The 72,089-nt window shown below is 34.3% G+C and overlaps 3 protein-coding genes across 4 annotated transcripts; all 3 read left to right on the forward strand.

The window, feature by feature from the left end:
* Nucleotides 1-6,342: 6,342 nt before the first annotated feature.
* On the forward strand, nt 6,343-19,097 carry LOC123670285 (cytochrome P450 CYP12A2-like). Of its 2 annotated transcripts, XM_045603790.1 has the most exons (10): nt 6,343-6,590; nt 8,681-8,796; nt 13,788-13,918; nt 15,744-15,862; nt 16,435-16,551; nt 16,979-17,257; nt 17,357-17,513; nt 17,879-18,091; nt 18,281-18,452; nt 18,876-19,097. In XM_045603790.1, the coding sequence occupies exons 1-10, from the start codon at nt 6,532-6,534 to the stop codon at nt 19,025-19,027; spliced, it is 1,515 nt and encodes a 504-aa protein (XP_045459746.1). In that variant the 5' UTR covers nt 6,343-6,531; the 3' UTR covers nt 19,028-19,097. The 2 variants fall into 2 exon arrangements, with proteins under 2 accessions (XP_045459746.1, XP_045459747.1); XM_045603791.1 differs by lacking the exon at nt 13,788-13,918 and having other exon boundaries at nt 6,501-6,590.
* Nucleotides 19,098-24,909: 5,812 nt separating this feature from the next.
* Nucleotides 24,910-29,912, forward strand: LOC123670422 (cytochrome P450 CYP12A2-like). Its single transcript, XM_045603918.1, has 10 exons — nt 24,910-24,962; nt 25,094-25,221; nt 26,336-26,469; nt 27,071-27,186; nt 27,267-27,383; nt 27,730-28,008; nt 28,098-28,254; nt 28,481-28,693; nt 28,780-28,951; nt 29,501-29,912. Exons 1-10 carry the CDS (start codon nt 24,910-24,912, stop codon nt 29,659-29,661), a joined length of 1,530 nt encoding a protein of 509 aa, XP_045459874.1. The 3' UTR covers nt 29,662-29,912.
* A 3,847-nt stretch (nt 29,913-33,759) lies between these two features.
* LOC123670284 (cytochrome P450 CYP12A2-like) lies at nt 33,760-40,310 on the forward strand. Its single transcript, XM_045603789.1, has 10 exons — nt 33,760-33,834; nt 34,810-34,937; nt 36,954-37,087; nt 37,962-38,077; nt 38,158-38,274; nt 38,667-38,945; nt 39,045-39,201; nt 39,440-39,652; nt 39,739-39,910; nt 40,135-40,310. The coding sequence occupies exons 1-10, from the start codon at nt 33,776-33,778 to the stop codon at nt 40,287-40,289; spliced, it is 1,530 nt and encodes a 509-aa protein (XP_045459745.1). The 5' UTR covers nt 33,760-33,775; the 3' UTR covers nt 40,290-40,310.
* Nucleotides 40,311-72,089: the final 31,779 nt, after the last annotated feature.

Raw genomic sequence — 72,089 nt, forward strand, 5'->3', positions numbered from 1 at the left:
TAAAATCTATATAAATAAATAAACGCTTCACACTCAACGGCCCCCAGTAGGATTTTCTTCTGTGCCGGGGGTCCAGAAACACACACAATACACATGCACAAACGCCCAGACCACGAAAAATATCTATGTGGCCAATACAATTATCTGACGTGAGCGGGGATCGAACCCGCGACCGCCAGTGCAACAGTCAGTACTGTGACCGCTGCGCCAACGCGTCGCAAATAAAAATGAATGTTGCTAAGCGCATAACTCGAGAATGGCTCGACCAATTCAGCTAATTTATTTTTTTGTATGTTCCTTAAGCTTAAGGTCATTTAATAAGTACGATTTTATTTTTGTGTTACCCTCACATTAGGAATTCTAAACCGAAAATAAAAATCATCATATCAAAAATTTCGCTCTAGCAGGTACATCGTTCCATAGCTTAATTGGCTAGAGCGCCGACACGGTCAGTCGGAGACGCGGGTTCGAATCCCGCTGGAGCGGTCAATTTTTGATATGATATTCAAAAATGTTTAGAATTCCTAATGTGAGGGTAACACAAAAATAAAATCGTACTTATTAAAAATAGCATGGTGTCGTCTCCTGTCAAAGATTTTCATTGTAATATGAAACTTTGAATAGTTACGGGTCTCTGTAAAGAACTCACTATAGACGGCGCCACGGTTCGCTTAAACCGAAAATAAAAATTATCATATCAAAAATTTCGCTCTAGCGGGTACATCGTTCCATAGCTTAATTGGCTAGAGCGCCGACACGGTCAGTCGGAGACGCGGGTTCGAATCCCGCTGGAGCGGTCAATTTTTGATATGATATTCAAAAATGTTTAGAATTCCTAATGTGAGGGTAACACAAAAATAAAATCGTACTTATTAAAAATAGCATGGTGTCGTCTCCTGTCAAAGATTTTCATTGTAATATGAAACTTTGAATAGTTACGGGTCTCTGTAAAGAACTCACTATAGACGGCGCCACGGTTCGCTTAAACCGAAAATAAAAATTATCATATCAAAAATTTCGCTCTAGCGGGTCCCGGGAACATCGTTCCATAGCTTAATTGGCTAGAGCGCCGACACGGTCAGTCGGAGACGCGGGTTCGAATCCCGCTGGAGCGGTCAATTTTTGATATGATATTCAAAAATGTTAAGGTCATTTATTTAAACAAATCATCATTACAGCCTATACAGTCCACTGCTGGACATAGGCCTCCACAAGTTTACGCCAAAAATAACGTGAACTCATGTGTTTTGCCCGTAGTCACCACGCTGGGCAGGCGGGTTGGTGACCGCAGGGCTGGCTTTGTCGCACCGAAGACGCTGCTGCCCATTTTCGGCCTGTGTATTTCAAAGCCAGTAGTTGGATGGTTATCCCGCCACCGGTCGGCTTTTTAAGTTCCAAGGTGGTAGCGGAACCGCGGTATTTAAACAAATAATTATTTATAATTCGAAGCTAATGCTGTTATGGAATATATAAAATATATACTTTATTGCACTTAAGAACAGAATATACAGAAAAATTACATATATAGTTGATGGCAAAGGTGGACTTATCCCTAGAAGAGATCTCTTCCAGTCAACCAATGGTCATGAGAGAGAGTGTCATATAGCGGGGGACACAGTGCAAGAAATAACAATATTGAGAAAATAGTTGAATAACTGTAATGTATTACAAACTTATAAGTATAAATACATACACACAGACATATCATACATATATATACATACCTTACATTTATACATACATACATATACATATATATATACATACACACATACATACATACACACATAAATACATACAAATACATAACATAATACATAGGTATATAATATACTATTGGAACAAAACTAGTAAATTTAGCTATAATGTTACCGCTTAATTACATAATCTCATCAGTTTCCGAATCTTGTTGCAGAGCTCGCAACACACATACGTTATCAGCTTATGTAGCTGCTTATCCCAGATTATATTCTATGTCTGAGTCATTTAATTATCTAACTTCCGCTGCAACTCTTGTATATATATAATTATACTATTTGTGTGTGTGCCAACCATGCACAAAACATTCGTATTCAAATACAATTCAAATAGTACAATCACGGTACAATAAACATACGTAATTACAATTAAAACAAGAACTTAATCTACCTGGCACATGATTGGAGGTTATAAAAGGTCACTTAGCCCACCACCACTTGGCACCACCCTTAGCACCACATTGCACCACGTGGTTAAGCTCACGCAGCTCCTAACGATTTCTGGCGACGTAAATAAAGCGTCGCTGACTGCCACAGGGTCGACAACCATCAGAACCGGAAATGTTGGGCAAAATGACTCGCCACGTGGTCACGCGAGAAGCATCTGGCACCACCCATGACCGCCTCGCCAAGGACCCTGGAAGGTCACACCAGAAGGTGAGCCTTTCCGTAGCCAACCCCCAATGTCTCTGAGTTGACACGATAATGGCCCACTAGAGACAAATCACAATCTCACATCTTACAAAATTAAACAAATAAAACGTCTTGAAACAATTCAAATAGTACAATCACGGTACAATAAACATACGTAATTACAATTAAAACAAGAACTTAATCTACGTTAGTAGCACAATGACTCACCCAACAAATCGCACCCTGAACCTGGCCGTGGCTGAAGACGAAGGAAAAGAAGGAGCCACTTGCCACAAACGCTTACATACTCATGAGCTAAACCCTACTCACCTAATCCGCACCAATTGCCCCATACGCAAAACCACAAGACCACAAGGACCGCGCTAATAAACGACAACGCCTAGCAAGAAAAAAAGAGCAATTACGCACCAAAATAAATTAGTAACACATATGTTACAAAATTGTTTCGTAATTAATTAATTTACAAAAGGTTTCAAAATAGAGTTCAAGGAGTTTTATTAAAGTTTTTAGTTACAAAAAAAAGGTAACAAAATGATTTACTTTTGAATTTACTATTATATTACTTAATAAATAAATAAATAAAAAAAAATAAATAAAAAAAGAATTTACGTAAAATCCTGAAAATTCTCACAAAATATCAACGTATTCGCAAACTTTATTCTTTTATTCGTTTGCAATAAATCTTCACTAAAAATAAAACTGAAGGAAAGTTACGTCGCAAAAAAAAAACTGTTTTGACCGTCGCCAATAACATTTTATAGTGACTCAGTCTCAGATTCAATAAAGTTCGAAAGCTCCTTTCGAATTTTACTTTCGTATACTTTAATATCCTTTAAATAACATTTCAAATTTTTTATATTTGATATATAATGAATGCCTGAAAAGATAAAAAAAAAAACAAAAGTGCATCCAGGTACCTAATAAATACAGTATTTTAGTAAAATATACTCATCGTCGTCTATTTCTGACGTAGGCAACTCAATATCAGTATTATACGTCCTAAATGACTGATGTACGTACATGTATATATAAATATATTTTTTTATATAATAAAACACGCTGTGTCGTTACGGCAGAAAAGAATATAGACACCCTTCCTCTTCCCGTGGGTGTCGTAAGAGGCGACTAAGCGATAACACAGTTCCACTACCGCCTTGGTACTTAAAAAGCCGACCGATGGCAGGATAATCATCGAACTGCTGGCTTTGAAATACACAGACCGAAGACGGGCAGCAACGTCTTCGGTCAGCCTTGCGGTCCCCAACCCGCCTGCCCAGCGTGGTGACTGGGCAACACACATGAGTTCACGCCATATTTGGCGCAAACTTGTGGAAGCCTATGTCCAGCAGCGGACTGCGATAGGCTGAAGTGATGAAGTCCTAAATGACTGATGTACGTACATTTTTATTTATTTATTTATTTAAAGAACCAACAGCTTTAAACAATGTATCTTACAGCTAGGTATATGCTATAGAGTATAGCCAATAACAGGTTTCCCTTAGAATATTTAGATTATGGAGTGTCCGCTTGCAATATCAAAACAACCGCCCCCAACCAAATGCGCAAAGATGCACACACGGCACATATATCAATATATTACAACCAGAGGCGAAGTTGATACATTATGGCTGATAAAAATTTGTGAGTATTTAACCGACTACAAAAAAAAGAAAGGAGGAGGAGGCAACTCAACTCGACCGTAAATACGGTTTTACACATATACACATACATACACATATGCACACACTCACACACGCACGCACACGTACACACACACATACACACAAACACACATATATACATACTAGCCTTTACCCGCGGCTTAGCTCGCACTGAATTATTATACCAAAAAGTATCCTATGTTACTTCTATTACCTCCAAGAATATGTGTACAAAGTTTCATGATGATCGGTCAAGTAGTTTTGCGTGAAGACAAAACACCCAAACACATGCACATATATATACATACACACACACACACACACACACTCACTCACATATACATATATATATACTGGCGACCAGTGCGCTTGCCAAATCTGTTCGTATATTTATGCTGCATTACCCGACGCTGCAACCGATATAGGCGCCGTTCTCGTTTGCTAGCAAACACTATTATTAGCAAACGAGAACGGAGCTACTTCGGTTGCAGCGTCGTACATGTACATATTTTTTAATTTTTATATCATAAAATGTATGAATTTCAAAAAACAATGCAGTTATTTTTGGATCATAAATAAGCAAAGCTTGGTCTTTATACATTTGAAGATTTATTGCTACAAACGCATCGAGTATTGCTTTGGTTCAGAAGATTTATGTTTCGGATTATCAATTTAAACGAAGATAATATTATGTCACACAGTACAGTTTTATTTATTCTTAGTATGATAGCAGAATATCGACTCAACGACCTTTGACAAATTGAACTTATATGTCTGTGACATATTATAATAGGTAATCAATGACGAATTTTACTTAACCTTTTTTTATTGAATTAAGAATCATTGTATACTTATTACTAGTATATAACGTTACTAGTATATAAGCTAGATAGCTTATGTATATGGAAACATTTTTGTCATGCCTATTGCTATAAACATAACATACATTTAAATGTTTGAGATGCACCGATTTTTATGTTTAATCAACAGCTGTATCCCAATTATGCTTGTAGACAACTATTTGCATATTTTACTATTATTACAAGTAATTTTATTCTTTCTCAGTGTATGTACCCCAAGATACCCCCTCGTAAAGCATGTCAAACTGATGGTCCCGATTCTTATCATAGACGCCTGATAGTGATCGTTACTCATTGTGAGGAAAATATCCGCTGATCCACAATAAAGTATGTGGTTTAAGCTCAACCCTTCTCCTGCATACAAAAGAGATATTTGCTTAGGAGTAGTGGGGCGTCAATTCGCTGATTCACTCATAAGATTATAGGCTATATTATAGATGATATTATAGCAGGCTCCTCTTTTTACACGTGGTATTAAGCTAAGAATTTTATCCTATCCTATAATAAATTGACATTTATCAAGACTGAGACTGCCACTAACGTCTACCTCACTAGAAATATGATATAAATCAATAAGCTTCAGGACTACGCGTTCAATATATAAAATGTCAGAACTCGTTATCACGTGTTTTATTTGTAGCAGTTTTGCAGCAATATCGCTATTATTTGTATTCATTATTTTCGTGGTAGGAGCTATAGTTATATTTTGTGTAAGGTGTACCAATATATGTACGTGCATAACTTTTGGACAGTCAGTTCAGCCTATTGCAGTCCACTGCTGGACATAGGCCTCCCCAAATTCGCGCACGACATCCCGGTTTTCCGCAATCCTCATCCAGCCTACACCGGCAATCTTACGTAGATCGTCGGTCCAACGGGCCGGAAGACGTCCCACAGTGCATTTGTCAAGATACGGTCTCCACTTCTGAACGGCTGCACTAAATTAATATAATTCTTTATTTCGTTCCTTTATTGTTGGGACAAGGTTTGTATAAAAAATAAATTATATTCACAAATAAAAATACGGCACGAAGCTCTCTATTGTGTACGAAATTCGTCGGATCAGTTAGTATTAATTAAAAATATTTACTTATAATTAATGAATAAAACAATAACAATCATTTATGATTGTTATGTCTATGACCTTTGATGAATAGACGTACGCAGACATCCGACAAAATCAATTAAAAATCAACATTTAAGTATAAATAAATATAATATTTAATATCTTTATATTATTCTAATAAGTAAATTATTATTGTTGAAAAAGCTATATAAATAATTTTTTTTTTTTTTTTTGTAGATAATAGTAAAGTTAATAACAATAGCTTGGTATTTTAATATAAGAATTAAACAAAATTGCCAGTATTTTTTTTTTGATTGCCTTTATCTCTATTCAAGGCTAGTTCATAGTTTCATACATATTTAACACATTCATTTATCCGTCAGAACGAAGCGGCTGGATGCCATTGTAAACATTATACTTGTGTTAATCGTACGCTCGTACAAAGATCCTTGGACAATATTGTGTGTGCATTGATAATGGTTTGAGTTGGCTCTTGTATGTATTTGTATATATAAAAATAATTTCATACAACAATGAAGAATTTAAGGAAATCACTTACTAATTTAGTCAATTTAAATAAAATTTGCCTGAGGTGAGTTGTGATAAATTATTATTAATACTAAAATTCTGTTTTAATTTGTTTCTTTTACTAAGTGTTTGTAAAAATATTTGTGTGTGTTCTCATATCCATTTTATAAAGACAAGTCATATGTTAGACTATAAAATAAATTGCCAATCGTATACACTGACCTTGAAAATTTATAGTTTATATCCTAATAGTCTTATAGCGTAACAGCTGTAATATACCTACCTACTTAATCAAAATATCAAAAATTAAACATTCCATTGTCACCAATTAGGCATATTCAAATTCATAATTTGTAAAATATTCGAATATCGTTGGTCAAACTTATCTAATCAAAACGAAATTACGCAATCAATTCTGATTAAATGTTTATCTAAATTACTTATTGCTAGGGCTTCCTACTGTCGCGTAATGTTATCATATACTGAGATTTTGTTTAAAAAAAATCCTCTACACACGTACAAACTTATTGTCAAACATTTTTATATATTATTTAACAAAAATATCAAACGTAGCTGTATTCCATGAAATATTTAACACATACGTTGTGGTGAAACCATCTACCAGCTGTGTATAAGTTACGTGTTTTTAATCAGATATGTCACTTATAAATAGAAATATCGTTATCACACTCGTATTTATCCTTCTCTCTTCTTGTTCGAGTATTTCAAATAAAATGAAATAGTGAAAATGAATAAACGTTTAACTTATATACGTAACAGTAAACTTGTAGATAGAGTTAATAACAACATCTAACTAGGTAAATATTGTGTACATATGTATTGTTTACTTTACCTTTTTCTGCCTTTTTTCTACTTATTTGTATTTTATGTATGGTGTATTAGAGTGGACGAAATAAATATCTAATTATTATTATTATCGACTCAATTTATGTTAAATAATATATGAACATTTAAATTAGGTATTAATTTTGATATCCACTCTGAAGCGCCATCTTTTAGATGTCCGTGCATAATTCTGTAGACAGCGCCATCTGTTTCCCAGCTCTATTCCAGACACAAGTTGTTAAAAACAGTACATGTATAACATAGTTCACCTTTAATAATTTTTTATCTTATACAAAGAACCTATTTATACAAAAAAAAAGTCGATGTGTAAGTATCTTATTTGATGGGAACTAGCTAGCGAACGAGCAGGGGAGCCATAGATACGTTGGTAGCTTAAATGGATTTAATGAATTAAGTAGGAAGAATTAAATAGGAACAGACAGTGGTGATTTTCAATTGTCTCACATAGCGTACAAGTATTTGTATTACTAGCTGTAAATAAACAAATATTTTTTATGTTTAATTTAAAACTTTGTAACGTAACTATATAACGAAATTTAAACTGACATTCTTAAGACTGTCTCGGACGAGTTCTTATTATAGAATACTAGTACACGAAAATTAAAAAAAAACCATATGTTAACAATTAAAATGACAAAATATTAAACTAGACTCTTTAAGAATTATTCACTGTAGTCAGTTTATGCTAAGTTAAATATATTAAGAAATTTCTAAACTTCGCCGTTTTAGCAATCTAGAAAAAACTAAAAAACGCTTACCCTTTTTTTTTTGTTAACCCAGAGTAAATCCCTTACGAATCTACTTAATATTATGGAACGATTTATTTTAGAATCATACTTAAAAGCTTACTAATTCGCATAGTAGGTACGTACGAGCATTTGCAAACGTACCAACAAGAGATGTTCTTTCCTTTTTGATTTTTAAGTGTATTATAACTATATATCAAATATTTTACACAAACCTGGTTCTAATAAGGTTTTATAAAGTGTATATTATAAGTTTATTATATTTCAACAAACACAAAAAAGAATAATCCGATTTGGTGCAATCAGTTCGGAAGTTATGCGCGTATGTACATTTCTGTGATTCATTTATATTTAAAAAAGATTTACAACTTAATACCATTACTTAAAATTAAGTACATCTTACTTACTAATGTACATTTCTGTATTCAACCAGTTTGACAAGTTTTTTTTTATTTATTTTCGTACCTAATACTTGTTTCTTTTTTAACGTCAAGGTTAACCTCAAATGTTTAATTCTACATCTAAGTATTTTAATTTCCAGATCAGTGTCACTAAGTAACGTAGAGGAAAAAACAGCTGATGCGAAGCCATGGCAGGAGATACCTGGACCGTCATCACTACCTCTTATTGGACAACTACACCACTTTCTGCCTGGAGGTATCTGGGTTATGATAGCATTTAAATTTGTAATTCTGACAATTATTAAAATATTGGATTTTGTGTCGATATTACTATTATTATTTATTCGCTTAATACCGGAACAGTACAAAGATGGTGACGCCATCTACCAAATGCTTAATACTATTAATTTACGATTAGTCGGTCACTATCTTTTGTTATGTTTTGCAGGGTAGTTAAAGAATAAATACTGTTATCATTTAAAATAATGTTCTTATTCTAATTATAATTTGCTAAAGTACCGGAAGAGCATAAAGATGGAGACACCATCTTCCAAATAGTTAATAGGTACTAATTTTCTGATTGGTCAGTCGCCATCTTTGTCATGTATTGGCGGTATTGTTGTCCTACAAATATGATAATTTCTAAGTGAAGAAACAGTTATTGTTTAATTATTGTGCGGGTAGCGTTGCTGCTCGATAAGTCACGAATAAGTGATTAGTGTCATATCGTATTTAATGTTCTGTAAAAGTGTGTAGTGTGAATAAATAACTATAGATTTGAAGTGAGAAATAAATTTTACGTTGAGTGTTCTCAGTCGTGTTCTACAGTTATGGATTAAAATACTTACGCTTCAGCCTGTTTTATCCCACTGCTAGGCATAGGCCTCTTTCCCCATGTAATATATTATGGATTAATATACTTAGACTGGCCAAAATAGAAATCATTAGAAGATCTTAATAAAGATAATACAATTTTAAAATAATCGTAATTCTCAATAGTTGTGTGCTGTCGCGGTTTCAGTCTTTATAAACTATTAAGGAAATATAGAACGCCTTTTTAAAATAAGAAAGCTTTTTCATACATAATTATATATTTTAGTCTGATCATAATTTTAATATATATAACGCATAAATAAAATTATTACGAGTATAAACGTTTCTGCCTCTATATTGAGAAAAAAGTCAAAAAGTATGACAGATAATACCAGGATAACAAAACCTGTTGAAGTTAAATCTGTTAACTTAGTTATTATATTTTATTCATTAATTCAGATTAATGGCTTCAAATAATATTTATTATACCATGATCTTACACTATCTCTGATTCACTAGCTTAAGTCGTAATATGAAATAAGGTCGTCAATAAATTTTTAAGATATTATTATAGTATACATACCGAACTATACTTACTAGTATACTACCTGCCGTGTGGTGTCAGTCGAGTAGAATAGCACCACCCCCTTTCCGTGGGGGTCGTAAAAGGCGACCGAGGGATAAACCTGGCTCAAAATCATCAGAGTCCTGGAGAAGGAAAACTTCATTTGAAACCCGGAATGGGGTCTTCGTCAAGCATTCGTGGCATAGCTCTATAATGCGAAAGACTCCTGCAGCCGAACTGGCTCCACACGTATCGACTCGTCGTTCCTGTGGGCCTAGCCAGTGAAGTCGAGAGGGTGGTGCAGAGCTTAGGCAACTCTGCGTTTTCCTGAAGAGTGGTGTCCTATGCAACACGGTGTCTTTCTGACACTGCCTAAATCGTCTGCAATAGACAGATTAAGGCCAATGACATACAGAACAACAATAGCTTATAAGTTTTTTTTTTACCCGTTTCCGAAAAAGGAGGAGGTTCTCAATTCGACTGTGTTTTTTATTGTATGTTACCTCAGAACTTTTGACTGGTTGTACCTGATATTTTGATGATTTTTGACCTAACAAGTACTTTTCGAGTTATATCTAATAATGCGTATTTACTTGACAATTTTGTCGTCGGCCTACGTTGTGTTATATACCGCATAATCTCTTCATTGGATTACCGATTTTGATGATTTTTATTTTGATCAAAAGCTGATGCTTGTCTTGTAGCCCCATTAAAATTTAATTGAAATCAAATAAATACTTATTGAGTAATCTTTGATAATTAATAACACGCATTTACTTAACTATTTATCGTCTGCTTACGTTTTATTGCCTGTCGATGTAATTGAATTCGGTATTTTTTTCGTTTGCGCGCAAACACAATTATTTTTTATTCATTTTAAGTTCATTATATTCGTTGCTGAGCACAATCTCAATGACACTATTCCTTATAGATCCCGTATATTACATATATACTAAGTCATTGGAGGTAAAAAAAAAAACTATAATATAAACAACGTAACAAGACATAACATAAAATATTTTTACATAAGAACCCTTTATTTCTTTCGTGCATGTAACATTTCAAGACGACTGACTGGTCTTAACGTGTGAAAGAAGGAAAACTTTTTAACTTTTATTATTTACAATCAAGTTTAAAATCATCGTATCTAAAATCATCGTTACACTATCACTATGTAATACCTACATATACATACATACATAGGTTAAGCTTTAGACTAGGAAAAACCGAATTATGGGGTTTTTGGGGGTGGAGGGCAGAGGGTGTAGGGGAAGCTATACAAGGTAACACGAAACCCCATGCTTATGGAGATATCCATGGTTGAAGTTTTGAGGTTAGAAGAAGAATTTAAAGTTATTATAATACCTTTGAACTCCGCGTCTGATTTCACCTTAGCTCCGGCGCTGCGGGCAGTGCAATCCATGCGCCGTTTCGCAACTTTATAAGTTATTTTCGAAAAACATAACATGAAAAAAGGCTGTATGGTCTTAGACTTTTGCCTTTACAGTTATTTAAACAAAAACAATGAATTTATGAAATATCACATTGTTTTGGAGCGAAACGATAAGTGGCCTGGTGACAGTGATACCAGGGGTAACGTCGTAGTCGGGCACCGAAAGCGCTCTATTGGCTCGAAAGAGGACGCTATGGCGACATGGCCACAGCTTCCTTAGCGCCTCTTTGGCTACTGGGGGCGTTTGCGTTAAGCCCCATAATTTTCCCTATCTTTGGGGATCGACAATCTCGCCCACCCATAATGTGTGCTGCCTGTTTTCCAGTGCTGGAGCAGACTGCGCAGCACAGCGTAGCATTACAGGTGCGGGCAATGTGTCCTTCCTTCCCGCACCGGAAGCACAGTCTGCTTCGGTCGACCGCGAATGGACACGTCGGACGAGTGTGTCCGATGCCCATACACTTAAAGCACCGTAGTTGGCGCTGCTCCAGCACTTTGACTCTGGCAGAGCTCCAACCGACAAGAAACGGGGAACGCAGGACTACGCATCCCATCCCCCCCGGACCGACGACGATCTCGCCTATCTTCATGAACTCGGTGGCGCAACCAGTGGTCTTGGCCACCGCCTCTGCTACCATCTCCTTAGAGACACAGTCATCCAGCCCAGAGACCCTGAGACTCGCGAGCTTCATGGGCTGGACGGCCCTCGCCACCAAGGACGCGGTCCAGCTCTTGCGCCAGACGCTGCGCCGCTTCTGGTGTTTGTCCTTTCGCCAGCTCTAGTAACCTGGCCCCGGTTGCGGCACGCTGGATACTCAGGCCGTCCTCAATACCAAGGCCAGGCAAGTCGATTGTGTCGGCAGCCCGCTTTAGAATGCGGCTATAGGTAACCCCTCCCTCCTCTACGAACGCCTCCAGTGTGACCATCACTGCAGGTCGTCGGGGGGCTGCCAACCTAGACTTTTTGGGCCTCTTCTTACGTCGGCTTCACTTCCGCTGTCCTGCGACTGGCTTAGCAGTGACAGCATCCGGTGCAGGAGTCCTCTTCTTTTTCGCCTTCTTTGGCTTCTTGATGACGGCGGCCCACTCGTCATCGCCAGACTTCAGAGCCGTCGGAACGGCCTCCGCCGTGGTTTCAGGCACTGCGGTAGACTGAATACCACGCGCCTTTTTTCGTTTGCCGCGTGAGAGAGGGCGGACGTCGGCCGCACCGTCTTAGCCGCCCTGTCCACTGTCACTGGTGGACTAGGTTTCCCGGGTGGTGGCAGATGCTCGGAACGTCCGTCTAGGTCTACCCCTTCCAACCCTTCCATCCACACTCGCCTTATACACTTCTTTCGTCAATCGTTCTTCACTCATTCTCTCGACATGACCAAACCATCTGAGCATACCTTTCTCAATTTTTTGTCACTACATCTTTTTTCAGACCACAACGTTTCCTTATCTCACTATTTCTTATCCTGTCACTCAGTTTAACTCCTATCATACTTCTTAACGCTCTCATCTCAACTACATTTATTCTGATTTCATGTTTCTTCTGCCATACCCAACTATCACTTCCGTAGATGAGTGTCGGAACCAACACCCCCTCATGCACAGCCAAACGAGCCTTGTTAGATACCCTCCGACTGCTCATAAATAAGTGCAAAGCTCCATTCACCTTATTTTCTGCATTCACTCTTCTTTCAATATCACTCTCACACTTTCCATCTCTTGTAAACTTTGTACCCAGATACACAAACTCATTCACCTGTTCAATTTGTTCATACCTACTTAAGTATGCTATTTAATGTAATATTGCTATAATTTATCTACTTCGAAATTTAGAAGTGTAGTTCTGTATATGATTAAGCTTCGATGAATTTTCATTTATTCACAATACTCATTTTTACGCCCGTCTTGGTCTAATGGTGCGTCTGCCGTGTCAGCGGCGCCCAAACACTGACAATCGCGGGTTCGATTCCCGTTCAGAGTGGATATTTGTGTTTATACAAATATTTATTTCCGGTCTGGTTGTTAGTCCTTGTGGGTCTCCCCACCGTGCCTCGGGGAGCACCTTAAGCTGTCGGTCCCGGTTGTTATCATGTACACCTGATAGCAATCGTTACTCATTGTAGCGAATAGATCCACCAACCCCCAATGGAGCAGCGTAGTGGATTAAGCTCCAATCCTTCTCCTACATGGGAAAAAAGCCTATGCCCTGCAGTGGGATGTGACAGGCTAAAGCGTAAGCTTATTAAGCATTGTTAAGAGTAGTTCATCGATGTAAACAAAATCATACATTCTTTTTTGAACCTGATGTTAGTAAATCAAAAAATAAACCATTATTTATTACTAATCAAAATAATAAATATTTGTATTTGTTTTTATAATTAGTTGTCATATTACATATATATATACACACAATTTTTTATAGGACGTTTGTCAAACCGTAATGATTTTATGACTGATTTCTTATACAAGAAATATGGACCGATAGTCAGATTTGACGGCAACTTCGCTGCACCTCCAATGATCATACTGTATGACGCAGAAGCTTCATCAAAAGTGAGTAATGAGTATATGATGTAATGTAATTACAATAAGTTTTTATTAAGGTTTTTAGTTTAAGGTTCATTGTTCTAGTATGTATTTCTATATATAGATGTATATTTGCTACTAGGAATCTGAAATATGTATTTGTTTAATCACATAACGCAACCTTAGGTATAATGTCATTTAAATCCATCAAAATAACCTTCCTAGTCTCCTTCACGTTTGAGCACAACATTTTGTTATTTTTTAAATCACGGTAAATTGTCTAAGTCTAGGGAGACCAACTTAGCTTTTTATAATAAAATTTTATTTATTTATTTTGTTTAATATGTTAAATATGTTACCAGCTAAAATTATATAATCATCACTGTATCATCATCATCACTTCAGCCTATCGCAGTCCACTGCTGGACATAGGCCTCTACAAGTTCGCGCCAAAAATGGCAAGATCTCATGTGTATTGCCCATGTCACCCCGCTGGGCAGGCAGGTTGGTGACCGCGGGGCTGGCCTTGTCGCACCGAAGACGCTGCTACCCGTCTTCGGCCTTTGTATTTCAAATCCAACAGTTGGATGGTTAGCATTTTAAGTTCCAAGGTAGTAATGGAACTGTGCTATCTTCAGCCTGTAATATCCCACTGCTGGGCATAGGCCTCTTTCCCCATGTAGGAGAAGGATCAGAGCTTAATCCACCACTCTGCTTCAATGCGGGTTGGCGGATATATTCCCTACTATGAGTAACGATCGCTATCAGGTGTACATGATAACAAACGGGACCGAAGACTTAACATGCTCTTCGAGGCACGGTGCGGAAACCCACAAGGACAACAGTTATAGCAATATATAGTAATTATATATCATCAATTCAGCCTATTACAGTCCACTGCTGGACATAGGCCTCCACAAGTTTACGCCAAAAATAACGTTAACTCATGGGTTTTGCCCATAGTCACCACGCTGAGCAGGCGGGTTGGTGACCGCAGGGCTTTGTTGCACTGAAGACGCTGCTGCCCGTCTTCGACCTGCTTATTTCAAAGCCAGCAGTTGATCCATGCCGTCTAATTCTTTTGTCATGTCCTTTTCATGCTTGAGGTTGTCTGGAAGAGATCGCTCTTTTAGCGATAAGACCGCCTTTTGTACATGTCTATATTTTCTTTTTCAATGGTGTAAATTTTTTTCTCTCTGATAGTGTACAATAAAGAGTATTTGTATTGTATTGTATTAGATGGTTATCCCGCCATAGGTTGGCTTTTTAAGTTCCAAGGTTGTAGTAGAACTGTGTTATCCCTTAGTCGCCTCTTACGACACCCACAGGAAGAGAGGGGGTGGCTGTATTCACATTCACCGAGGAAGACTACAGGCTATATTTTTTCCTCAAATTAAAACGTGGGAATCCGCGTGACACTACTACTATGGATAGAAAGTAAAAAAATCGTTTTTATTAGGACCTGCGTTTTTAATGTTATATTTTAACAAACAACGTAACAAAAACGCTCTTATTAACCGACTTTAAAAAAGGAGGAGGTTATTAAATTCGACCGTATATAGTATATGTATAGTATACATAAGTTATCCCCGAACATACACACACACACACACACATATATATATATATATATATATATATATATATATATATATGTGTGTGTGTGTGTGTGTGTGTATGTTCGGGGATAACTTATGTTACTTATCGATGTATACCTCGCGAAAAACTCCACCGATTGGCTTAGAAATTATTAAGGAGTTAAGAATTTGAAGTATCTTATGAAAGTCGAATCTAAAAAACCCTTTAATATTTACAAAAATCATTTAGTTCAATGTGTACATTTTTATTTTAGATACTTCGTGGTGAAAATTTGATGCCAGTTCGACCAGGTTTTAACGCACTAACATATTACAGAAAACAACATAATAAACAGGAAGGCAATCCTGATGCTACAACTGGCTTAATAACGGAGTAATGAATTTGCTTAATTACTGTTAAAATATTATAAACTAGGACTAACTTAAAGAAGAAAGCTACTTAGAAAGTAGTTATTGTTTGTTTTGTTTGTATCATTGTTGTATTAAACAAATTATTTGGCAATAAACTTTAGTTATACGACTGCAATTGGCGTAAATCATCACATCAGCCTATCGCAGTCCCCCACTGGACATAGGCCTCCACAAGTTCGAGCCAAAAATGGCGTGAACTCATGTGTTTTGCCCATAGTCATCATGGTGGGTAGGCGGGTTGGTGACCGCAGGGCTAGCTTTGTCGCACCGAAGACGCTGCTGCCCGACTTCGGCCTGTGTATTTCAACGCCAGTAGTTGGATGGTTATCCCACCATCGGTCAGCTTTTCAAGTTCCAAGGTTGTAGTGAACCTGTGTTATCCCTTAGTCGCCTCTTACGATACCCACGGGAACAAAGGAGGTTGCTATATTTTTTTAATGCCGTAACCACAGAGCATAGACGTAAATACATATTTTTATTATATAGTATCAACATAATCGAATTTTTTTTTACTCATTTTTATATTTTTTACAGTCATGGTGATGCATGGAAAAATTTCCGATTAACAGTGAACCCTATTTTAATGCAACCTCAAACCGTTAAATTGTACCGCAATTCCTTGACCGAAGTTGCTGAAGATATGGTAAAGAGGTTAGAAACAAAGTTTTAGAATAGTACTTTTTTCATTCGAAAAAACTTAATATTGTAGTTAAGTAATTAACGTATTCTAATTGCCTACTTGTCACTATAATCAGATGAATGCACATTAACATGGAAATGCATGAATTTATCTACAGGTCTGAATCACTTCCAAAATATTCAGGTTTCCTGGCTAAGTTAGTCACTTGCTGCTGAATACGTGATAGATTTTAAAACTTTAACATTTGAAAATTCAGCAGTGCAATCCCATCTGCTTTTCACGACAGTTGGTTACTTTACGTTTACTTGCCTACCGCCTTTTCCACTCGAGTACCTTGACTTAATCCTATATTATTTACTATTCATACATTCCCTGGTAAAAATTCAGATATGTCTTTGAAATAGTCATCGGTTAGTCTAATGAACATATTATTTGCAGAATGAGAAAATTACGTAATGATAAAAATATGATCGATGGAAAATTTAATGTTGAGATGAACTTATGGGCGTTGGAGGCAATTGGGGTTGTGGCGCTTGGTGGACGTCTTAACTGCTTGGATTTAAATCTCCCGAAAGACTCCCCGGCTAAGAAGTTAATCAGCCTCGTTCATGAAGCATTTAGTTTGACTGAAAAATTGGAATTTCAACTTTCTATGTGGAAATATTTTGCTACGCCAACGTTTAAGAAAGCGATGAAGTGCTACGATGAACAGAGAAAGTAATTTTTTGATTATTTCCATTCACACTATTGACTTTCATGATATATCCATGATATTCTATATCTATAAATTTTGTTAACTATCATACATTATTTCAGACTAAATATATACTTCATCACGAAAGCTAGAGAGGAACTTAAAAAGAAACAGAAGTCTGCAAGCGACGCAAAGAGTGTTCTTGAAAAATTGCTTGATATTAATGAAACTGTAGCACTAAATATGGCAAGCGATATGCTATTTGCTGGGGTCGATACAGTAAGTTTCTTGATTGATATAATTAATTTACATAATAGGTACTTTATTTTGAGTGCCACTTCAATGACGACGATGTAGGTAGTTATTGTTTAGATAATATTACTGTATTATTCAGTTTCATTAGAAAATCTACACCTATATATAAATTTTGCACAACTGCAACACCCCAATCACTGTATTTTCGTAACAAAAAATTCATGAGCCACAAAAACGAATTTGTGCAATTCATGTCCATGAGGTATTGTCGGCGAGATTGTATAATTGACAAAAATATCTCGTTAGTTTTTAATGTTTACAAAAATTTATCTTCTATCCACGCATATTAACTAGCATTAAATATAAGAATAATGTATTTTAATTTTCAGTCTGCTAACACAGTAACAACACTACTTTATCATTTAGCAACGCATCCAGAGAAGCAAAGCAAGCTTAGGAAAGAACTAAGATCGAAAGATGAAAAACAGTCATACCTTAAAGCGTGCATAAAAGAATCTTTGAGGCTAAATCCAGTTGTCATAGGAAACTTAAGATTGACTACTAAAGAATACAATATTTTAGGATACAATATCCCAAAGCAGGTAAGAATGTAAAGAAGAAGGCTTGAAGCAAATTATTTATTAAATAACAAATCTATACTTATAAAATGACATCTTCTTAATAATGGACTAAATAATCATGCCTGTCTCTATTTTTAACACTACAGTAATTAAAAGGCCTTTTGATTTTGCTGAAATCTTATTTATTCAAATATAATTTTCTTATTTCAGATGATTATAGTAATCGGAAACCAAGTTATGTCTATGATGGAACAACATTATCCACGTCCTAAGGAGTTTATACCTGAAAGATGGCTTGTCGACAAAAGTGATCCACTGTGTTATAGTAATGCACATCCTTTCGCATACGCCCCCTTTGGTTTCGGTTCTCGTGCTTGCATAGGTTAGATTTTTATGACCAATATTTTAGAAAACTCCCTAGATTTAACAAATAATATCGTTGATAGCCATTGCTATATTGAAATTGTACCCCGCCGTTGTTTAAAAATGTATTTTTTTTTTTTTTTGATATGTTAGAAAGTAAAAGATAAACGTAAATCAAGATATTTTAAAACTTAAAACCTACTTAATTATCAATACAATTAATATTCAGTTCTTCACTGAAGTTTTCAGTTTTTAATAAATTTTCAAATATTTTTAGCTACATACAGATTAATGTATCATCATCACTGATAGGTTGTTTTAGTACTTGTCAAATTTGCTATAAAATTAGATTTCTCTTTTTTTATAAAATTTTCTTTATTTATTACATAAATTAATAGAAATATATGTTTAAATTATACTACAAACATCTGATATTTTACAGGGCAGCGAATAGCCACCTTGGAAATAGAGACATTCATTGCAACCATCATTAAGAATTTCGAAGTGGAGTGGTTCGGGCCGCCGCCGCAAATTCGCGTCAGTACTATTAACTACTTCACTGAGCCCTACAATTTCACTTTTAAGGATATTTAATGCAATTTAAAAAAAATAACTATACGAACTGTGTCAATAGTATTCAATAATATTATTCTTGTAAAAGCTATAAAATAAATTTGATTTGACATAACAACAATAATAATAATAATAATGCTTTATCCATAAAAATATTTACATACAATAATGAGTCCCCTAGTTCTTGTGATAGGCAAAGCCTGTGCCACAATGAACCAGTGTGCTCTTCCATTATTTATTTCTAAAGCATTTTTACACAAGAAAACTTAAGTAAATATATTACCTTTAAGCAAACTAGACATAATCAAAAAATAAAATATAATAGTACAGGATAAGATGCATATCTATGTGTGTATTTGTGTATGTGTTTGTGTGTGTGTGTGAGTGTGTGTTTATGTGTTTGTGTGTGTGTATGAGTGGTGTAAGTATGAGTGTTTTTATGTCTGCACAATAAATTATTTAAGAAGTGCATACTAACCCCAATATGCCTTGAGGAGATCTTCAGTTTCTTGGTAGTCCAGCGAGGACAGCTACTTGAAAACAATTGCTTTAGTCTTTCTATATATATATATATATATATATGAGTATAGTAATTTAATAGTTTACTAACCCAATTGTATAAATAAATGGACAGATAATTGCTCTGTCTTCTAGTCAGAGCAGTGCGAACCTTGGGAAGCACAATAACATTCCTAAATACGCGCTTACCGCGTTCGTACGGGAAGTACTGATGTTGACGAACTAAGACTGCATTTTGAACAGTTGCCTAGTTAATACTGAGCATTTCTTATACAATTCCACAGTAGGAAATCTGTAAGGGCTGTATGTCATAGTTTTAAGCAGGGACCTTTGAGCTCTCTCAACTAATATCATATGTGATTTAGAGCCACCCCCCCCCCCAAACAACCACGCAATAGCTTAAAATGGATTTTACTAAAGCATAATAAACGTAGCGTTTAAAAATCGAGGTCAACTAAATATCTGAGTTTCTAGAAAACCCGAGCCCCGAAAAGATGAGCTTGCGAATACGCGTTGTTAATAATTCAATATGCTGCCGCCAGCCAAGCTTATCATCTATTAGAACACCCAAGTATTTGATCGTAGAGGATCTTAAGATAGACAAGCACGCACAAGAATCGATCATAGACGGATGGCATGTATGGACCCTAAGTCCCACGTTAGGGGTAATAATTTTAGCAGTATTAAATTGTAAAAACGTTGTCTTTTTAATATTTAATGTTAAGCGATTTGTCTGTAGCCAACCAGTAATCCTAAGTAATCCTTCCTGAACCCTATCCCGTACATCTTCCCAAGTCGCTCCATGAAATACAACAGCTGTGTCATTAGTATAACTAAAAACTTTGCCAGCTTGGGTCATCTGACACAAATCGTTAATATAAATCAAAAACATAGTCGGTTCTAGAACACTACCTTGTGGTACTCCATATGTGGCAGGTGCCTCATTGCTAATAATATTATCAATTTTGACTTTTTGTGTACGACCAGTAAGAAAACTAGTGTACATAGACAAAGCTGGGCTGGTGTCGAGAGAGTGTCAAAAGCTCGAAGTCGAGGAAGATACCGATACATTTATGCCCAGAAACAATATGATTAGTAACATAGTCAGTTAAGTTGCGTACCGCATCTACAGTGCCTTAGGATCGTAAGTGGAGGAACGACTATGTCTTTAGCTAGTTTTAACAATTTACTAGAAATCATGTCGTAGCCAACAGCACAATTAGTTTTAAGGCTATTAATTATTGATCGAACCTCAGCTACATCTGGCGGTAAGAAGGCCATAGAGTTAGGTAAGTATAGAGTTTTAGAAGTTAATAGGGTACTACTATGAGAGCATTCGATGCTACTCGCTAAAGTACTGCCAATGTTTGCAAAATTATTATTTACAGCTGTCACGACATTAAAAGGTTCATTGCCCTTATGTAAGAGTTCTTTAGGTGACACTTTATTATTTGAGGTACCAACTATTTCTCTGAGAGCAGACCAAGTTTGTTTATTGTTACTAGCGTTTTGAATTAAGGACCTGTCGTATTGTATTTTTAGTTTTCTTATTAGTGAATTACAAAAATTTCTGAACCTTTTATAGCAAATTTTCATAAAGGCATTATTAGGTTCCGCTCTGAGTTTTTTTGTGCAACTTATCACGGTGACGAATGTATCTAAGTATGCCAGTGGTGATCCAGGGCTTAATAATTCTTTTTCTACTAGGAATTTTGATCTCTTTTGGGCTACTAGTAATAGCAAAGGAAAGTTTTTCAACAAAAGAAAATGCTGCCAAATCGGCATTAGTGGATAGCGTAATAAATGAGAAATCGATCTTTTTTACATAGTCTAAGGCTGCATCCAGATTAGTCCTAACATAAATAGTAACCATCGCTAGGTAGTTTTGGGGTACTTAAACATAAGCTAAGCAAAACTGAGGCATGGTCAGTTACAGTAGAATCCATTACAACGATAGTAGCACCAAATTTTGTTTTAATCAGTATATGGTCTGAAAAATCATTAACTCTCGCAATAAATTTGATTTGACATAACGACATGACAATTTATTCTTACATATCTTTAATTTTTTTTTTTAATGAAAAGACAATGATTTTTTTTACTTTATGCTCTCGAAACTAAGACATTAGTATAAATGTCATTGCATTTTTATGAATCTACAGTGAGATTCTTAAATGAACAAAGAAAATTTTTCAAAATAAATGAGAGTGTTCTGATTTTATATAGGCTAACTGTAATTAGGCACATTTTCGAAAAATGTTTCCTATCGTTAACAATACAAAAGTCATGAACAATAAGTTTTACGATTCAACTTACTAAATATATCAAACAGGTATATATGTAATCCGTAGCGTGCATTCCATATAGGCAGAAAGGCACTGCCTACCTTGTCATATCACTAAAAATGATATATAAAACATGAACATTTTTGAAAAAAGACAAACCATAATTCAATTTAAATCCGCTTCAATTAAAAAGCCCACCGTCATATATGCGATATCAGCTCTTCGCGCGAATCGACGACGGGCCTTTTATGAAACTTCTGCCTACAATCGCTAACAAAATGTTATCAATGACAGTTAGATTATATAATCCTACAATTTTATAATGTCGCGCGCGTCATATGGAATACGAACAAATTATTGTGTTTTTAACATTGGTCGGTTTAACAATGAGAGTAGGCACAGCCTAAGAATAACCTGTCACATCAAATTGTCTTGAATTCAATACCGTTTTTACCAATAATTATGATTTTTGACACGGTCGCATAATCGCAACATTTCACAGAGTAATTTCGTGATAGTAGTAATTTGCTTTAAATTTTTCGTTTGTGCGTTCTTGTTATTAATGAAAATATTAATATATTAGTGATGAATATGTTTACTTGTGAAATATGTAACGGAGATGTGTGTTTGACGAAAGTAAATAATCCAAATTCACACGTTCGATTTTACGGATAAATTAAAAATTCTTCAGGCGTATCGATTTTACATATAAATAACAATGACGTTATAATATTTCATCATCATCATCATCATTACAGCCTATACAGTCCACTGCTGGACATAGGCCTCCACAAGTTTACGCCAAAAATAACGTGAACTCATGTGTTTTGCCCATAGTCACCACGCTGGGCAGGCGGGTTGGTGACCGCAGTACTGGCTTTGTCGCACCGAAGACGCTGCTGCCCGTCTTCGGCCTGAGTATTTCAAAGCCAGCAGTTGGATGGTTATCCCGCCATCGGTCGGCTTTTTAAGTTCCAAGGTGGTTGTGGAACCTTGTTATCCCTTAGTCGCCTCTTACGACACCCACGGGAAGAGAGGGGGTGGCTAAATTCTTTAGTGCCGTAGCCACACAGCACTATAATATAATATATATAATATTTCATTTATTAATAAATAAACAAGTACTTTCATTAAGCATACAATTTCGAAACTAATTAATAGTGTTATTAATGATTTCCTATGTTTGACACAAACGAAATTATAAGAGTGCCGGCCTTATGAGGTCACAGTCTATCCAGTAACTGATTTGTTTGTTAAGTATCAGTTGGTTGCTGTACGTGTATTTGTATAGAGACATATGCAGACGCATTATTTTAAGTATAAATGAACTTTACGTGTCCAATTATTTACTTGTCTGTTCTTGAAATTATCTAAAAACCTATATTCCCAACCAAATTGAAATAAATTAGGAAAAAATTGCGAGAAAGTAGGTGCAGTGTGACTGTTTATATTTTTTTTGACTGCCTACCCTGTCTAAAAACTTTATGCACGCCACTGTATGTAATGAAATATACAGTAGAAATAAAAACATACTCAATATAATAATATAAAGCTACTCAATCAGCCTTACTTTTACATATTTATTGTAAGTAATAAATAATAATGATAAATAACACGCTAATGCTTTCAACATTATCATCGGAGTATAGATTACACAAATTCATATGTTCTTTATTTCCAAAATGCTTTTAATTCCTAATAACGTAACCTAGAGCATGAATAAATAATAGATAAATACACTTTTTACTGATATTCAGTTGTTATCAATTTATAATCAATCATTTATACCTGGATACATATGCGAGAGAACGAAAGTAACCGACATAGCCCACAGAATTAGCAAGTTGACGTGGCAGTGGGCTGGTCATCTATGTCGCAGGACCGATGGCCGTTGGAACAGACGGGTCCTGGAGTGGTGACCGCGTCTTGGCAAACGCAGTGTGGGACGGCCCGTTGGACCGACTATCTACGTAAGATTGCCGGTGTAGGCTGGATGAGGATTGCGGAAAACCGGGATGTCTGGCACGAACTTGGGGATGCCTATGTCCAGGCAGTTGACTGCAATAGGCTGAACTGAAAAACTGAAAACATATGCGTGTAAAAATAGACTGATAACTTTAATATATCTGTTACTGAGCCTTCTTTAAATAAAATTCACATTAACCGACTTTAAAAAAGTAATGTAAGGTTAATTCGACCGCATATATTTTTTTATGTATGTTCGAAGATAACTTCGTCGTTTATGAACCGATTTTGATATTTCTTTTTGTTGGAAAGGAGATATCCCAAGTGTGGCACCATGGTAAGGAAACCAGGATCTGATGATGGAATCCCAGATAAATCGAGGGAAACTCCTAGTGCCTCGACGACTAGTGCGTTTGATTTTTTTCGTCTACTTACGTTGTATCACTTGTCAATGTAATTGAAGTCGGTTTTTTCACTTGCGAACAAACACAATTATTTAATTTCCAAATTAATGTAACTTACTAGTAATGTACAATGACATTTAAATTAGAGAAGTTCGTTTGTACTCTTAGCGGGACCTTTAGATATTCCGTCAATTTTTATTTGGAGTTTCAAACGGTAATTTTATGTATGTTGAGCAGAGTCCAGAGTCGGTTATTTGCTTTTCTCTTAGTATTGCTTACATAGTTTTAATTTATAATGATCCTCTACCCCAATGTGAAATCAGTCCGTAACAGCAGTCCGTCACACAGTTCGTTACGATAGTTCTTTTCCAACAGACCGTAACTAATAGTAATGAGACCTAAGCGGTCTCTAAGTCAGCAGTAATAAATACACTTCGATTTAAGGACGTCACGCTGCTGGTTGTCATTTAAAAAAACCCTTCTGACCACCCGAACATTACAACTTAAGTGTCTTGGACTACGTTTGTCAAATACATAATATAATTATAATTAGTCAACGCGTGAAAAACATTCGGTATTCGGTCAATATCGAGGTCACCTAACGATAATACTGGGTTCACTATATCTCGTTTAGTTGAGCATGAAGCTAGGCATCATTTTACATGACGCAAACGTATTATAACAAAATTAAAACCAGTTTATTTAATTATTTATAATATAAAGAAGAAATATGCAGTTCTTACGAAGATCAACATTAAGTGTAATCAAACGGCAATTTGTAAGGTAAACTAACATAAGATAATTTACCATAAAGTGATTTTTTGAACCAAAACCACTATACTAATTTTAATTTCTGATACTTTTCCCTTAAAACGTAATGTATGTTATTAATATTATTCGTATTTCACTTTCAGATCAGAGAGCGTTCACGGCACAGTGTTGAATAATAAAGAGAAAAGCACAAATTTAAAATCATGGCGAGAGATACCAGGTCCATCGACTCTACCTCTAATTGGACCATTCCATCACTTTTTACCTGGAGGTTAGTTCTTGCCAAAATATATTTTAAAGTAAATCTTATAAGATTTTGGCACCAAACTGTAAGTTATGTAACTGACTGACTTTCTTGTTGTTAGAGTATTTGTTTGTAAATAGACACAGAACGCTGTAACTCTCTCTGCTCATTTAAGCAGAACAATAAATATATTCTTATATAAATATTTATCGCTGTGTGGTTACGGCAGTAAGAATATAGCTGTCCCCTTTCTTCCCGTGGGTGTCGCAAGAGGCAACTAAGGGATAACACAGTTCCACTACCACCTTGGAACTTAAAAAGCCGACTGATGGAGGAATAACGATCAAACAGCTGGCTTTGAAATACACAGGCCGAAGACGGGCAGGAACGTCTTCGGTGCGACAAAGGCAGCCCTGCGGTCACCAACCCACCTGCCCAGCGTGGTAACTATGGGCAAAACACATGAGTTCACGCCATTTTTTGCGCGAAGTCATGGATGTTTATGTCCAGCAATGGTGTGTTAGGCTGAAATGATGATGATGATGTTGATATATAAATGTTTGTTTTGTTTTAAGTAGTAAATGCATGACATAGTGTATATTACGCTTATCGCAGTACTCATTTTAATAAGAACATATTATTTCCATAGTTTTTGATAGCATATCTCTTGTACCCCAAAAAAACAAGTTGTGATAATTTAAACTGTAATATTATTATATTTCTGAAAAACAGAGTTTAAGTGAGGTAGGGTACAGCAGGAGATTTCCTGTTCAAAATGTGGAACACCCCGACTGGAGCAGTACCCCGACCTTACAGAAGATCACAGCTAAATAACACTGCTATTTAGTTATACTAACTGTTATTTACAAGCAGTGTTGTGTTCCTGTTCGTGAGTAAGGTGACCAAAGCTCCTGGGGGGGGACTGGGGATGGGGTCGGGAACGCGCTTGTGATGCTTCTGGTGTTGCAGGTGTCTGTAAGCTACGGTAATCGCTTATCATCAAGTGAGCCGTAAACTTGTTTGCCGATCTAGTGACATAAAACAATTACGACGTTCAAATTTTTTTTATTACAATCGCTAGTTGATCGACGATTTTTAAGTTACATTTTCCTTGTCTAATAATAAACAAATGTATTTTCAGGATCATTTTACAATGTCGACAAAGCCAGACTTATTGATATACTGTACGAACGACATGGACCAATCGTTAAATTTGAAGGATCATTTGGCTCACCCACCGTAATTTTTTTGTACGATCCTGAAGCTATATCTCATGTAAGCATGATGTACCTAATAAAGTGAAACATTTTTTGCCTTGTCAATATACTTCGTATATGCTATCAGCAAAGTACATAATTCTAGTAGTAGTAACAGAGTAACGAACACGTGTAGGCAATTTATAAAATATAGTAACAATCGTTCATAATTATAGACATTGCCTAACCAATGTATACAACGTCAAGGAAATGTATACAGGCATAGTATAGAATGCTAGGTCATACGTGATTGTGGGTTCATTTAAATGTGTTTATATTCTTTTTTGGACAAAGTTAGTAAGAACAATACGAAGTGAAAGCACGTGATGGAAAACGTTGTAACGGTTTCCCCGAACTTTTCGCCCTCTTAAGGCAATCGCTTAAATACATGTATTTTACACATTGCCGGTAGAACATTCGGTATTCTTTAGAACGCCACGACAATGTATGAAATAAATCTTACTTCATATATTATACGAACCATTTAAGCATTGTATAGAGTACTTAGGTATTGTATAGAATTCCAGACCATATACTTTTCCGGTAAAATAACATGATATATACCTATAATTAGAAAGTATTGTAGTCAAGCAAAATCTCATATAGATTTAATTTTACAGATTCTGCGAAGTGAAAATTTAATGCCAATTCGCATTGGTCTGCAGAGTTTAGATTATTTCAAACTTAAATACAACAAAGGACGTGATCCTAATAAATTGACAGGACTAATCTCTGAGTAATATTTATTTCATTTAACAGTGATATTAAATCTTCTATAACCATGTATATAATCTGGATATAATTTCCTAATTTTAGACATGGTGAACGATGGAAAACATTCCGATCAATGGTTAATCCTATTATGCTACAACCAAAAACTATTAAGCTATACAAAAACAGCTTAGATGAAGTCGCTGAGGATATGGTTAAAAGGTAACATTGCTATTTTTATACATTTTCTATATTTTTATACGTGCTCTACAAAAGTCATTTTCCGCTAAAATCATATATAATATTCACCAGCTCAATCATATTCATCGGTGGAGTGATCCACTGTGCCAGATGTCAGTCACAAAACCATATTATTTTGTGTTCCGCTACAAAATAAATTTTTGGTCTGTGGTGAAGAAATCAAGTATACTCGAATTATCGTCAAAACATTACATATAATACAACAATTGGGTTATTTTTCAATCTCGATTAGACATTCTTGTAAAGTCCAGGACAGTAAATATTTAATTAGCGCAAAAAATCTACAACTACTAGATATCGGTTTCAGGATGAAACTTATTCGTAACGAGAAAAATATGTTAGAAACAAAATTTGACGAGGAGATGACCCTGTGGGCTTTGGAAGCTATTGCCGTAGTAGCTCTAGGGGGGCGCATTAACTGCTTTGATCGCAATTTACCAGAAAACTCTCCTGAAAAGAAACTTATAAATACAGTGCACCAAATATTTCATATTGTTGACAAATTGGATTTTAAGCCGAGTCTTTGGAGATACGTCACAACACCCAGTTTCAAAAAAGCGATGAAATTATTTGAAAATCAAGTAGAGTACGTATTTTATATATCTTTTAGCCCTTTACTTCTTGTATGTACCTGAAATACCCTTTGTCATTAGCAATTATTTTATTTTATTTTAGACTTAGTAAGTTTTTTATCGGAAAAGCTATAAAACAACTTGAAAACAAAAACAAAAATTCCAACGAAGAAAAGGGTATTTTGGAAAAATTACTGGAAATTGATGAAAATGCGGCGTTAGTTATGGCTAGTGATATGCTATTCGCTGGCGTTGATACAGTAAGTTTCAACTAACTCAAATTAAAAAGTAGAAACTGATTTGTAATACATTACTTATCATTTGCAGTAACTTCTTTGCAATAGTATATTACTTCTCTCTCTCTCTCTCTCTCTCTATCTATCTCTCTCTCTCTCTCTGTCTGTCTCTCTGTTTAACTCATAATAAATAATAGTGATATAAAAAGAATTTTACCCAACATGTACAATTTTATTCGTTTTATTTAAGTCAGCAAATACCATGACAGCGATACTTTACTTACTGGCTAAGAATCCTGAAAAGCAAGAAAAATTGAGGGAAGAAATCATGTCACGAAATGATATGCAACCGTACTTAAAAGCGTGCATAAAAGAGTCAATGAGAATGCTTCCAGTAGTGTCAGGAAACTTAAGGAAAACAACAAGAGATTATGAAGTTTTGGGATACAGAATACCTAAAGATGTAAGTAAGGCTTCTTATAGTACTTTTCTTTATTAAATTATACTATACTAAAAAGTTTTTAATCCATGATTTTGCTTTCGTTACAGATGTTCATGACCTTTGCTCACCAATTTTTATCAATGCAGGAAGATCAATTCCCGAGATCTAAAGAATACATTCCCGAAAGATGGATCACTGAAAAAAGTGATCCATTGTATTATGGCAACGCACATCCATTTGCATTTAGTCCTTTCGGATTTGGAGCTCGTAGTTGTATTGGTAAATTCAAGCGATTTCTTGTAAAATAACAATCTATATAAATTATAACCATAATCTATTGTTTACATGATATATTATTTCTTACGATTTATTTTTGTGTTACCCACACATTAGGAAATTCTAAACATTTGACAGTGGCGTAAAAATAGCATGGTGTCGTCTCCTGTCAAAGAATTCATTGTAATGTGAAACTTTGAATAGTTACGAGTGCTGTGAATGACTCACTATAGACGGGGCCACGGTCGCTTAGACCGAATATAAAATCATCATATCAAAATTTCGATCTAGCGAGTACATCGTTCCATAGCTTAATTGGCTAAAGCACCGACACGGTAAGTCGGAGATGCAGGTTCGATCCCCGCTGGAACGGTCGAATTTTGATATGATATTAAAAAATTGTTTATGATATATTATTTTAAAAAGACATATTTATTTTAAGGAAGTGAATATGAAACTTTGTTCTTTACTTTTTATGCGCATTTTCTTATATCTATTTTATAATATCTCTTCCATTTTATAAATAGTACTAATGAGTCTATATCATTTTAGGTCGTCGAATAGCCGAGTTGGAGATTGAAACATTCCTTGCCAAGGTCATAGAGAATTTCCACGTTGAGTGGTTCGGACCTGATATTAAAGTCAAAAAAACTACATTCAATTATTTAATTGGGCCATATAATTTCGTATTCAAAGATGTTAAAGTAAAATAGTTTTACGAAATTATAACATACATTAAACATACTACTAAATTTAAACATACGTTAATACCTTATTTGTGATTAAGAATAAAAGTAGTTCTTTGGTTTATAATTTAAATTCAAAACTGTTAATGCACTCCATTTTCGAGGTTGTAACAATTAAAAAATATATTTCGTTCAGATTTAATTGGTATAAGTAAGTAACTTAATTTAAATTTATGTCTAAACATGTATACCCAATAAAGATGAATACATATAAATAATTTTACACGATTTATTAATAAAAAATATTATTATTAATTTGTATGATTTGATAAGTTGTGCTTGAATTCTGCTATCTATACATATAATAAAATGGTAGGAAAGTCAAAACTGTACATTGAATATTTTTTAAAAGAATACTTGGGGTGTGATCTACAATCGATACCGGAGGCAGAAATATAGCTTTTAGAATTTTTGTCTGTTTGTCTGTATGTATGTCCGGGATAAACTCAAAAAGTACCGCATGGATTTACTTCAAATTTGACACGAATATTATTAAGAAGTCGGGTCAACATATAGGCTACATATTATCATGCTATCACCTACCGGGAACGAGCAGTGAACCTTTATTTCCTCAACGCATTCTGTAACAACGTGTAATCTAACGACGCAAATTTGAATGTTGCTTGTTATTATGTTAATAACCATGCTATATAAGCTAGCTTCACACTATAAAAATCATACAATATAAGTAACTAAGCCGATAAACATAATTAAATGAATATAAGTAGACAAGACAATTTTAAAGCAGCGCCATCTATGAGATTTTTCTGTAGATATGAAATATAAAGAAGAAACGGGTAAATGAATGTTAATTTATAAGGTATAATCGTAGGTATTTTTGGTGCTGTATAGCGTTCACGCAGACGACGTCGCGGGCAGCAGCTAGTAATAAATAAAATAAAACTAATAGCCTTGTAACGTTCTGTTCTTGGTCAGATGCTTTTAATATTACTATGAGACAAACGACGCCTTGATCTAGCTACGTGCTACCCATGTCACCCACGCCAAGTCTGAATGCCTCTTTTTTGCTATAACACAACTACAGCGACCAATTCGAATTAAGGGCCCGGCCCCATGTCCACGACACGGCGCCGTCGCCGTAACACGGCACGGCGCCGTTGCTTTTTAGGGCGACTACGTCGTGCCGTAGCACGGCGCCGTAGACGGTGCGCCGCGCGCAACTTGACAGTTGATATTTCGCAGTTTGTGTACAAAACAAAATAACAAGAACCGTGTGCTGTGGATATTTAACAAAATAATTTTAAGCCCTTTACATACCTAAATTCAAATTCCATCAAGCCGATGTCACAGAATTTAAACAATATTCAAAAATACTCTACAAATCTATACAAATAAATAAAATAAGAGTCTCTGTTTTTAATATTAAAATTAACTGTCACTCACTGAAATATCAACTGTCAAGTTGCGCGCGGCGCAATGTACGCGGCAACGGCACGTAAAATGCCACGGCATCGTGCCGTGAACATAGGGCCGTGTCCGTCATTAAGACAAGGTGGTTTTTTTATTTAAGATCTAACAACTACTTTTCGAGTTATATCTAATAATGCGTTTTTACTTGACTATTTATTCGTCGACCTACGTTGTATTATACCGCGTACCTTTTTCTGGGTGTACCGATTTTGATGATTTTTAATTTAATCGAAAGCCGATGTTTATCATGTGGTCACATTTAAATTTCATCGAGATCTAATTAAAACTTTTAGAGTAATCTTTGATAACGCGTATTTACTTGACTATTTTTTCGTCTACCTGCGTTGTATTACTTGTCGATGTAATTGCAGTCGGTTTTTTTTTTTTTTCGTTTACGAGCAAATACAATTATAGCATAGATGTATTACGGGTACGATATTTAGGAGTTCGAAAACCTATTTTATATGCTAGTTGCGGGCAATCAATCTTACTATTTGTTATATTTTAGAGTAGACCAATATCCAAAAGAATACGTCCCTGCTCTAATTTTATGGTCCGCGCAACCATCTTCATAATTCTCACAAAGCTTACGACAGCGAAAGTTTAAATGTTTAATGATTTTTTTTTTTTTTTTTGATACGCTCTAAGCGATTCTGATAAATACGGTATTGAGGTGAACATATAGGGCTAACATACTTTAAAATACTCCATAGACTGATATATCTGTAAGCGGTTCACACACGCGAAGTACAAACCCTAGGTTTTTATATGCCTTCATTAGTGTATTTTCTATATGAGCTGATAGTATAGTTTTTTGAATGGACCCCCAAATCTCTCAAACTTTGTTTTCTGTTAATTTGTTCGCCATAGAAATGATAGCTATGTACAATAGACTTTGGTCTCCGCGTAAATGAACCGTTCGTTTCGCCCTTTCACACTTTTCATTCATTCACCAGCTTACTTCCCAAATCAAGAGTGCATAAAGAAGGCTTACTTCAAAAATGTATAATACTTCACGGGTCTCGTGTCGATCGCTGTCTTCAGTTACGTGTGTTATTTAGATGTAGTGTTAGATATAATTTTAGACAATACAATTCCACGCGGACATGATTTATACCAAAACTATCAATATATTAACAATATTTAGTTCTTAAGTTGTGAAGTGTAAATATGTATAATATTTTGAATAAAAAAAAAGTTTTAGACTATTAACAACTATCGGCGATAAATAGTACAGGGCAAAATTTTCTAATAAATTTACGTTGTACCTTCAAACTATTTATATATGTAACCATATTGGAATATTTCAATAAATAGATAAATAAAATAATCAAAATTATTTCTTAAAAATTGAGGTATCGTCGGAAATAGTTGATCTATATCAAATTATGACAGATTTTTTTTTAAAGCTAATATTTTGACGTGAGAATTTTCGATTGATAATAATGAGGGTGCTATTTCAATATTAAGGTCACTAGATATATTAGGATAATCTTGTTAAAACTCAACTGGATTTTTATAGCACATTTTAAATAGCAATGAAAATACTTTAAGCATATAACTTTTAAAATGTAAGGCGCGTTTTATCTATATGTGTATCATTTATTGTCAATCAATTATTTTCACGAACGAGAACATTTTATAAGAATCTTAAACTTATGAGCTATTTAATTAAAATTTAAAAAAAAAAAAATAACGTAAAAGATATAATAATAGAAACAATAACTATTTATTCGTTGGGATGATAAGAAAAAAGATATACAGGTGTCCGGTAATTAATGAATAACCCCGCAGGTGCTTGTGAGGGGCACGGGGCCAACTCAGAAAAAAATCTATCTGCAACGGTCTAGGATTTTTTTACAATTCTTTTAAGTACGAAATATTATATCTTTTTTTCGCTAAATTGATCCTCCTTGAGCCCGCGGTCAATAATTTGACTATTCAATATTCCAGTCCAATAATTAATTTTAAATTGGTAGAGAGATCTGTCTTTGCGCATTATGTGAGGATTTTCTAGTTGCCAGCTATGTTTACGCTACGCCCGCACGGAGGTACCTAAACGAGCCATATCCCAACAGATGGTTCGGCCGCTTGGAACCTATATTATGACCATCACGATCGCCAGTCCTAAACAAAAGTACAAAAACAACAAAAAAACAAATTGCAATAATACAGGAACTTCGTCGACGTGTTTTGGATGCGACTCGAGAAATTAGAGAGTGCAAGTATTCACGCCTATTAAAAAGGTCGTTCATAAGAAGTGCGAACATCCTATATATATTTATAACAAAATTATATTATGTATATGTTAAAAGATTTTTATATTTAATATATGTGCCTAATATTTATCAACTTTATCAAATACGTAATATAAGAGTCAACGGGTAAAAATCATTCGGTATCCATTCAAGATCGAGGTCACCTACCAATAATACTCGGTTCACTATACCTTGTTGAGTTGTGCGGGAAGCTAGTCATCATTTTACATGACGTAAACGTTTATATTTTCTGATGTGTTAGATAATAAAATGATAAACCCTTTATCTCTTTGTATTTTATTGTATTAGTGCAAATGTTTTGAAATACTTTACGTGTATTATAATAAAATTAAAACTAATTTATTTAATTATTTATAATATAAAGGAGAAATATGCATCTTTTACGAAGACCAGCGTTGAATTTGAGTGTAATTAATAAGCAATTTGTAAGGTAAGCTATTATAAGATAATTTAACATAAAGTGATTTCTTGGATCAAAACGACTAATTTTAATTTCTGATAAATTTCCTTTAAAACGTAATTTATGTTATTAATATTATTTAAAACATATATTGACTGGCGAAAATGTAAAATGGCAAAACATTTAATGTTTTTAACCGAATTTAAAAAAGGAGGAGGTTACTCAATTCGACCGTATAGAAACAAATTATTTATATTTTATTTAAATCAATGGCTAAAATAAATACAATCATCAGTGAATACAATAAAAAATCAGAATACATATATTATTTGTTACAGAAGAAAACTAATGTAAAAAAACTGGATGTATAAAAAAGCAAGGGCAACTAAGAGCTCGTATATATGTATATATATTTAAATATTATTTATGTTCGGGGATAACTTCGTCGTTTATGAAACTTTATGAATTCTTTTTTTTTTTTTTTGGAAAGGAGCTATCTTAACTGTGTTACCATGATAAGGAAACCAGGATCTGATGATGGGATCCCAGGGAAATCGAGGGAAACCTTTGAAAATCCGCGTAACTTTTTACTGGGGGTACCAATTTTGATGATTTTTTAATTTAATCGAAAGCCGATGTTTATCATGTGGTCACATTTAAATTTCATCAAGATCTAATTAAAACTTTTGGGGATAATGTTTGATAATGCGTATTTACTTGACTATTTTTTCGTCAACCTACGTTGTATTGCTTGTCGATGTAATTGAAGTCGGTTTTTTTTCGTTTGCTGGCAAACACAATTATTATCATCTATTGATTTATCGTTATGTAAACGAAAATTTTAACAAAACTGGTCTTTTTTCATACTAAATGGTGTTTTTTATTGCGGAATTCTCCATGTATCGAGTGTATCTTTACGCTGAAGTAATCTGTAAATGTTTGGTTAAAATAAAGAATTTACCTATTTGTTTATTTATTTATCCGTAAATACAAGTATGTTTCCAGATCAGTGAGCGTTCACAGCACAGTAGTAAATAATAAGGAGAAAAGCACAAATTTAAAGTCATGGCGAGAGATACCAGGTCCATCGACTCTACCTCTAATTGGACAGTTCCATCACTTTTTACCTGGAGGTCAGTTCGTGTCAAAGTATTTTTTAAAATTTGAAATTGCGAGATCTTTGTGCCTAACTGTCAGTTAGGTAATCGACTGGTTTTTATATTGTTTACTGTTTGTTTATAGATGCTGTAACATGTTTAAGCAGAAAATATAATTATGATTATATAAATATTTATTACTTCATAGGTATCGATTTTCCTCGACTGTAAAAATGCGTGAAATGTTTATTATATTTAACCTGAAAAATCATTTTCAGTTTAAGTTGCACATTGTATATGTTTACATAGTGTATGAGATCATAGTGGTGGTCCCTAAATAGGTGGCGGGCAAAACGGATAGCGGCTTAAGTTCTATACAAGTAAACCTGCAGTGTTCAAAGCTTCCAACGCCCGAACTGATTCAGGTGTAATCTTCTTTGCCCTAGTTCAAGAACCGTAAATCGATAGAACGAGCGAAATGAGATAACACCTCAGTGCAAAAATCATCAAGTGCACCCTGGGTCGCCCGATAAAAGTAAAGGCGGCAATCATCGTCTTCGGTGACAGTGTGGATATCATCGAAGACCTAAAAATCGTCACCGGTGACGACGGTCTCCGCGGAGGCCGGCCACTGCAGAGAGGCTTCGCACAAAGGATATGCAAGGTGTACAGAACGGTACTTCTTACATCGGCACTCGTCTTTTAAGGCTGCTCGATCCGAAAAGCGGCCATATTATTCAAGACCAATAAAAACCACTGCACAGACCTTCTTTCGCCGGGAAAAAAACTGTAGTGGGACCAATACGAAATCCCCATCCATCTCTACTCATGACAACTGAGTATGAGCACATGGAGAATTTGAACCCAGAAGAGCTTGAAAGACACCACAACTTCAGCTCATTCATCTACACCGATGGTAATAAAATAAAGGGAAAAGTAGGAGCTGTCTTAATGTAGAGGGTCCACGATAGGGATGCAAGATACTCCACGTTCCAGCTTGAACCACATAATACCGTCTTACGTGGCCAGGTGCACGAGAATAATGCTGGGTGATCGAATACTGCAGATGGCTAAAACCTTCATGGGCGACCGTGACGCTGCTGGTTCTCCTGTGGCCTAGAGACTACCGTCGCTGAACCCACCCACCCCGTCCTCCGCGTAGGGGAAGGAAGAACCGACCCCCAAGTCATCGCGCCGTCTCAGCGCCACACACACCTCCGCACCTCCGTGCCAACACACCTGCGCTCATAGGTCCACTCTGATGATCAGAGCGGTACCCGGAGCGCATCGTTTGGTTTTTGTCCGCGGGGGTCCGAAGACCCCTACCACCCGCAGTCGTTAAACCGCAGGCGGCGTTCCCCTATCCGCTACCCGGGGGACGCGCCCAGTAGAAGTCCAGCAACTCATCCCCTTGGAGCCTAGGTCCCAGGCCTCAATCTAAGGCCTAGGCTACAAAGGCCTGGGAATATTGTAAAACCTATCCCAACCTTATTTCCAAATCCCACATGACCTAACCTACCCTAATATTCCCACTCTAATACCCTTTTTTATCGCTGGGAAATACATTTACGCACTAGCCCCACCGCCCGGAGGCGACGGGAGTGTGGGGCTCTCGGTGCGGTCAGAACACGGACAGACTACCTACTAAAACCCAGCGGTGCCCTCATCATCATTGTGGGTCCCCACGGAATCACTCACGCATGCAACCGTGACGCCCCGACGGTAGGCCCACCTATGCATGCCGCTTCGCTTATAGACTCACGCTCACGGGCACCGAGAGCGCTCTATCGTCCACGTGGAAGATGGGAAGAAGAACGAACTTATCATATTACTCATTTTAATAAGAAAATCTTATTTCTATAGTTATTGATAACATATCTTTCGTATTTCAAAACAACAATATGTGGTGGTAATTTAAAAATTATATTTTTCTTATTTTACATTATATATTTCTGAAAAACAATTACGACGTCCAATTTTTTTTTTTTACAATCGTTATTTGATCAACGATTTTTAAATTACATTTTTCATATCTAATACATTTATTTTCAGGATCATTATACAAAATCGACAATGCCGAATTAGTTCATTTAATGTACGAACGATATGGACCAATCGTTAAATTTGACGGATCATTTGGCTCACCCACCCTAATTTTTTTGTACGATCCTGAAGCTATATCTCATGTAAGCATGATGAACCTAATAAAGTGAAACATTGTTTGCCTTGTATATTAGTAGTATATTTCGAATATGTTATCAGCAAAGTATGTAATTCTGGTAGTAATAACAGAGTAACGAGCTCGTTTAGGCAATTTATAAAATATACAATCGTTCACAATTATAGACATTGCCTAGCCAATGTATACAACGTCCAGGAAATGTATACAGGCATTTTATAAAATGCGAATAAAGGCGTGATTTTAGGTTAATTTAGGTTTGTTCATATTCTTTTTTGGACAAAGAGTTTATAAGATCAAAACAAAGTGAAAACGCATGGCAGAAAACGTTGTAACGTGCTCACCGAACTTTTCGCTCTCTCAAGACACCCGCTTATATATTCTACACCTTGCCGCTAGAACATACTGCATTCAATAGAAATCCACGACAGTGTATGAAATAAATTTTACTTCATATATTATACGAACCATTTAATTGTATACAGTACTTAACTATAGTTTAAAATTCCAAATCATATACTTTGCGGGTAAAATAACACGATATATATAATTAGAAAGTATTATAGTTCACCGAACTATCTTTTAAATTTTGTTTATTTTTCTGTAATACTTTCACAATCAATCTTTTGAGTATATTTTAACGAAATGGAGTACTGATGTAATTTAAAACTTGGGAACGACACAGATCATGTATAAAGGAAAGTTGAATCTTCACGCGGTCGAAGTTTTGGTTGACCATTGTTCTTTAAATTATACGCCATTCTATATCCCATAATTGTAAATGAACTTTATAAAGATATACTGAAAGTATTTAGCTCTTATGTACACGGCTAATAAGTCCATACAAAGCCAAATAAATTCTAATGCAGTTTTTTTTACAGATACTGCGAAGTGAAAATTTAACGCCGGTTCGCGTTGGTTTTCAAAGTTTAGATTATTTCAGACATAACTACAATAAAGAACGTGATCCTAATAAATCGACGGGACTACTCTCTGAGTAATATTTATTTAATTTAAAAGTGTTATTAAATCTTCTACAACGATGTTTATAATGTTGATATAATTTCCTTATTTTAGACATGGTGAACGGTGGAAAACATTCCGATCAACGGTTAATCCTATTATGCTACAACCAAAAACTATTAAGCTGTACAAAAACAGCTTAGATGAAGTCTCTGAGGATATGATTAAGAGGTAACATTACTATAATTATACATGGTCTATATTTAAACACATGCCAAAGTCATTTTGCGCTAAAATCATATAAATATTTATCAGCTCAACATAACTCAGCTTAACTTCTTCTTCTTCAACACTTCTAATTGAGCCTACAACTTCAGTGTATCCGTTTTTTTATATTGCACTCCAGTGGGCCAGATGTCAGTCACACAACTATATTGTTTAGTGTTCCGCTACAATATAAAATTTTGTTCTATGATCGAGCAAACTCGAATTATCGTCACAACATTACATGTAATACAACAACTACATTATTTTTCAATCTCAAGTAGACATTCTTGTAGAGTCCAAGACAGTAAATATTTAATTAGCTCAAAAAATCTACAACTATTAGATATCTGTTTCAGGATGAAACTTATTCGTAACGACAAAAATATGTTGGAAACAAAATTTGACGAGGAGATGAACCTGTGGGCTTTGGAATCTATTGGCGTAGTAGCTCTTGGAGGCCGCATTAACTGCCTTGATCGCAATTTACCAGAAAACTCTCCTGAAAAGAAACTTATACATACGATACACCAAATATTTCATATTGTTGACGAATTGGATTTTAAGCCGAGTCTTTGGCGATACGTCACAACACCAGGTTTCAAAAAAGCAATGAAATTATATGAAAATCAAGTTGAGTGCGTATTTTATATCTATTTTTGCCCTTTGCTTCTTGTGTGTACATAAAACTTTGTTCATTATCAATCATTTTATTAATGATTCGTATATGATTTTAGACTTAGTAAGTTTTTTATCGGAAAAGCTATAAAACAACTTGAAAACAAAAACAAAAATTCCAACGAAGAAAAGGCTATTTTGGAAAAATTACTGGAAATTGATGAAAATGCGGCGTTAGTTATGGCTAGTGATATGCTATTCGCTGGCGTTGATACAGTAAGTTTCAACTAACTCAAATTAAAAAGTAGACACTGATCTGACACATCAATTATTATTTGCAGTGACTTCTTTGCAATAGTATATTACTTCTCTCTCTCTCTCTCTCTGTCTCTCTGTCTCTCTCTGTCTCTCTCTCTCTCTCTCTCTCTCTCTCTCTCTGTTTAACTCATAATAAACAATAGTGATATAAAAAGAATTTTACCCAACACGTATAATTTTATTTGTTTTATTTAAGTCAGCAAATACCATGACAGCGATACTTTACTTACTGGCTAAGAATCCTGAAAAGCAAGAAAAATTGAGGGAAGAAATCATGTCACGAAATGAGAAGCAACCGTACTTGAAAGCGTGCATAAAAGAGTCAATGAGAATGCTTCCAGTAGCGTCAGGAAACTTAAGGAAAACAACAAGAGATTATGAAGTTTTAGGATACAGAATACCTAAAGATGTAAGTAAGGCTTCATATAGTACTTTTCTTTATTAAATTATACTATACTAAAAAGTTTTTAATCCATGATTTTGCTTTCGTTACAGATGTTAGTGACCTTTACTCACCAATTTTTGTCAATGCAGGAAGACCAATTTCCGAGATCTAAAGAATACATTCCCGAAAGATGGATCACTGAAAAAAGTGATCCATTGTATTATGGCAACGCACATCCATTTGCATTTAACCCTTTCGGATTTGGAGCTCGTAGTTGTATTGGTAAATGCAAGCAATTTCTCATAGAATAACCATCTATATGATTTATAAATATAATGTATTGTTTTAATGATATATTATTTTAAAAAGACATATTTATTTTAAGATAGTAAATAATAAACGTTGTTTTTTACTTTTTATATTCTCTTTTATATATTTTATAATATCTCTTCCATTTTATAAACAGTACTAATCACTCTATATCTATGTAATGTTCTCTATTTCAGGACGACGAATAGCCGAGTTGGAGATTGAAACATTCCTCGCCAAGATCATAGAAAATTTCCACGTGGAGTGGTTTGGACCTGATCTTAAAGTCAAACAAACCACACTCAATTATATAATTGGGCCATATAATTTTGTATTTAAAGATGTTAAGTAAAATATATTTACTAAATTAAAACATACGTATATATTTAAGAAGCAAATCGTTCAAAAAAAATGTATCAATTCAAAATAGTTTCAAAAAGTCAAATTAAAACTGTTTAAAAAGTAAAAAAAAAATGTTTTCGATAAGAATGTACAAAAAACATTTTTTAATCTTTATTTCATCACTTGTAACAATAACTTTGGAACAATAAGTAGTATGAAATGTTTAAGGCAAGGCAATTGCCTATGACAGCCTTTAAATATTTCATACTAATTATTTAAAAACGTTATAAAAAATAACCCACTTTTAACCTTTGCGACACGTTTAAATATATTTTTACTTTATTCGATTATGTACGTAGATAGTGCATCATATTAAACAAAATTATTAAATACTAGCTGCCCGGACAAACTTCGTTCTGTCAAAAGAATCGTAAAAATCATTTTTTATTTTATTTCATATTCTTTACTATTAAAACCTTCCGTGAGCCTTAAGGACACACAAAAAAATAAATTAGCCGAATTAGTCGAGCCATTCTCAAGTTATGCGCTTAGCAACATTCATTTTTATTTAGATAGATACTCTTTATTGTACACAACAACGATCAACACAATGACATATTACAAATAAAAAACAGTGTACAAAGGCGGGCTTATCGCTAGAGTAGTGATCTCTTCCAGACAACCTTTGGGTATATAGGACACAGCGTAGTGTAAAAGCACTAGGGAAGTGTACACAGAGCCATTTCATTTCATTTTTATTTATGTATATAGATTTGATAAAGATCCAATCCACGTCATCCTGTACTAAAATTTATTGGCAGTATATTTTACTTTTATATTTATGTATTAAACATTTCTACATTATCACTAATTTACTTTTTGTTTTTGTTTAAGATATTCAAAGTGGTGATAAAGATAAATATGATAAATTTACAATAAATTGTGTTTTACAACCAACGTCTTTCTTTGAAATGATACCTTCCCAAATGATACTTAAGTAAAAACATACATATATTATATACTTATATATTTTTCCTTGTCAAAATTAACGGATAACAACGTTATTTGGCTTTTGATATAATGTCACTTCTATATTCGTGACGATTTTTAAATAGTTTTTCAGACACATAATATACAAGCTGATAAAATATATATTTGATATAGAATAAAAATATAAGAGCATTACAATACAATTAGAATATAGCTAATATGTAGACCGTCGCACTATAGATGTAACTACTAAACTAGAAATAAGCAGCTCTAAGAAAAAATACTTAACTGTTTTTTTTTAAACGACAGTCAAGGAGTTTCACTTTTTTTAATATCTCGATGTTGGTAGCCCTAAAATATATCCCAAGATTAATGCATTACATATTACAATGGCTTTGTCATTTTCCTGTTTAGCTGTGTTTTCCCTGTCGATCTATCTCCCTTCATTTCTGTACATTCATAAATTATAGTTTAAAAAAACTAAAAAACTACGCTTTAAAAGCTAATAGAACTAAAAAGTAGAAAGAGTTTATATTACAGTTGTAGAAGATCAAACAATCAATCATAATTAATTACTTCAAAATAAAATTATAATAAAATTTAAGTTATTAAGAGAATAATTTAATTCAGGTTAAAAATCGTGGGGTGCATTTTACTATATTTTCATAACACTTTACTATGTTTTAGTAACTCTCCGCACATAGATAGTTGCAAGTAGAATATTTGTCACATTTAATATATCAAGCACCCTACGCCTCAGTTAGTCCCTTAGTTATATCCAAAAGGAAAACCTTTCGCTCGATGGCTAATTTAGAAGATATTTAAAAAAAAATTTAATAAACTATATTCAATAAAAATATATATAATAATAAAAATACAACAAAATCAAAACTGTAATTATATATCAGTACGCTATCATGATTTTTGTAATAACATATCTCCATCCTTATCTAAATAATAGCACTTAATAGCGCAAATGTTGCGCAATTACTTGTAGTACTTGAAATGACAAAAACGGTTCATTACGTCATCATTATATAATGACTTCTGTGTAGCTAGTACGGTGTTGCGAGCTCTATGTCTGTTTTAATTTTATCGAATGGTTAAAAAAATATACACATCAAACTTCTTTGAATTCCGAAATAAACTAAAATAAGTGTTTACTTATAATCAAACTAGTGGACGCGACAGACGTTGTTCTGTTTTGCGAAAAATTTAATATAGTAAATATCTCTTCTGAGCGTTGTATTGAGATAAAACATGCGCCAGTTTTTAAGTTAAACATTCAGCAATAAAACTGTGAAATTCCATTAAAACGCGTCAAATATACAGACAAATATTCTACAAACAGTACTTTGGCTTCTATTGACCGTATAAAACCTTTTTTCTCTTTCATAATTTTTTTTTCAAATATTTTCGATGAACACACTTAAACTAGTTGAAGTTACCTTCTTTTATAAGTACCTATAGAAAAATGTAGGGGAGAAAATTCTCGCAGCAAACGAAAAAATTGCCATCATTATAGCAAACGATCGGTTCAATGGTTGTTGATACGGTTATATTGGAGAATTATACTCTCGAGAACGTATCTCTTGATGTAGCTCATAAGCTCATTGTTTGGGATGATAAAAGCTTGTTATCATCATATATTTATATGAGGCTTACATAATCCTTAATGAATTTTGAACCTTTTAAAAATTAGAATCTTTAATAAAATTATATTTTTAATAGTTTTACTATTATAGTACAGTATTAGATACATTTGATTGATTATTTACAAAAAAAAAACTCGTAAAACACACCCTAAAAAGATTAAAATTTCTGCACTTTGTTATAATCACTATATTTAAATTGAATTGTCTAATTATTTGACAAGCAACTAATCAAAGAAAATTCTATGGAAAGTTTTATCAAACTTTTTAAATTTACCGCAATAATAAAATACTGAAATTTAAAATTCTGTTTGTTAAAATTTTACGATCAATAGGTAACGATCATAGTTATCGTTTTCCTTTATACGTCTATGAGCTTTATCAGCTTAAAGCCATTCTGGGATATGACAGGGATATTGAATTTTCATACAACCATATTAAAATGGTCTGCCATTTACACGTTCTCGTGATGCTCGGTTTATAATCTGAATAGCTTGAACGATCTTTGCGCCGAGGCTAGCGCAAAATGTTTATGTATATTGTGCCTAACGTTTTATCTATTGAAATTTTTTAAGCGTTTGTTGTAAGTTAAATTTACAATTTTTATAGTTAGAACATAGTTTTAGATCATATAGATTTAGGAATGATAATTAAATTATTTATTTATGAAGCCATCGTTGCACAATACCTTAAAGCATTGTACAAAGGACATGCCAAATGCAAAAAGAAATATCTACCAGCCAACGTGTAGTTGACATAAGTTCACAATTAAAACTTTTAAACTTACTTATATTATTGATAACAAAAAACCTAATACGCGATAAAATCAGTTTTAAACCTTTTAATAGGTTTTCACTTCAATGACTTTCGCCCAATTAATTAATTAACTTATATTATTGATAACAAAAAACCTAATACGCGATAAAATCAGTTTTAAACCTTTTAATAGGTTTTCGCTTCAATGACTTTCGCCCAATTAATATTATACGCTCAGCAAACGAAAAAAATTTTCCTTAAACGATTTTTATTTCATACGTCAGCACAATTAAAATGGAGTAACATTTATTTTGAGAAAGGATTCAGCAATATAATATGCCTTAATTTATTAGCAAACCTTTTTAATTATATCAATATTATTTGTTTTAATAGTGCTTCTCTTTGTGTTTATTTAGTATTGTGTAATTACATTGTAAAAACAGGATAATTATATAAATCGTGTAGTAATAATATCTTGACCTAGACTAGATTGATTACACTGAAATAGAACAATTAATCTTCATTTATATCGTCTTCTAGGCCGACGTAGTAGACTAAGTTCTTTGTAAAATAATATAATTGTGTAACAGTAGTTATAGTCTCCTCTTTCAATTATTTGATTTGCCTTTGTTTGGTGAAGTATGCCGAGCTTATGCAATTTGATCTTCTATACTCGTCACTTGCTTTGAGAATCTATAGATATCCGTAGCGTGCATTCCATATAGGCAGAAAGGCACTGCCTACCTTGTAATGTTACTAAAAATGATATATAAAACATGAACATTAAAATACATATTTAAAAAAAAGACATAAACCGTAATTCAATTTAGATCCGCTTCAACTCAAAAACCCGCCGTAATACATATATGCGATAACTGCGCTTCGCGCGAATCGACGAAGGGCCTTTTATGAAACTTCTGCCTTTATTCGCCAAATGTTAGCAATGACAACATATGCAATCCTACAATTTTATAATGTCGCACGCGTCATATAGAATACGAACAAAGTATTGTGTTTTTTTTAAATAAAGTTATGTCCACAGGCTTAAAGTGCCCATGCTTTTGTTATTCCGATTTTTAGTTTTATTACTAATCGCTTACTTGTTACACTACTGCAGCTTACATTAAGAGACCTAATTATTCTATCTTAGTATCCCTAATGCAGACGTGAGTCCACCGACCAAAATTATGCTAAACTTAATTGATATCTTACATGCAAAAAGACATAGAATTATATTAAGCGCCTTACTTTAATTATTGTTGTCATTATTATAATAATTATTATTATCTATGTTTATATATACACTTACTTGCTATCTATAATATATGTACACTTATTGTCTAGCTAACGTATATGTACACTTATGGCCTTCTTGGCCTACTTACAATATACACTTAACCTATTTTATTATTATTATTTTTTTTTCACTTACTCCTAAGTTTTCTCCTTACATTAAATTACAATTTATTCCTACAAATAAGGTGTGCTAGTATTTTAACATTTCGAGCACACCCTCAATGACGGCGGCATCCCTGTGGTGAATCGCCATCCTGAGGCTGTGCTCGAGGATGTCTTTTTCAGAAGTTTCCGCTGCCTTCGCCACAAAGCGACCAATTGCGTCGTCACGGTCGTCGGTGTAATAGACACAGGTGTTGGTGTGTCTACTCACCGCGACTACAGCGTGCACAGTATTGTGTTTTTAAAATTGGTCGGTTTAACAACGAAATTAGGCACTGCCTAAGAATAACCTGTCAAATTAAAATGTCTTGAATTCGATACCGTTTGTACTAATAATTATGATTTTTGACACGGTCGCGTAATCGCAACATTCCACAAATTAATTTCGTAATAGTAATAATTCTTGTTATTAGTGAAAATATTAATATGTTAGTGATGAGTAAGTTTACTTGTGAAATATGTAACGGAGATGTGTGTTTGATGAAAGTAAATAGTTCATCCAAATTCAACACGTTCGATTTTACGGATAAATTAAAAATCTTCAGGCGTATCAATTTAACATATTAATAACATTGACGTTATAATTTTTCATTTATTAATAAATAAACAAGTACTTTCATTAAGCATACAATAGTAACTAATTAATAGTGTTATCAATGATTTCCCAATGATTTCCTATGTTTGACACAAACGAAATTATCAGAGTGCCGGCCTTATTAGGTCACAGTCTATCCAGTAACTGATTTGTTTGATAAATATCAGTTGGTTGCTGTACGTGTATTTATCCTATGTATGCCTGCATTATCATAAGTATAAATGCACTTTACGTGTCCAATAATTTACTTGTCGATCACCAACCCGCCTGCCCAGCGTGGTGACTATGAGTAAAACACATGAGTTCACATTATTTTTGGCGTAAACTTGTGGAGGCCTATGTCCAGCAGTGGACTGTATAGGCTGTAATGATGTAATGATAAATTTACTTGTCTGTTCTTGAAATTATCTAAAAGCCTCTATTCCCAACAAAATTTAAATAAATTAGGAAAAAATTACGAGAAAGTAGGTCCAGTGTGGCTGTTCATATTTTTTTTTTGACTGCCTACCCTGTTTAAAAACTTTATGCACGCCACTGATAGATATTTAAGTAAGCTCATGTCGACAGTGGAAATAGGTATTCTCAATATAGTTAATTGTTTTTAATTATATCAATATAGATAATTAGATTTATAGCAATTACTTTAAAATCATATAAAAATATTTTACAAAATTTAATTATCTAACCGCTAAGGTAGTAGCAATTTATTGTACTCCAAGTAGAGATAAAATAAGCATAATATAACGCAACGTGGGATCATTTTCTTTAAAAAAATCCTGAAAATTACGAAGCCATTATGTTTGACAGTCTGTAATATTTCAGATCAACAAATTTTCTCACGTTGCGCTTGCTATATCAACCTTTTATGCGATAATGACAATAGAAATATGATACAATATAAAATGCTTTCGTTCCAATGGGCACAATAGAAGCAAAATTGGATAGCCACCTCACAAAACTTTTTCACACGTATTTTTCACATTTTTTTTCTTATTATTAACCCTCCATATAAAATAAAGCTTTATACATGTATTTGATATACGATGGATGATAACATGGCATTGACAAAGTACTGATAATTTTAATTAGGGTCTTTAAACAAGCCCAAACCGTAAATATTCTGATGTGAACAACATGTCCAATCCATGCCAGTGAAGCTACATAGTTGAAATACATCTAATAACTTTTGTAACATATATAACGATACAAATTCATTTTGGTGGCGTAATTGCTCTTTTCTTCTTGCTAGGCGTTGTCATTTATTAGCGCGGTCCTTGTGACGTGTGGTTTTGCGTATGGGGCCATAGGTCGGGATCAGGTGAGTTGAGTTTAGCTCATTAGTATATAAGCGCTTGTGGCGAGTGGCTTCTTTTTTTCCTTCGTCTCCAGCCACGGCCAGGTTTAGGGTGCGATTTGTTGGGGTCCATGGCGAGGCGGGCACGGGCGGTACCGGATTCTTCTGGTGTGACCACGTGACGGGTCATTTTGTTGAGATTTCCACTAGGACCCCAACATTTCAGGTTCTGACCAGCCTCCTAGCGGAGCAGTCATTGAATTTTGGCAAACGGCGACGCTTGTTTTACGGCGCCGGAAATCGTGAGGAGCTGCATAAGCTTAACCACGTCGTGCAAGGTGCATGATCGGCTAAGTGACCTTTAGTAACCTCCACCCATGTGCCAGGAATAATTCGAACCTTTGATAAGTTAGTGCTGTAAATTTTTTAATTACGTTTTATTTGTTAAATATTTAGACAAGTTTATGTGTTCCTAATTTTTTTTTGTATTAAAAATTTGTCATATTATTAAACTACAAGAGTGTGCTTGATACTTTGTAATAAATTAATTTCAATCTGTTATTTTTGATTTCACATCATCCTTTTAATGAATTATAGTGAGTTTTTTTTTTATAGTTCGTTACATTAAAAATTAATTTCTCTCTAAATTATTTTTTTTTTGCAATAAAGAAGTAATAACTTTAATTTCCCACACGGGATGTACTGTAAAATTATAAACTACTCAAATATTATTAATAAAATATTAGTAAATATAAAACTAATATAAGATATAAATAAATAATAAAACTTAACCATAATCCTTTGATATTCGAAGTCAAAACGAAAGAATTTTGATATTACTTGTGCTTGAACTGATAAAAACATAAAAGCAAAAAATAATAATAAAAAACTATACGCGAACAAACCTGAGATAAAAAAGACTACAAAGCCGAATCAAATAATATTCATACATACTTTGTGTATGTCTGGCATCTTGTGTATTTAATACGAAAATTATTTTAATTTAGTATATTCTCAAAGGCAATATCTTCATATCATACGATTCTATCAGCGTCTGAAAGAATCATATGTCAACAACCTTTGGCTCAAAATATTTGAAATTTTTATAAATTTCAATTTAACCGTCGTGTTACTAAACAATGTTTTTAATTACTTTTATATCTTTTTGGGAATTACATATACCTATCGGAAGGTAATTAATACCACCAAGTACCTATACGGCTCCATCGAAGTAATAGCACACTTGCTTGGAAAATCACACTGAAGTAGCTACTTTTACTACATTTCGTCTACCGAATAAGAGATCTGAAGCCAATACAATTATTGATTATTTAACAAATCTAATTCTACCTTGTTGGTTGGCCAAGTTTACCTTTTCTGCTCCAACCTACATTGATTGTATTATATGAGATAGTTATGACTTTTTGTACATGGTTCTTTGAATTATTTTATACACACAAACTCAAATTAAAGGTAAAAGTACAAAAAAAACATTTCGGATACTATGAAAATTACGGATAGTAATTTAGTTAATGTATATGCCTCGGCGCGAACTCGTGGTTATCTACGTAAGATTGCCGGTGGTAGCTGGATGAGGATTGCGGAAAACCGGAATGTTTGACGCGAACTTGGGGAAGACTGTGTGTAAAATCTTCAGAGAAAAACACAATCAATTTAACTGCTACATTTTTGAACATATTGGTCATATAAAGGTATGAATTAATGATCATGGAATCAAAGAGTTCATTGATACAATCATCACATCATCACTTCAGCCTATCGCAGTCCACTACTGGACATAGGCCTCCCCAAGTTCGTGTCAAAAATGACGATGACGTGTTTTGCCTATAGTCACCACGCTGGCCAGGCGGGACGCTGCTGCCCGTCTTTGGCCTGTGTATTTCAAAGCCAATAGTGGGATGGTTATCCTGCCATCGGTCAGCTTTTTATGTTCCAAGGCGGTAGTGAAACTGTGCTATCTCTTAGTCGCCTCTTACGACACCCACGAAAAGAGAGGTGGTGGGTATATTCTTTAACTTAGTAAAATTATTGATTTTTAATCGACTTCCAAAAAAGGAGGAGGTTCTTAATTCGACTGTATTTTTTTTATGTATGTGACTTCAGAACTTTTGACTGGGTGGACCGATTTCGACCAAAAGTTTTTAATCCAAAGGTGGTGTGTGTCATTTGGTCCCATTTAAATTTATTTGAGATCTAACAACTATTTTTCGAGTTGTATCTAATAATGCGTTTTTACTTGACGCTTTTTTCGTCGACTTACGTTGTATTATACCACATAACTTTTTACTGGATGTACCAATTTTGATAACTCATTTTTTTGTTGGAAAGGAGATATCCCTAGTTGGTATCATGATAAGGAAACCAGGATTTGATAATGGGATTCTAGAAAAATCGAGGGAAACTCTCGAAAATCCGCATAACTTTTCACTGGGTGTACCGATTTTGATAATTTTTAATTTAATCGAAAGCTGATGTTTATCATGTGGTCACATTTAAATTTCATCATTTTTATCGAGATCTAATAACTACTTTTTGAGTAATCTTTGATAACGCGCAGTTACTTGACTATTTTTTCGTCGATCTACGTGGTATTACTTGTCGATGTAATTGAAGTCGATTTTTTTTTCGTTTGTAAGCAATCTTTCTCCAAGTAATATGTATCTATATAGTATTTAAGCTTTATCTAATTGTGTCACTTTATTTACCTATTTCTTGATAACACTATATACTCGTACTCGTATATCTAGAGATAATAAAGATTCTTTATACGAATAGAAGAACTCCAAACAATTTTAAAGAAACAGTATGATTAAGAAGTATAAACATTAAACACGTTTCCTTGGTGCATCGCTAGCGTAATAAGATTTGCGGTAAAATTTCTCGAAAATATCTCAAGGCGAATAGTCGGGAGTAATCCTCATCATTTGATCTAAGTAAACACCGACAACCTTTGATGTGGTCGTATTCATATCGAATTTGCTACTAACAATGGAGAAACAATGGGAAAAGAATTATCAAAATTGGTTCATAAACGACGGAGTTATCCCCGAACATACATAAAAAAAATATATACGGTCAAATTGAATAACCTCCTCCTTTTTTTTGGAGTTTATAAATGTAACATATATATACATATATACTAAACTAAAACTCCTAGCACATCAGCAAGCTACTGTGACCGCTCCGCAAATGCATCGTCTTTAACAATAAGACTTCTTGATAAAACTTCATCACCATCATAATTCACAATCGATACTCTCTGGACAACGATTGTTACACAGATAGAGACTAAAGCGACCGATGCTGGACCCTAACTGCTGGCAGAGAGAAACTTCCACTCAATCTTGCGGAACAGACTATTCTACTCAGTGTTCCACCTAGTTTTCCTCTGACATATTCTGAGCAGTATCCTGCTTCGTATCATAGTGGCGGTCAATCATTTACTAATGACACTGACACGTATCTTTGTCAAATCAGACGTTTACCAAAACAACCGTGAGCAAACAACACTCGTGAGAAAAAGTAAGATTAAAGTCACTCAAAATTCATACACTTTTAAATTGAAACATTACAAATACTTATTTCAGTGTAAAAAAGAAGAGCCATTTCAAAACAACCTGATTTCATGTCCTTAACCGTAAACTTCCGGATAAAAAAAGCCTCTCAAACAAATATTACTTCACGACACGCGACCAATATGGTGAATTGAGTCCAATCGCCCTTGATTTGCCAGTTAATGTTGACATTGACATAATTCCTATGTTTGCTTTCTGATCTAAGTGGTGGTCGGTGGCGCACGCGATATCATTAGTGAAATTGAAAATAACTATTGTATGGTACTAAAATCTGTGCACCTAATCACATACACATTTATAATTTTACCTTAATATTTTAAAGCTAGCTGTGCCCGCGACTTCGTCCGTGTGAAATTTAACAAAATAGTTATTGTTTAGTTCTCAGTTATAAAAAAAAATAAAAAGTAGCCTAAGTTACTTCTTATTACATCAGCTATCTGCCAGTGAAAGTCCCGTCAAAATCGATTTAGCCGTTTCAGAGACTAGTCGTAACAAACTGACAAACAGACAGACAGTCAGACAAAAATTATAAAAGATGTTATTTTGGTATATGTACCGTGTATACATAAATATGAATTTAGCAAAAAACGGTTATTTTAATATTACAAACAGACACTCCAATTTTATTTCTTTGTATGTATACGTACTTTTATTTTCTTTACCTTATAAAATATTCAAATCAAAAGAACTAATAATTCTTTGCAATTCCAATCAATTTTTACTTCTATGGTTTGAATGCTTTGACTTTTATTTTAGTTCTGTATAAAACAGTAGGTACTTTAATTTAATTGCAGCAGAATAATGAGATTTCTGAAATAGAAAAAAATATTAGTGAATGAAATATTGGCTGTGGGTTGAACGCATTTTTCTCCTTTTGTCCCGAAGTAAAGGTATCATTTAAATTGCAAATACTCGCAGTGGCCATTGCAAAAACAAGCTTTGTGCAAGGAGAATTTGCATTGAGATTAAGAACGATTGCATCTGTTACATAAACATTTGTGCAATCAATACCATCAACGTCCATATCTCAATAAAAGAAGAAGCTGAGCTCAGTAATGAATTTTACATTGGATCAATAAATCGTGATAAATTTAAAACATCTGTAACAAAGAAAATTACCTCTTTTTTAAGTCAACTATAGTTTTCGGGTGAAAAACAACAAAAAAAAAAACATTTATTTTTCGGATCAGTAAAACGTGAATAATTACTTGTTTGTATACTATTTATTACAGCAATGTATGTATACTATATACATATGCCGCCTATCTATTTTTGAAAGCTTAATCTACCATGATGCTTTAATAAAGTTTGATAAACAAAGTGTCCATCAAACTAAAGTAAACCCTACTAAAACTAACGATAATTATCACTTGTTTACGATAATAACCTTAACCGATAACATTACAAGCTCGCAAAAGCAACTAGACAAAAAAGCCACCTAAAAATATTTGTAGGAATAAAAATATCAACTTCGAACGGGTATCGAACTTGCAACTGTCGAAGTTGTTGAAACATTGACGAGATTAGAATGATTATTATCATATTAAATGACGTTTTTCAATATAAAATTTTGTATGTAAAATAGCTAAAAATATACCACAAAAAATAGTATCGGATTCTTTTGAAATTAAATACTTTTAATAAACTGTAATAATAACAGTTCACCAACTGACTTTTTAAATAACAGCATCCAGATACTAAGATTGTCAAGAAAGGAAATCTCAATTTTTTTTCAAGTAGGGAATATTTTACCCAAGGAAAGGAATCTCATCCAATATTATTAAAAAGCGGTTCGCTGCTTTTTCGTATTATTGAAACGCTTTGAAAAGACCAAGCTACATGACAAAATCTTATTCTTATTTTATATATAATCTTAGAAAATGTATGGTTAGAAATAATTTTGGAAATACAATGTAATAATTTATTTTCCAATTTATTGTTTTACAATTATATACGGAATTTTATTGTTTTTAGTAAATAACTGTTATTTGTGGTGTGAAAATTTTACAATTATTTTGTATCATTTAAAAATTTAAATCATGATGTGTGATCATAAGCGCCTTAATATAATTGTGTTTGCTGGCAATCGAAAAAAACGACTTCAATTACATCGACAACTAATACAACGTAGGTAGACGAAAAAATAGTCAAGTAAGTACGCATTATCAAAGATTACTCCAAAAGTTGTAATCAGATCTCGATGAAATTTAAATGTGACCACATGATAGACATCGGCTTTCGATTAAATAAAAAATTATCAATGTCGGTACACCCAGTAAAAAGTTATGCAGATTTTCGAGGGTTTCCCTCGATTTCTCTGGGATCCCATCATCAGATCCTCGTTTTCTTATCGTAGTGCCACACTTAGAATATCTCCTTTCCAACAAAAAATAATTATCAAAATCGGTTCATAAACGACGAATTTATCCCCGAATATACGACAAAAATAAAAATAAAATTTATATGGTCGAATTGAGTAACCTCCTCCTTTTTTTGAAGTCGGTTAATTAATAAAATGAATTTAAATTGAATAAATAACTCTGGCTTTTCATTGGTATTTATATCTTAATCAAAAGTATTTGACATCTTAAAATCTAATTCAGTCCAAATTACAGATGCTACAGATGCAATAGAAAACTGGAAGTTAATGTGTCCTAATGGCGATATCCCGAAGGACGTTACAAAACAAAAACTTTGGGATATACCAATAGTTCACAATACTCATATAAGTTTGACGCAAAATCTTACAAGTGACAAAAACCGTGCCAGGCTTCTAGCTGTGTCAAATAAAGAGTCAGGTCACTGGTTACACGCAATGCCGTCAAAAAATCTTGGGACACTTTTAGACAATGAAAGTTTTAGAATTGCTCTCGGTCTCCGGTTGGGAGCTCCACTGTGCTTTGAACACAGATGTCCGTGCGGAAAAGAGGTCGATTCTTTCGGACTACACGGCCTTTCCTGTAACAAGAGTTCAGGTAGGTTTTCCCGCCAGGGTTCCCTAAACGATACCATAAAAAGAGCTCTTGCCACCATCAACGTTCCTGCTCTTATCGAGCCAACTGGAATTAGTCGCAATGATGGCAAGAGACCTGATGGATTGACGTTGGTTCCCTGGGAAAGGGGACGGGCGCTTTTGTGGGACGCAACCTGCGTTGACACAGTTGCTCCGTCTCATGTCAGGGAAACAGCCTTAAAAGCGGGAGCCGCAGCGGAAAAAGCTGAAACGACTAAACGGCACAAATATTCGTCACTAATTCCAAATTACATCTTTGTGCCGTTTGCAGTCGAAACACTTGGACCTTGGAGTAGCAGTGCAAAAAAATTTTTAAATGAAATAACACCTCGCCTTATTGCCTCCACTGGTGACAAGAGGGCTGGTGCATTTTTTGCCCAGAGAATCGGCATAGCGATTCAACGGGGAAATGCTGCCAGCATTCTTGGCACAATTCCACGCGGACATGATTTATACCAAAACTATCTGTAAATATTTAGTTCTTAAGTTGTGAATTGTAAATATGTATAATATCAAAAGTTAAAAGAAAGTTGGATCAACACGGAGACTTATGTGCCAGATATTCCAGCCAAACACAAAAAATGTATTCCTAATAAAGTTCGCACATCATAAGGTTATATTTTCTTTATAGGCTTAAGGAATTACCTTTTTAAGACCAAAACTAATTTTAATAATGTTTCATTCATGTTGATACAACTAAGGTAAGGCAATACCTATATATATATATATATATATATATAGGAAATATCCTGCTCAAAATCTGGAGCTGTCCGACTGGGCAAGTACCTCGACCTTACAGAAGCATATATAAGCACAGCTAAATAATACTCCTCTCAAGCAGTGTTATGTTCCTGCAGTGAGTAAAGTGACAAGAGCTCCTGAGATTCCTGGCAGTTGCAGTTGTCTATTATCTATGGTAATCACTTAGCATCAGGTGAGCCGGACGCTTGTTTGACGACTAGTTGTATAAAAAAAATTAAATCTGACGAATTATAATAGTCTAGATAATAAAACAGCAGTTAACATGATGATATACTTCAGATGTCAATATTTCTGTCTCGTTATACAATCCCTGGACACTATAAGACTCTTTGTTATTACAATTGAGTTAATAAAAATACGTATTGGGAATATGCGACTGTAAGAGATATTGAAAATACATTCAGGAGATTTTTCTTTCGAAATCGAACCTATAAGATTATCTTCTCGAAACATCTCTGGCTATATCCAGGATTACATTAGTTGAATCCAAGTGAAAATATATGTTTTGAGTACATCTAAATGCTATTACAATTTTGTAGTTGAGCCTGGATTTTATTTGTAAGTATTACTTATCCCAGTGCGCAAATAAATATCGCTATTGACAATTGCGCTGATGTTATATCTCCTATTGAAAATTGATCATTGGAAAATTGATCATCTATATAAATAAAAATGAATGTTGCTAAGCGCATAACTCGAGAATGGCTCAACCAATCCGGCTCATTTATTTTTTTGTATCTTCCCTAAGGCCCACGGAAGGTTTTAATACTAAAAAATATAAAATAAAAAAAAATAGATTTTTACTATTATCTTTCTGACAGAACGAATTCTGTCCGGGCAACTAATTGAAAATTATTGGAAATTAAAAAAAAGTCATCAAAAAACTCAATTTAATCATCTTACTTGAATTAACTTAAAAATTTTAATATTATTAAAGCAATATGTTTGAAAACTACGCAGTGAGCTTTTCCGATATCCAGTATTGTATAAATATTTTTAATCCACTTACCCTCCAAGAATGACCTATATTCAAATAGAATTTCTTTAAGGTTACACGTTCTATTTGAAATACATAAATAGACATGTGTTAAAGAGTTGTGGATTTCATTCGCGAGGAACTTTTAAAATGCAAAATAATGTATTTTGTTATACATTATGTACCACCTTTCTTTATTTAGCCCTTCGACGAAAAAATTTTAACACAGTTTAAACCTTCACTTCAAACATGGTCTCCTATTGCTCTAGATAGTCTTAATTATCGTTTGTGGTTTCCCTTCGTTTTAATAACTACCCGTATAGTCTTGATAGATTGCCGCTTGCTAACATATGATACAATGTTGAGGTAAGCAGAGGTTCAAGAGATATGCTTCCATTATTTACGAGTTTTGTCCCTACAGTGTGCTATTAAACTTTATACGTGCAGTTATGAATTTTAAATTGTACGTTTAAAACTTTGTTGCTACATAGAACAAAAATCCGATTCAAAGAAGTAATGTAAACACTGTCTGAAATTAATAAATAATGGTCCAGCAATTGATATAATGCCTTTTTTCTATAACACTAGTTCGACAAATAAGCATAAAGCTCGACCGATTGTAAACGATTACAGAAGCCTATAGTCGTCTGCAACACCTAAAGCATCGCAAGCTTCCCAGGAGCTCTGGTCACCTTATTCATCACAGGAACACACTACTGCTTGAGAGCAGTATTATTTAGCTGTGATCTTCTGTAAGATTGAGATACTTCCCCGGGGGTACTCGAGATTTGAACAGAATATTTCCTGCTGTGCCCTGCCACAGTTATCACACCAAAATAATGCATCTGTTCTATAGTATACAACGATTTCTACACATCCATTGGATTGGTTTCATTTTAATACAACATACATACACACACACACACACAAAGTCAACTGAAATTTACCACTACTTTATGTACCTTTCTTTATGTACTTTGTGTCCTTTACTGATTCAAAAATCACCTAACACTTGAGAAGTTTACGTTTGACATTTATTTTAGTTTTATGTGAAGACAATTGTTATACTACCATATATAAGACTTATTAGTATAATCATTAGCTAACGTATTAAAGTACATAATTATGTCAAAATTATCACTTCACTCATACATAATAAGTCAAACAAGATATGTCATAAAAGCAAAATATTAACTTATATGCACTCTGATTCCAAAAGAGCTCTTTAGGAATCCATTAGAAACAAGATTTTGTTTGTCGAAATACTAAAATGAGAAATTCAATGTTTCTGTTTATTTCGGTCTGATAGTACTCGCACTGCCTGCTGGAATATAACAAGGTGGTATTTAAATTATTTAAAAAAATATTGTATACTAGCTGTGCCCGCAACTTCACCCGCGTGGAATTTAACAAATTATTGATCAGTTCGCAGAGTTATATAATAAATAAATTTCTAAAATAAAAGTGACCGAAGTTACTCCTTATTACATCAGCTGAAAGTGAAAGTCCTGTTAAAATCAGACAGACAGACAGACAGAAATTGTAAAAAATATTATTTCGGTATATGCACCGTGTATACATCCATATGCATTTAGTAATAAGCGGTTATTTTAATATCACAAACAGACACTACAATTTTATTTATTTGTATAGATACTTTAAAATAAGAAGTGTTATTTGACTACTATTCGCCTATTCTTTCACAGTTTCAATTTTTATAAATTGGAGTCTTTTGGTACTTCAATGTAGATATGAAAATCTTCTATTTTTTAACCGACTTTCAAAAAAAGGAGGAGGTTCTCAATTCGACTGTATTTTTTTTATGTATGTTACATCAGAACTTTTGACCGGGTGGACCGATTTTGACAATTTTTTTTTAATCGAAAAGTGGTGTGTGTCAATTGGTCCCATTTAAATTTATTTGAGATCTAACAACTACTTTTCGAGTTATATCTAATAATGCGTTTTTACTTGACGCTTTTTTCGTCGACCTACGTTGTATTATACCACATAACTTTCTACTGGATGTACCGATTTTGATAATTCTTTTTTTGTTGGAGACGGGATATCCCTAGTTTGGTATCATGATAAGGAAACCAGGCTCTGATGATAGGATCCTAGAGAAATCGAGGGAAACTCTCGAAAATCCGCAATAACTTTTTACTGGGTGTAACGATTTTAATATTTTTTAATTTAACCGAAAGCTGATGTTTATCATGTGGTCACGTATAAGTTTTATTGAGATCTGATAACTACTTTTTGAGTAATCTTTGATAACGCATAGTTACTTGACTATTTTTTCGTCAATATACGTTGTATTACTCGTCGATGTAATTGAAGTCGGTTTTTTTTCGTTTGCGAGCAAACACAATTATACAAATTGTTATTAAATCAACTACAAAATCAAAACGGAATGATTCGTAATTAATAAATACCGACGTAATTAATAAATCAATAAATAATAATTAAGAGGCGGTGGCGAGTTCAATCTCGGCACATGACAAACATTTGTATTGGCCATACAGATGTTTGCAGTGGTATGTCTTTGTACAGTCCTTGTGGATCTCCCCACCGTGCCTCAGAGAGCACGTTAAGCCTGATCATTCTCCTACATGGCGAAAGGCTGGGCAGCAACGGGATATTACAGGCTGAAGCGTCATATAAATATTTTATCAAAATTTCTGTGACGTCGAACTCCAGAAATGATAAAATACTGATACAGAAGGACACTGCAACAGCAAAGATACTGTAATAATAGTATTCGGGAAGCTTGGGGAGAACCAATCAGTTGTTATTAATAATACGAAGTTCACCAACTCACACTTTATTCACCACCATAACATATACATATATACCATAACATACACATAACATACACATAATAATCACTACCTCGTGACTAGTGTGCAACAGTATATTTATAACTTCTTCAACCTAACAAAACAAATCTCTCCTCAACAAATCACGTGTTGAAATACCCAAATGACTTCTAGTATAATTTAATGCCTATTATCTTAACCTAGAATTATATTAAACTAATATCAGTGGAACTTTAAATAATTGTTTACACAATGTAGGGCACAAGGTTGCTTCCGCACTCTGAGTCTTCGACGCATGAGAGTAAACAAATGTCTAATGGCTCGGTTAATTCCTCATATCCAAGGTTGGATCTTAATCTATCACGAGTACTTATTCAACGGGACGGTTCGTCTCGAAGAATTAAAATTACTCTTCTTTCTTATTCTGTTCCAGTTCCTTCTGATAAAATTTGATAATATATGTTTGATAATATTTTATCTTTTTAACTTGTAATTTATGCGCAATGCTAATATTATAAAGGTTATATAGATTTACTATGGTAAATTTGTACTTAGAAATCGTTTAAGTAATTATTAAACGTCTCTGAGTGCGGCTTTAGAAAAGACAAGTAGAGTTTAATAGTCTTGTTACTGTATACTTTGATATATTTGTACTTAACTACTATGTGGCCTGTCCATTGCCAATTTAGCTTGTTTATTTTGATAGCTAAATAGCGGTGACATTTATTCATCTACGGATTTCATAATTTCGGATTAGGTCACGTACTACAAAATTGGCACAAGTAATTTGTACAGTATTCTGTGCTATAAATTAAGTTACTTATGATGCGCAGCTGTATGGGTATTTGTAATTTAATTAAATATGATGATGATGACAAATTCTTATCTAAATAGGATAAGATATTCCAAATTATTTAGCTTGTATTATGATAAATTATTGTTTGATTTGCAGATTTCATTTTATTGAAAATCGCTTACAACCGCTCATAACATTATATCAATTTGTAAATCGTAACACTAGGTAAATGGTGAAAAATTAAACGGTAACAAATAAATATTATTCAATAATCGTGTGATTAATTTGGTTTACCGGATGATTCAATAAGAAGGTAATGTCAAACGAGACACTAGAATTTCTTTAAATATTTTGACAAGGTTAGGGTTGCTGCATACCGGGGCGAGGTGGCAAATGCTAGCGCATTCCGTCCATTTCGCCCCACCCAGGCGGATGACTGCTCACACGTGGTGGTTTTTTAGGTCAGTAATAGTCTGACATAAAATATCCGGTGCCCTCGCGTATTGCACCCGTGAGGGGTATCCATGACCACGTAAAAAAGGGGGTGCTGCGGTACATCACCTCATGTTTAGTAGTTTATGTAGGGGTCAACTGTATCCAATCGCAGAAAACCCTTCTCCGTCGCCACCTTTATTTCAACTAAGATCGGGCCTACACATATAACATCTTACCTCCCAGTTTCTTTTTTTAACCGACTTCCAAAAAAGGAGGAGGTTCTCAATTCGACTGTTTTTTTTTATGTATGATGTTACATCAGAACTTTTGACCGTGTGGACCGTATTCGACAAATTTTCTTTTAATCGAAAGGTGGTGTGTATCATTTGGTCCCATTTAAATTTATTTGAGATCTAACAACTACTACTTCGAGTTACATCTAATAATGCGTTTTTACTTGACGCTTTTTTCGTCGACCTACGTTGTATTATACCGCATAACTTTCTACTGGATGTACCGATTTTGATAATTCTTTTTTTGTTGGAAAGGAGATATTCCTAGTTTAGTACCATGATAAGGAAACCAGGATCTGATGATAGGATCCCAGAGAAATCGAGGGAAACTCTTGAAAATCCGCAATAACTTTTTACTGGGTGTACCGATTTTGATAATTCTTTTTTTGTTGGAAAGAAGATATCCCTAGTTTAGTACCATGATAAGGAAACCAGTATCTGATGATGGGATCCCAGAGAAACCGAGGTAACTTCTTGAAAATCCGCAATAACTTTTTATTAGGTGTACCGATTTTAATGATTTTTAATTTAATCGAAAGCCGATGTTTATCATGTGGTCACATTTAAATTTTATCGAGATCTGATAACTACTTTTTGAGTAATCTTTGATAATGCGTTGTTACTTGACTATTTTTTCGTCGATCTACGTTGTATTACTCGTCGATGTAATTGAAGTCGGTTTTTTTTTTCGTTTGCGAGCAAACACAATTATGTTAGACTTTCTTTGAGACTGTCGATTTTATTTTGACGTTCATTATGGCGATATAAATATTTCCATTTTCATTTTATTTCATTTTATAAATTTTAACTTTAAAATAAATTTTTTCTACGAAATGTTTTACTTGATATTTAATATTACATGTATTATTATTTCCGTCTTAACTATAACAATTTTACAAGATACCGACAGAATCCGACACCTTGCAATGACTTTAGAATTGTAATAAGTAGATACCGTAAATCCTCGCACGCTAATGTTCTCTTTTAATACATATTCTTTAGATATAAATAATAGAAATGGGATAAAGTTAAAAATCAAAGGGAAAGGTGACATTTCTGAGATTGAAAATGAAAATGATTATTTACGCCGAGATTTTCTTTTAAAATTTTAGACACGCAGTTTTACTTGTTTTAACATAATCCTTTGGAATTAACTGACCTTTTACTTTCTCTCTTAACAATATATCTAGAGAATATATATAGAGGGTACATATCTACAGCTACAGTATATTACCCTCTTAAAGTTACACTACTATACGTATTATAACTGACAACAATACTATATATAAACTACACTATCTTCTTTATAATTAACACATTTCGTGTTCCGTTTGTGATATTAAATATTCAAAAGAAGAAAAGTCAGAGCTTAATAATGACTTAACATAAATCGAAACGTTACAGAGAAATAACTCAGTCTTTATTTGAAATTATTTAGGATTGAGTTGTGTCAGCGTTCACGGAGCCTAGCGTCAATGAGGGCTTTAATTAAAATGGCTTGCGGTCGTGCCTTTGTACCTAACAATTTTAATATGCAGAGGAGTGAGGAATACCATATTATTCTACTATACGTGGTGTTAATGATAGAACGTAGCCTTGTAAGCGCCTCTTATTCCGAGCGAAATGAAGACAGATTGTACTGTTCTAAATAATATTATACGTACATAGTAGGTATAATATTAGGTAGAGTTTAGTTTTACTTTAATATACATATTTTTGCAAAGTTTTTCTCAACGAGCTTGTGGTTTATCCATGTTGGTTAATAGAAGTTATTGCTCTGCTTATGTGTAGCGGAAGTTTTCATAGGAAAAGAAAAATATGTTTACTATAAAAATTATGCCCTTATGGGACGCTGCGGAGTGGTACCCTAGCCGGCAAAAACGTCCGTAACGTAAAAAAAGCGTAAATTTTTTATGTATAGTCTATGTGTGATGGCTATACAGCGTCTAATCTCTAACGTATAATGTACGTGATGACTGTTAGCTGTTATTGTTATATCATTCGATAATTAAAATATATTTTTATAAATCATCGTAAATAAAATAAAGGTGTTAAGATAATTTTATAAAGCAGTTTCTTATTTTTATTTTTATCGATAAAAAATATCATAATAAAAAATACAGGTATACATACCCAAATAATTATTTTCTTTATACCTCGACCTCGAATAGAATTTAAACTTACTATTTTATAATAAGTAACTTCGTTCCTATCTGGTGTCCCACGACAACTCACGGTTTTTTGTTTTTTTTTTTTTTGTTGTAGATTTTATCTGAATATATATGAATAACGAACAGGCAATCAAAATCAAAAATATATACATACTAGCTTTTACCTACAGCTTCGTCCGCATTGTTTTTTTTTTAAGTATCCTATGGTACATCTAATACTTCCAGGAATATATGTACAAACTTTCATGATGATCGGTTAAGTAGTTTTCGCGTAAAAGCGCGTACAAACAAACTTACATTCATATTTATAATATTAGTAGAGATTTTGTTTACTAAGCAACTTCGTTCCATTTTTTCTACAACATTTTAAAGAGTAAAAAATTAATTCGTAGGACTTTGTATTCAACTAAAACATATACGTTTTTAGGATCGGAACTGTGGGCACATCCAAATTTTAAGAGCAGCCAGACATAAAATCGGGCAAAAATTCTAAAAACATTTTTTATGGCTGCTATCGATACCTTGACGCCGCGTTGGCGCAACGGTTACAGCCATGGATTGTATCAGTTGCGCTAGCGGTTACGGGTTCGATCCCCGCACATGACAAACATTTGTATTGGTCATGCAGGTGTTTGCCGTGGTCTGGGTGTTTGTGCAGTCCTTGTGGGTCCCCCACCGTACCTCGGAGAGCACGTTAAGCCGTCGGTCCCGGTTGTTATCATATACACCTGATAGCGATCGTTACTCATAGTAGGGAATATATCCACCAACCCGCATTGGAGCAACGTGGTGGATTAAGCTCTGATCCTTCTCCTACGTGGGGAAAGAGGCCTATGCCCAGTAGTGGGATATTACAGGCTGAATCGTATCAATACGTCAAATTTAATTTATTTTTCATAAAAATTGATTACAAACACCATATATAGTTATAATGTTAGCTATTTCTCTAGAGGTAACTTAGGCGATAAAAATCGCGCTGTGATTCATAGTAGCGAGACCTAATAAATATGATCGCGCATAAAACCGTAATTTATAAAGACATTTATGTTCTTGTTGAAATTCTGAACTGAAAAATGTGATACCATTTGAGTAATGTGCTCAATTTGCATAATCTTATATATCTTTGTCCCACGCACGCAGCAGTTATAATGTTTACAGAAACAGATCAATTATTATAGTTAAGCGTATTCATAATAGTGCCTCGGAGAGCACGTTAAGCCTTCGGTCCTGGTTGTTATCGTGTACACCTGATAGCGATCGTTACTCATAGTAGGGAATATATCCGCCAACCCGCATTGGAGCAGCGTGGTGGATTAAGCTCTGATCCTTCTCCTAGGTGGGGAAAGTAGCCTATGCCCAGTAGTGGGATATTACAGGCTGAAGCGTATTCATAATAGTCAGAAGTAACGAGATTAGAAGTAGGTTGGGTGTTTTAAAATCCCTTGAAAATATTTAGTATTGTAACGTATATATTTTATAAACAATTATTTTCATTTCGTCGGATTGCTTTTCTTATTTGCTAGGCGTTAGCCCTGTTGTTGTTTTTGTGACGTAGGGCTGCGTAAGCAACCTTTGGTGGGGACTCCGCGGTGTGGGTTGGGCTCGCACTGTTTAAGCGCTGTTGCTGAGCGGGTCCTCCTTTTTTCCCTCGTCTTCAGCCTCGGTGAAATTTGGGGTGCGTTTTGGTTGGGTGAGTCGTTGTTATATTACACAATCTTATTTAATTATAATATCTAGCTTGCTTTTGTGTTGATTGTTAAATGTGTGTAGGTTATTATAAGATTATTTTTAATTGCCCTAAAGTGTATTTTTTTATTTTAATTAAATTTTGTTAGGATGTGTTGTTTTTGTGAGCCATTTCCGTGTCAACCCAGAGACATTGGGCGTTGACTACGGAAGGGCTCACTTTTTCTGTGTGACCTTCCAGGGTCCTTGGCGTAGCGGACACGTGCGGGTAGTTGTTGCTGGTGATACCACGTGGCCGGACTGGTGGGTTGGCCGCTAGGACCCCAACTTTACGACCAACATATACGCCTAATAGTTACATAAGTTCCGATCAACATTCTTGACCATCAAGAACCCTTTAGCACCCTTGAATCTACTCTCTGGCAAGGAAGACATTTTTTTTTAACTCGGTGTGTGCAAGCCTCGGCCTACGGTAGACCACGCGGCGGTGGAAGGTGTCTTTGAATTTATGGACTAGCCACGTGTCTAGAATTCGCACAAAGCTAAGTGACCTTAGTTAACCTTCACCCATGTGCCAGAAGTAAATCGAACCCTAGTGTAGTTTTTGAAATGATTTTTTATGTTATTGAAATGATGTTTTAAATATATTTTTTATCAATCAGCAATATAACGAGTTTATGTTTGATCTTTGAAAGAATATTGTTAATCTATAAAAACAGTGTAAGGATGTATGTTTATTCCTGGTTTATAAAGATTAATTTGTGTTAATTTTAGATTTACTTGTATTAAATTACTTTTTCAAAATGTTGGTCTGGATTTAATTTTTTTTTCTTTCTCTAGAACTAGTTACTTTTAATAGCTAACCATTTCTTAATTATTTTATTATCTCTCTCAGATTTTAGTTCTTCGCGTTAGAAAAAAATAATTATCTTATTAGTTCCCTCTAATTCAATTTTTTTTTAATTTTAACTTTCTTTAACGCGCGCGACTGTATTAATGTCCCACTGTATCCGACAGATATGTTCGCAAAGTTACATAGATATAGCTTAAATATATTTATCTTAGAACAATTCTCGAAATTAGTAAATTTAAATCGATGTTTTGTTTATTCTACTACAAAAGCTCTTTATTCGATTCCGTAAGCAAACTCGGATGTTTACAACAAGCCTAAATATTTACAAGATACAAAACTCAAGATAAGAGGAAATTATAAAATAATTAACCGTACCGCGATTACATATTTTCATTTTCTTTTTTCAGATATTAGTTATAATTCTAATTCATAATATTAACTGAAATACTGCTCAATTTCAATAAAATTTATCTAGTTGTTTCGGCATGTTGAGAAATTAGAATAGACACAGATAAACGATAACAAAAATAATACATCTGAAACTTTAGTACATAAATACAGTATCCTTCAAGAAACCCCCTAAATATCTACATTGTAAAACTCAACAGACGGCATTATTATAAGTATATATTTAAAAAAAAAATCATAACTATAATTATAGTTAAATAAAACTAAATGTGGTTCTACATAGTGAAAATTGACTATAAAACTATAATTTTTATAAAAAGTATTTTTAATTCAGAAGTTCTAAAACTGTTATTAAAACGCAATTAACAACAAAAACCCATAACCAAAACACTGTCCAACTTGCTCTGTCGCTTACATTTAGTATAGATTGATCTCCATAAGAAATGAATCTCCATGAAGATTGGTAGGTTGCTTAAAATTCTCGCTTGGGCATTGGCGAACTAATATTTTATGGGATTTTTTGTTATCAAATCGCTATTCGCAGTGACTGTGATTTTCTATTTAAATAAAAATTAAGATATCTCAAGCAACCGTTTCATTTTCAATAAACTATGCGCATTAACCCTTTGAATCATTATTATAAATGCTCATTTGTTTGAGCAAAGGTTGCTGACAGAGCAATTATAAAAACAATTGTCCAATAATATAGGTACAGTTATTATTGTATAGGTAAAAATCATATTTAAATTTAAAGTTCCAGATCATCGACCTCAAAATTTGCTTGTTATCATACTCAAAATATGTTGTATTGTTCAAGAACATTAATATTTATATAATCACCCAAACCCTTTATTTAGTCTTTTTAATTGCCATCCTAATAAGATTACTCGTATTACGTAAATAAATTCTATCTAATAATAATTTCAGGCTCGTCGGTAAAACTGGAGGTTAGAAAATAAATAATCTTCTAAATCAGCATTTTAATTAATATATTTTAATCCTAATATTGAAATGGTTATTATTCAAAGCTGTTCTTAAATGAAGTATTCATTTAAATTTTGAAGAAGTGTACTGTGACGGAAAATTGAGACGTGATTGTAAGGAACTTTCGAGACATCATTATTTAGTCAAACAATAAATTACATTTACTATTTGACGACACATATTATATAATCCTTTATAAGAACTATTTGCCCTATAATATTACTTTTGTTAATTAACAAGTTATATTTAAAATATTTGTGATTTAAGCGAAAAAAAATTGTCTGACAATAATAATAATAGGATAATATATAAGATATATAAGATATTTTACATAGCATACATAATTATTGAAAATATGTGTTTTTTGTTTTCCCAATAAAACAACATCGAAATACCAAGTTCGTTTGTATTGATTATACCATCACAACAAGGCAATGATAACACTTATTCGATAGTGTCACGCTCCGATATCAGTTGAATTGTCTCTGTTGTATAGTTAACGAATTTATTCTATAATATACTAGCTGACTCGGCAAACTTTGTATTGCCACTAAACGCTATTTAAAAATAGGGGTGGTAGAAGGGTGAAAATTTAGGGTTGTATGTATTTTTCACCGCCAAATTATACTGGGGTTGGACTACCTTAACATTTAGGGGGATGAAAAATAGATGTTCGATTCTCAGACCTACCCAATATGCACATAAAATTACATGAGAATCGGTCAAGCTGTTTCGGAGGAGTTTAACTACAAGCACCGCGACACGAGAATTTTATATATTAGATAATATAATATAATATATCTATTTTATTTATAAGTCTTAACACTATCTTAAATATTTCTTAAAAGAATTAATAAAGAAAAAAAAGAGAGAATGTAAGATATTTTTATACGAATTATAATTACATCAAAAATAAAATCATGAACTTCTTTATTACAGATTAATTCTATTAATTGTAGTTAACGAAAAGCTATCACTAAAATGTAAATTCTGGTGAAAATTTAAAATAAGCAAGAAACCCAACGTTTTCAATTATGATGATTATGATGATTACAAAGCAGTCATGGGATACTCATCCCAATTACCTGTCCGGTAGTTGTGTTGTAGTATACGGGTATGCGACCCCGGCTTCCCAAGCTATTACTGTCCTATCCCTTACCCTCTGGGCGGTAATATCCTACATTTTCTATTTCCCACACTAACTTACCAATCTTCCTTTTCACACCACCTATCCTTCCCTTTCCCTATTCCTACCCTCTCCGCCAATCCAACGTCTGCCGCGCGGATAGATGCGTAGCTAGGGGCAAGCGTAGTCGTTAGCGTGCCGCTCTGCCCTGGGACTGGGCGACCCAGAATTAGGCCAGCCTTACCCTGACATGCGGGGGTGCTGCTCTGCTGGGGTGGACAAACCTTTCCCTCGCTATTTCATGTGAATGCAGTGGATAAATATAATTTAATTAACCAAAGTGGCGGCGATGTGGTTCGCCATGCATCACGTCTCGTTTTTCGCAGGGGCAAAAAGTGGCCCATGAAGAGCCGCTTCGCTACGTTGAATATCAGAGGAGGAATAAATGGTAGGGTAGATGAAGTATGTCAGATGATGGATGAACGATGCATAGATATTCTGTGCGTGAACGAAACCAAGAGGAAGGGATGTGACACCACAGTTCATGGTCCCTACACAGCATACTGGTCAGGAGTCCCCCAAACCAGCGGAGGCTGTCAGGGAGTTGGTATGATTCTTTCCTCTCGAATGGTTGAATGTGTGATGGAGCATGAATGTGTAAGCCCAAGACTCCTCTGGATTAGGTTAAAGAGATGGAAAGAGTATTTTGAAAAGAGAGGAAGTGCAGGTACAACATACGGCACCTTCCATGGAAGCGAGTATAAATGTTGATGAAAGTGAGATAAGTATGGATGAAATGAAAAACACGTGGTGGTTTTTTAGTCAGTAGGATTCTGACATAACCCTCTGGCGCCCCCGCACTGGAGGGTATCCATGATGGATTTTTCCCACGTAAAAAAAAGGACTGCATAAATTACCGCGCTATAAGCCTCCTCAGCGTCGTCGATAAACTGTATGCAAAAGTGTTGATTGAGAGGGTTGTGAATGAAACAGACGAAAAAGTATGGAATGCACAAGGGGATTTAGATAGGGAATGGGATGTACGGATCAGGTCTTTTCTTTGCGGTGCATAGCCGAAAAGTGTTTGGCTAAAAACAAAAAAGTTTATTGCGCGTTCGTGGATTTAGAAAAGGCTTATGATAGAGTGATGAGGAATGAATTGTGGTCAGCATTGTCCGTGAATAGTGTAAGAAGTATATTCATACGAGCATTCAATCTCTTAACAGGGATTCTAGTGCTTGTGTAAGGATAAATGGGGCATACACAGAATGGTTTAATATCGAAAAAGGTGTTAGACAGGGATGTGTAGCGTCATCGTGGCTGTTTAATTTATTCATGGACAATTGTTTGACAGATTTAAAAGAGAATGAAAGTCGGTTGAGAATGAATGAGTTACTCGTCAAATGTCTTCTCTATGCTGATGACCAAGTATTACTTGCGTCTTCGGCCGAGGAGTTTCAGGAGATGGTAATTGCTATGAGTGGAACTTTTCTAAGAAAGGGAATGAAGATGAATGTAAAGAAGACGAAAGTGATGTTGTTTGAAAGAGATGAGGCAATGAAAGACTGTAATATCGTGATTGGAGATGAACAAATTAAACAGGTGAATGAGTTTGTGTATCTGGGTTCAAAGTTTACAAGAGATGGAAAGTGTGAGAGTGATATTGAAAGAAGAGTGAATGCAGGAAACAGGGTGAATGGAGCTTTGCACTTCTTTATGAGCAGTCGGAAGGCGTCTTACGAGGCTCGTTTGGCTGTGCATGAAGGGGTGTTGGTTCCGACACTCATGTACGGAAGTGAAAGTTGGGTATGGCAGAAAAAACACGAAAGCAGAATAAATTCAGTTGAGATGAGAGTTTTAAGAAGTATGATAGGAGTTAAACTGAGTGACAGGATAAGAAATAGTGAGATAAGGAAACGTTGTGGTTTGAAAGAAGATGTAGTGACAAAAATTGAGAAAGGTATGCTCAGATGGTTTGCCCATGTCGAGATAAAGAGTGAAGAACGATCGACGAAAAAAGTGCATAGGACGAGTGTGAATGGAAGGGTTGGAAAGGGTAGAGCTAGGCGGACGTTTCGAGACCAAATAAGGGGCGTCTTGAAAAAAAGGCCAGGTCAAGGGTACCCTAAACCAAAGAGCATGTATGAAGGGAACAATGAAAGTCGACGAAGTGAAAGAAGTATGTAAGGATCGCAGCACGTGGAAAGAAGTGGTTTTTGCCTACCCTTACGAGAAAAAGGCGTGATTATATTTATGTATGTATGTATATAAGAAACCCAACAATCACTCGAATAAAAACAGTCAATACAATATTCAACAAAAAACAATTTAGTAACGTCTTGCATCTAAACCATCATTACTAAGCCCACTACTCCTACAGCTTAATTAACTAAAGGTTTTATATGATTGGCTCAACTAATGACTTCGCTCATACAAAATCCACATGAAACAGAAATGTAGTATATTTTAGTGATTCATTAGCGGCGGTTAGCAAAATGGAAGGCAACATCGTTCTCATTCCCTTATTTTTAATGCCTCCTGCTTCCCAGCTAAGCCATTAAAGGTTTAAACGTAACCTCCTTGAACGGCAATTGTTTCTGGGGATTTTAAGCTGACAAGTGAATCAGCTTGTTTATTGATATAACAAAAACATAATAATTAAAATATCCATAAATACATTGTACACGTCTCACGGTTTAATAAACAATTTAAAACAAAAATAAAATATGTCTTACATAAAATCATTGTTATATAAAATGGATCTATTCCAACGCAGAATATTCAGATACAATTCCGTTACTTCATAATTTATGACTGAGTTAAAATGAGTCTATTCCATAGGGCGTTCCATAAGCGTCGCAAATCTCATTCAGGTTGCTCCTATCTGTACATAGATGTTATATCACATCGCCCTGGGGAGGCCTCTCGAGGTGGGATTAAGAAATAAACGTCAGAAGTCACTTTGTTTAATATTGACGAGCATCTTTGAGTTCTTGGATAAAAGACACTTTAAATTAGGCATTCGCATTCAGTCTGTAACATCCCACTTCTGGCCAAAGGCCTCTTTCTCCGTGTAGGAGAAGGATTAAAGCTTAATCCACCACGCTGCTCCACTGTGAGTTGGCGGATATGTTCCTACTATGAGTAACGATCGCTATTAGGTAATTATGATAACAACCGGGCCCGATGACTTAACGTGCTCTCCAAAGCAAGGACAGACAGGCAACAAACATCCAAGATGGTTTGTGTTTGCATTTTCTACAAATATAAGAAATATTTATAGAAAATACAAACGCAAACTACTCGAACCAGTAAACCAGAGCGGTTGTTTCAATTGTGTAACACTTACTATTGAATATTTTAGAATAACTTGTATACGAATGAAATATGCAATTTTGTCGCACAATTTAACACTTACAAAAAATTTCACATGACGAACGTTCATTTGTCTGCACTCGCTTTTAGGCACTCCCTCAAACGAAAATATGATATAGGTACCGTCTTTATTATACGTACGTAAGTCTTCAGCCAAACAAAATTTCCTAAGATTTTAAAAAGTTTTAGTAATATTTTATTAATACTATAACTCATCAAATCCTTAAGATTTAGCAGAAACTTTTTATTTTATTGTTTTTTCAATTTTACTTCTCAATCAAAAAAAAGATAAAATGCATTTTTAACCGACTTCCAAAAAAGGAGGAGGTTCTCAATTCGAATGTATTTTTAACCGACTTCCAAAAAAGGAGGAGGTTCTCAATTCGACTGTATTTTTTTTTTTTTTTTTTTTTTTTTTATGTATGTTACATCAGAACTTTTGACCGGGTAGACCGATTTCGACAAATTTTGTTTTAATCGAAAGGTGGTGTGTGCCAATTGGTCCCATTTAAATTTATTTGAGATCTAACAACTACTGTTCGAGTTATATCTAATAATGCGTTTTTACTTGACGCTTTTTTCGTCGACCTACGTTGTATTATACCGCATAACTTTCTACTGGATGTACCGATTTTGATAATTCTTTTTTTGTTGGAAAGGGGATATCCCTAGTTTGGTACCGTGATAAGGAAACCAGGATCTGATGATGGGATCCCAGAGAAATCGAGAGAAACTCTCGAAAATCCGTAATAACTTTTTACTGGGTGTACCGATTTTGATAATTTTTGATTTAATCGAAAGCTGATGTTTATCATGTGGTCACATATAAATTTTATCGAGATCTGATAACTACTTTTTGAGTAATCTTTGATAACGCGTAGTTGCTTGACTATTTTTTCGTTGATCTACGTTGTATTACTTGTCGATGTAATTGAAGTCGGTTTTTTTTTTCGTTTGCGAGCAAACACAATTATTTTTTATATCATACATCAGAACTTTTGATCGGGTGGACCGATTTTGACAATTTTTTTTTTTTAATTGAAAGTTGGCGTGTGTCAATTGGTCCCATTTAAATTTATTTGAGATCTAACAACTACTTTTCGAGTTATATCTAATAATGCGTTTTTACTTGACGCTTTTTTCGTCGACCTACGTTGTATTTATTATACCGCATAACTTTCTACTGAATGTACCGATTTTGATAATTCTTTTTTTGTTGGAAAGGGGATATCCCTATTTTGGTACCATGATAAGGATCTGATGATGAGATCCTAGAGAAATTGAGGGAAACTCTCAAAAATCCGCAATAACTTTTTACTGGGTGTACCGATTTTTATAATTTTTAATTTAATCGAAAGCTGATGTTTATAATGTCGTTACATATAAATTTTATTGAGATCTGACAACTACTTTTTGAGTAATCTTTTTTCTTCTTCGATGTAATTTAAGTCGGTTTTTTTTCGTTTGCGACCAAACACAATTATTATGATTAAAAATTAACAAAAACACGTATAGTAGACTCATCGAAATGTTATTTGTAAACATAAAAAATAGCTCTTGTTTATAGTTGCTTCTGGCAATATTTTTCCATGAACGTGAACATTAAATTATTGGCACTTGATTGAGTATTGAAGCGTTCATTGTTTGAGGCAGTTGAACTTCATAGTTCACGTTCACAAACTGATAATTACATTAATTTCAACATGCAAATATACAACTACTAGCAGTTCCACGCGACTTTGCTCACGTAGAAATTAATAATATTTATATAG

This window comes from Melitaea cinxia, chromosome 4 (genome assembly GCF_905220565.1).
Source record: "Melitaea cinxia chromosome 4, ilMelCinx1.1, whole genome shotgun sequence".
NCBI lineage: Eukaryota > Metazoa > Arthropoda > Insecta > Lepidoptera > Nymphalidae > Melitaea > Melitaea cinxia.

Excerpts from the sequence above, each read along its gene's own strand:
- LOC123670285 (XM_045603790.1), top strand. The coding sequence starts at position 6,532 with ATGAAGAATTTAAGGAAATCACTTACTAATTTAGTCAATTTAAATAAA. Across the intron at positions 15,863-16,434 it reads ACAACTGGCTTAATAACGGA|TCATGGTGATGCATGGAAAA; the intron begins GTAATGAATTTG and ends TATTTTTTACAG. Across the intron at positions 18,453-18,875 it reads CGGTTCTCGTGCTTGCATAG|GGCAGCGAATAGCCACCTTG; the intron begins GTTAGATTTTTA and ends GATATTTTACAG.
- LOC123670422 (XM_045603918.1), top strand. The coding sequence starts at position 24,910 with ATGCAGTTCTTACGAAGATCAACATTAAGTGTAATCAAACGGCAATTT. Across the intron at positions 28,694-28,779 it reads GATACAGAATACCTAAAGAT|ATGTTCATGACCTTTGCTCA; the intron begins GTAAGTAAGGCT and ends CTTTCGTTACAG. Across the intron at positions 28,952-29,500 it reads TGGAGCTCGTAGTTGTATTG|GTCGTCGAATAGCCGAGTTG; the intron begins GTAAATTCAAGC and ends ATATCATTTTAG.
- LOC123670284 (XM_045603789.1), top strand. The coding sequence starts at position 33,776 with ATGCATCTTTTACGAAGACCAGCGTTGAATTTGAGTGTAATTAATAAG. Across the intron at positions 33,835-34,809 it reads ATTAATAAGCAATTTGTAAG|ATCAGTGAGCGTTCACAGCA; the intron begins GTAAGCTATTAT and ends GTATGTTTCCAG. Across the intron at positions 39,653-39,738 it reads GATACAGAATACCTAAAGAT|ATGTTAGTGACCTTTACTCA; the intron begins GTAAGTAAGGCT and ends CTTTCGTTACAG.